The sequence below is a fragment of the Camelina sativa genome, chromosome 5 (assembly GCF_030686135.1).
Source record: "Camelina sativa cultivar CO46 ecotype springtype chromosome 5, ASM3068613v1".
NCBI lineage: Eukaryota > Viridiplantae > Streptophyta > Magnoliopsida > Brassicales > Brassicaceae > Camelina > Camelina sativa.
Window position 1 is genome coordinate 22,382,643 of NC_141884.1, and position 57,101 is coordinate 22,439,743.

Below are 57,101 nucleotides of genomic sequence, written 5' to 3' on the forward strand. Positions count from 1 at the left end.
ATGAGCATATCAAGATGGTGGAGTGACCCAAGCTATAATTTGGAGGAAAAGAGAAGAGTCAAGAAAAAGCTGAAGAGAGAGAAGTAAAAAATATAAAGGAGTGGACAAGTCATAGTGCAATGAGGCAAAAGCCTTAGTATTTGAAGAGCTTGAAGAATATGAGGAACCAAGTGGATGCTGGAAGAAGCTTTCCCATAAGCATCGGCTGATAGTGTGAATAAAACAAGCGTTGAAAGGAGTAACATTATGTTCACATGAGAGCCAAGGAGAAGTGAAGGGAGTTTAATCATTCAGAAGTATTTCGATGAAGGTGTTAATGTGATGGTAATCACAAGTCAAGGACGCAGGTGTCAGGAAGTGTCGTCAACACAAGAAAAGAAGGAGAAGGCCTGAGAATTCGGGGACAAATTCTTATAAGGGGAGGAGAATGTAATGACCCTCACTAAGGGCATAAATCCCAAAATAAAAATTCGAGGAAATGGCCGGAAAAGACTTGGAAAGGGAGAAGAAGAAAAATAAAGAAGAAGGACCGAAGGAAGTCCGAGGAAAGATTCGCGATTCGGAGGATGGCCAAGCCAAGACCGAAGTGACCGGAGGTGCGATCGAGACCTTAAGACCGATTGAAAGTTAACAGTTTATGCGGAAACGGCATCCGCGGAAGAGACGGTTAAATACCAAGAGAGAAGACCAAGACGTCCGAGAGATGTCTGGAGGATGTCCGAGAGAAGATCGAGATGTCCGAGAAAAGATCAAGATGTCCGAGAGAAGGTCGAGATGTCCGAGAGATGATCGAGGAGATTGCGAGAAGTCCGGAAATGATCGAGAAAACTGTCCGAGAGACCGAGAGAATTGTTCGAGTATTGCCGAGAAGACCGATAGTGTCCGAGAGACCGAGAGAATTGTCCGAGTATTGCCGAGAAGACTGATAGTGTCTGAGAGACCGAGAGAATTGTCCGAGTATTGCCGAAAAGACCGATAGTATCCGGGAGACCGAGAGAACTGTTCGAGAAATACCGAGAGGACCGATAGTGTCCGAGCAATGACCGAGGGGAGTGTCCGAGTGATACCAAGAAATGCCGAAAACATCGGACGAGAAGACGGGTTTTGACGAAGGACGCGAGAAATCGTTGTTCTTTTGTAGAGTGCCCAATCAGATTACATGCCTAGCATGCAGAAAGAATGTTGTGTTACAAGATGGAATGTCGCATGGGGAGTGCAACGCACGCGCCACATGCAAACAAAGAAAAAGCCACTTGTCAAACCGCACTAAGGAAAGAAGAAGGAGAGGTCGAGCCTATAAATAGAGGACTTGCGACTTCATTGCTCATTTTGCTCTCATTCCTCTCAAATACTCAAACACTAAAGTTTTTGTTTCTCTCAAAACCGAGAGAGAAACAAGAGAGAGATCATCGAGAGACGCTGCTTGCGCCGAGAGAGAAACGAGAGAGAGATCATCGAGAGATGCTGCATGCATCGAGAGAGAGAGAGAGAGACGAGAAGGAGACGGTGATTATGTCGAGAACGAGCCGAGAAAGAGACGGTGATTGTGTTGAGAGCGAGCCGAGAAGAGACGGTAGTTGCGGAAGAAAGCGGACAAAGAGCAGGACGCTGTCTGGCGCGAAGAAGAAGAAGAAGATTGTCTGATCGGTGGTGCAGTGGAGTCCGGTCATCATCGGTTGCGTAAGGGTGAGTTCTGCGGTAATGCATGTAGGGGCTTCATCGATCTGTTGATCTTTGCAAGTTTCCTTTTGTTTGTTGCATGTAGACTAGATTCATGTTAGAATCGGTTTAACTTGATGCATACGTAATATGGTAGGATTTATGCTAGGTTCATGTTTAAATGCACATCGAATTTGAGCTAGGAATCACCATGCAAGATGAATTTGGATGCATTCTAAGTAAATTGGATCGCTTAAAATTTGGTTAAGAGGATTGCATGCATGTTGAGACTTAGCGGTTTTTGTTAGCAATATTTTTTGCTTAAAATCGGTTTCATGCATGACTAAATTGGTGAAGTTAATTGCAAATTTTATTGCATAAAATCGGATGAGGTTAGCTTGCATGCTTAATTGAACTTAAAGGATTTAAACGGTTAAATCAAACTGGCTTGCATGCGTAAATGAACTTGTTGCATTAATTTGCTTAAGTTGGATAAATTGGTTGCATGCATGTAGAATAATCATAAGTTGCTTGAATTATCATTCTTGTTGCTTGTTGATTGTTGCATGTTCTCTTGCTTGAAAATTTCTTGCTTGTTTTGCTTGATCTTCTTGCTTGAGTTGTTGTGTGTATTTCAGCAAAGTCTCTTGAATTTGTTTCTCGGGTCTTAGCTAGAATAGTAAAGTCGATCTTATGTTCCAAATGCGGTTTGTCTCGCGAGTGTTCCCGATGACCACTCGCGCGGGACAATGTCACAACTAGCTAGCTACTAGTATGACCGCTACATGACGATGTAGCATTTATGTGGGCTCATGCTGGTTACCTTTGTGGTCTCTTCATGGGAAACGTTGTGGAACGGAACAGATTATCGAGGGTCTTTAGGTGAAAGAGTCTAGGGTATTTCAAGTATTCCTTGTTGTATTCTAGATGTCTTTGTTTGATTGATAGAAGGAAAGAGTCTAGAGTATTCAAGTGTCCCTTGTTTTATTCTAGTCGTCTTTGCGAGTCGTGTATGAGTTAAGAGTCTAAAGTGTCCAAGTAGTCCTTGTTCCCTTTAGTCGTCTTTCTCCGTGAGTAGCGAGTCTAGATCATCCGAGTCAAGTCGTATTGATCTAACCTCTCTCGCTTGTTTGTAGTTCAATTGCTTCCGCTATTGTTTCTGTTGCGTTGCTTTGATTACTTGCTTGCTAGTTTGCCTTGCTTGTTTTCTTTGCTTGCCGGGGTAGTCGGGTTGGGGAAGTAGAATCCTGTTTAGGAGAAAGGGGTGCCCAGGCTCACTGAGTAATCTTAGATTACTCATGATATTATTTTGTCTTGCAGGAAGCCTAAGTGAGTCTAGAGCTGGAGCAAACATTAGGGTACCGGATAGGGTTTTCTATGTTCTTTGTAAAACCCTATATTTTCATAAACGATTATTGTAAAATTTTCCGACTATCTATGTATATTGCTTTGATGACTTATTTACAATGTAATAATTTATTAATTTTCGGGGAAAACATGGCAAGTTGCAAATGGTTCTCGGCCTTGTCCGGGCCAACACAACGCACCAGGCCGCAAGGGTTGCAAAACCTAAGTAGTCTCGGTTGCGGGTGGAATTGTGCTAGAGAGGACCAGTCGGGAAGTCTGCAGCTTCTGTCCCTCGACTGGATCACCTCGGTACAGTTCCCATAGTGGCGTCTCGTGGCTGTTCGATGGCCTGCGTGGTCATAGAACGGTTCGGGGGCGTTACAGTCACTGTAAGCCTTTAGAGCCTTGTCATCATCATAGTTGCTGTCACTATAGGCACTTATAACCGATCCACCATTGCTGCTGTATGTTAGACCCATTGTTATAGTGCCTTTGATGTATCTCAAGATTCTCTTGAGTAAGTGAAAATCAGATGTAGTTGGCTTGTGCATTTTCTGGCAGACATAGTTCACTGCGAACTGTATATTTGGTCTCGTCAGTGTCAAGTACTGTAACTTGCCAGCTAAGCTCCGAAAGTAGGTTGGCTCTGGGAACTCTGTTTGTTGATCTGGCACTTTGTCGAGTTCCAAAGGTAGAGGCGTTGGCATCGGGGCAAAATTCTCCATTTGAGCTGCGATTAGAAGGTCTTCTGCGTATTTTTGCTGAGACATGAACAAACCGTTAGGGATGTGCTGAAGTTGTATCCCAAGAAAATAATGAGCTCTCCCCAAGTCCTTCATACGAAAATATTTGCTTAGTTCGGCAAGAAGGTGAGTAAGAGTTTGAGAGTCACTACCAGTGATGATCATATCATCGACGTAGAGCAACAGGAAGATCATGTCATTGTTGCGTGAATAAACAAAGAGGGAAGGATCCCATAGACTGCAAATAAAGCCAAACTCCAAGAGAAAGGTACTGAATTTGTCAAACCATGCTCTAGGCAATTTTTTCAGGCCATACAGAGACTTGTGGAGAAGACACACATGATCAGGTCTTTCTTTGTCAACAAATCCTGCTGGCTGCCTCATATACATTGTTTCTTCTAAGTCTCCATGGAGAAAAGCATTGTTAACATCCATTTGTTTTAATTCCCACTTCCTACTGACTGCAACATGAAAAACCATCCTGACTGTAGGAGTTCTTACCACAGGACTGTAGGTCTCCAAGTAATCAATCCCCTCTTCTTGGTCGAAACCTTTTGCTACCAATCTGGCTTTCAGCTTGTTTAATGTACCATCAGCATTCAACTTGGTACGGAACACCCACTTATTTCCTAAAACTTTCATTTCAGGTTCTGGAGGCACGAGTGACCAGGTATTTACCTCTTTGCAAGTCTCCATTTCATCTCCCATTGCACCAGTCCAGCCTACGTCCTTTAGAGCTGCTGAGACAGTTTTCGGTTCTAGATGCGAGACTTTATGTAACATAAGAGCATACTTTGGATTGGGCTTTCTAATTCCAGCTTTCCCTCTAGTGATCATTGGATGTGTATTATGAGTCTGAGCAACCTGTTCTACAGTTTCAGTTGATGATGTTGTTGAAGAGCCTGCCTGTAATTGAGAAACATTGTCGCCAATAAATTAGAGTTAGAGTCTGTTGTACGCTCAGGACATTTCTCATTTACAAGCGTGGTCAAAACATCAGGAACTGGAATTATTCGACAATATTGAGTTGTGCAGACCAGGTGGAGGGGTTGGATCTGTTGTGCTTGTCTTCGAATGCACAAAACCTTTGTGCCAGGCAGATAGTAATGGTGTCACCGTTTCTGGATGTAAATCTTTATATACTGTTGAGAAAGGATAGGTAGCTTCATAAAAAATCACGTGTCTGCTGATGTAAACACGTCCAGTGGGAGGGTACAGACACCTATATCCTTTGTACTTCTCGTTGTAGCCAAGAAAAACACAACGCAAAGACTTAGGATCCATCTTTGTGGATGCATAGTCTCGTAATGTTGGAAAACACGCACAACCAAAAGACCTCAGAGTAGTGTAGATAGGCTTCTTGTTGTGTAACTTATCATATGGTGAGACAGAGTCTGCTAGTGTTGTTGTCGGTAGGAGATTTATCAAAAAATTGGCTGTCAAGACTTGAGGTTTTGGATCCTCCAGATGATATCGATCATTATGCAGTCTTCCCATTACCAGTAGCTTCTTTGTGGCCTTATCATTTATACACACACCATCACAATCAAAAGCAACAGAGCATGGATAATCCTTTGTAAGTTTTGAAACAGATAGTAACTATTTAGCAATGTCAGGGCAAACAAGTACATCTTTTAAAGGTAGTTTACCTGAGGTAGATGATATACTGGTTGAACCTGTGTGAGTGATTGGAAGAAAGGAACCATCACCTACCATTACTGAATCATTACCATGGTAAGCTTGAGCTTGTTGCAGGTTTTGAACTGTGTTGGTGACATGAGCTGATGATCCGGAATCTGGAATAGAAGAGATTGCTCCGATACCATGAAAGCAATCTCAAACAAGAGAGATTATGCTCTTAAAGAGCTTATTGAAAGAGAAATCTAAAACTTAAAATACAATAGCTCATTGGAGCTTTATTCAAATGTAAAGAACAATGAGTGGAAGAGAGATTAGGTTGTCACCAAGAGCAAACATTATTAGATTTGATATCTCATAAGATTGAAGAGGGAGAGTTGTTTTGAGACAACTCTCAAAGTTACACACCAAGTTCTCATTACATCAATATATATATGACTTTCATCTTTGCTAAAAACCCTAGTTACATGTCATAAGATTGGGCTTGGGCTTGTCTTTCTTGTGGGCTCTAATACTCCCCCGCAAAGTTAGCAGCGGGTGTCAAAGCAACGATGCGAAGTTTGTAACCGCAAATGCAATGGCTTTGACATGAGAATGCGTCGTCGAAGCAAGATCGTTGTGATGTAGATAGCAGCATCTCTTCACCATAAAACCAGTCATTAGTGTGAGAACTTCTCAGGTTCTTTTGACCTATTTGTCTCAAAGAGTCGGGGTTTTCTTTACCTCTTTTAACTCTCCTAAGCTGTCTATGAACAAGAAGAATTCGCTTCCCACAACTAATTAAATCCTACTTGCTATCTGCTTCTCATCCATTTACCAACCACAATTTGCATAAAACCAATATGTCTTTCTCTTTCACATTCTAACAAACACTTTGTGTGCTCTCAACAAAACCAGAAAAAAATTGCAGCCAAAAACCCATCCTTATGAGATCCAAGACAATCTGACTGCATTTTAGCTTCATGAGTTCGATCCTACAATCTAAACCAGCGAGCAAAAACCACCATATAAACGACAACCAGCAAAATTCCAAGCCTTAACTCTAAACCGTTTCTTCCTCTTTCTCAAACTCCATGTTCTGTCTCTAAGGGAAAGAGAAACATTACCGATGTGCCGTTGAAGACCATGTTCTGTCTCTAGGAGAAAAAAAAAATATAGATATTTGCTTTGAGCTTCAACAGTTGGAGAAATCATTATCTTCTCTTAGTTGACTTCCTCTAGTGACCTTGATGAATCCCTAGCAATGGACGAGATGATGGTCTAGAATGGGACGTCGAATCTGACTTTGGAACTAGCAGACCTGTTGTCGGTTTATAGACGAGAGACTTGATGAAAGCCTTCTTGAGCAGAAGCTAGAAGTTTGTGAAGATAAATCCCCAATCAATCGCCTATGCTCTGATACCATGAAAGTTGAACTCTATGAAAGGGTTGAAGCTTTAATCTTTCATTTTGCTTAACTTACAATCATGTTCTTACATCCTTATTTATACTTAAAAACATAAACCCTATATGTACTTCTTGAGTAGTCTAGAGTGTTCTGCCAGCTGTCGTGATCGTCTTCAACCGAAAGGATCGAGGGCTGCAAATTGGTTGGACAACTTGATTGCCTCCGTTCAGTCTTGTCTCGAGTACTGTCGTTTGTCCTGTTGCGAAATGACCGTTGAAGACGAAGCTTCAGTCTTATTGGGCTTGTTGTTTGTTTGAATCGTGTTGGGCTTTGTTGAGTTGATCTGGCCCATCATCTTATTTCCCCAAGTGACGTCGTTTTGAGAAGTAACCAAATTTGGTGTTGTTCTGTTAACACTAGGAAGAGTGATAACCTAAGCATAATTCTAAAGATAAAAGTTCTATGGCAGGAGCTTACAAGTGACTTCGGCAAGACAAAAAAATATATATATATATATATATATATATATATATATCAGTCAACCTAGATAAAAGCCAGAGAAAATATCCAACCCTATTTAAAAATCAATAACACGACAATTGGTCGAAAGTAAAAATACAAAAGGCCTTGTTGAAGCACACAAAATGAGACGAGATATAGAGGTAAAAAACTTTACCAGGAAGCCGCTATGACCAGCAAAATACAGCCAAATCTACATTTGAGTACTTAAAGACATGAAGATATCCATAGCTAAAATATCATTTAGAAAACAACAAATAATCTTGATGCCAAATTACAATAAATCAACAACGTGTCTGTTTATTATTCAAAGGAATACAAAACACGGCACTGAAACAGCTGTGATAGAAGCCGTCAGAAGAAAGACAAACAACAAGGCAATGAAATAGCCGTGACATATGCTGGATAAACCGACAGAACATACCGGAAGGAAAAAAGGAGAGAGTGAGTATTCATTCAAATAACAGTTAAAAGAAGAATATAAGATTTCTCACTAGAAGTAGAAACACCTTTATACCTTAAATAATTGTAAGATTTTCGAGGTGTATCAATTCACGAAGAGATAAAGATAGAGTTTCCAGAGTGCAATCCTCGCCGTTAAATATGACTGAGAGACCCCTTAGCCTTGTCATACCTTGAAGATCCGTCACACTGCTATGCTTTGTTGAGAAATTACCAAGTCTCTCCAAGTTGATTAGATTACCTAATTCCAACTTTGTCTCACCTTTTATATTACGCGGTAAAGCGAGGTATCTCAATTCTCGCAACTCCTTCAAGAAATTGGACATGCGGGGTGGAAATACAGGCGCAAATACATCTATATCCAAATAGAGGAGCAGCTTCAGATTCCCGATAGAAGAAGGTAGATGAGTTACCCATACTTGGTTTAAATTCAAGTATCTTAAGTGAATGAGCTCTCCAATGCTAGGGGGTAACTTTACATCCATCAAATTCGGCTCCAGAGAGATCTAACACCCTCATCAATTGTAGCCTTGTAAAACATAAATCTGATGAATGCCTAATACCCACGAGAGATCTAAGCTTCTGATTCATGATATAACCCTTCAAATCATTTCTAAGACAACCTGGACGTATGACGAGTCTGCGAGATATACAAGAAGATTGAGATGTTGAAATTGAGGTTCTTGTATCAAAAACTTGTACGAAATTTTCTTCTTCGGCTTTCTGTAGACAAACTTCTCTCATCATGTCATGCAACTTACATGTTTCAAATCTTGAAGTACTAACTTCTCTTTCAGATATAACCATGTTTCTCTTGATCAATTCTGTTATGTATCCATCTGCGACCTCTCGAATGGTCGCTTCAGCGTAATACTTCGGCTTGGGTATTCCTTCTGCAGCCCAGTAATAAGACAGATTCCCAATATTTTTTGAAAAATCTTCAGGAAAATGGGAAAGGTAGAGGAAGCACTGCTTCAGATAAATAGGCAACTCTTCAAAGCTTAGACTCAAAATATGATAAACGGAACTGATATTTCTGTCGTTGAAGCTTGTCCCTCTAACAATGTGAGATTTAATATTCTCATATACCCTTTTCCACTCTTGCAATGTGTATTGCACAGATAACAACCCTCCTAACACTTTTACAGCCAACGGTAGACCTCCACAATGTTTTATCATTTGCTTACCCATCTCTTCCATTTCTTCATCGACCTTATATTCTACACACGACATCGCCAAGATATGGTGAAATAACATGAATCCCCATAGATATTAGAGAGATATTATAATTTATAAAGGAAAAGCAGATTGTGATCATCGTGAGTTTTATTTATAAAACTGTCTTAATGCTTACCGGTAGAGTTTTCTCTAGGAAACACTATCCTTTGGAAAATTTTCCAACACTCTTCTAGAGTTAGACAATTTGGTTTAGAGGTGAAACATTTTGGATCTGCTCGCAATCCCACACCCTCGTTGCGAGAAGTAAGTAGTACCTTCCAACCTGTACAAAATATACCTAACTTTTATATAATTTCTAACAGAAAAGAACATAATGCTTCATAACCAATATGTGCATCTTGTTCTGACCTTTCTCTTTTGTTTTCAATCTGAAGGTGCAAATTACATATTCTAAAGAGAATCATTTAATGTATGTATCATAGAAAGTCACCTTTTGTCCGTGGAAACATTGGTTTAATTATGTCCCAATCTTCTTCTCTCCATATATCATCAAGGACAATCAAAGTATTTTATGTTTCCAAAACTTGAACGAGTCTTCAGTCATCTTTGACACCTTATACTCTGGCCCAAGTTTCCGCAAGATCGTCTGCCATACGTACTTCCTTGTAAGTTGTTGTGAAACACATACCCACGCGAGTCCTGCGAAATGACTTTTTACTGTCTCATGATTAAAAACTTGTCTTGCGAGGGTGGTTTTACCAATACCGCCCATCCCAGTTATGGAAACCACTTGACTCCTATCTTCATCCACCAAATAGCCAATCAATTGCTCAACACTCTTCTCCAGCCCGACAAGATGATCTTCATCATCGCTAGAAAACGTTTGTCGCAATTCCCTTTGTCTTTCCTGTAAAGACTTCGTATCTCTTTCATTGACAATGACTTGTTGTACGCCAAGACTTTGCATGTCCCGAATCACCTTAGAGATCCTCGTACTTATTTCTCTAATATTTGAAGCAATCCCCATGCTTTTGGAAAACCTTCCCACACTGTTCCTGATCATGCCCTTCGTTTTTCCAAGTTCTTCTTTCAAGAGAAAGGTTTCGATTATATCTTCTGCGTCATAGACAATTTCCTTGATCTCTTGCACAGTGTTTCTAACCATTGCACTTGTATGTTTCTTGGCATCTGCATCTTCCAGAAAGCACCTTAACATATTCAAATCACTTTTTAATCCATCAAATTGCTCTTTAACTCCTCGAAATCGCTCAGATTCTTGGACAAGGAGGTCCCAAAGCTTCTCGACTCCAAAAGATAAAAGTGTCTCTGCCATAAGTCTCCTGCTCAACAATGAAAGTAGTAGTCAATAATCACTTGAAGAGGGTCCATGAATGAGTCCACAACTCAGATATACTATTTTTGTTGGATCTAAATATAAACCACAAATCTTTCTATAGAGACATGAACAATACTGGGATAAAAAACAAAAAATACAAAAACATCGAAGTACCTTCCTCCACCGAAACTAAAGAGAGAAAAGTAATAATCGCCTCCTGGAATTTGCTACTCATTCAACTGATCTGTATTTTTTTTTAACGATAAGAGTTGACTCCAAGTCAACCAACACCTGCTTTGGCCAGAAAGTGATAACGTTAAGTCAGGATTCACAATATCAAAACAGAGTAAACGAAACAGAGTAAGAAACAGAGTTTATTAAGAACTTGTAATCGGAATATTGATACAACGTTCAATAAAAACGCAGCTCAATCTTCTCACCAGTAAGAGTCTCCGATGGAGATACTCCAACAACGGTGAGGACGAGATCTAGAAAGTTCTAGAGAAAAACGATTACAAACTCAGATAAAACGTGATATGAAAAACGTGAGCTAACAATGCTCAAATACTAAACACACAGCTGACAAACAGCGTCAACCAATTATTCCCTTCCCGTTATCTACCAGAATTTCTCCGTTACTTCGTCATCCTTAATCACACGTGCTTAATCGTTCCTTCTTATCTTGACTTATCTTTGACCGCATCATGATACTCCACGTGTGACCATCGCATCCTACATCAAAGCTTCCCCGTTCGAAGAACCTTGTCCACAAGGTTCAAAAGATGGAAACTTCCTCTGTAGATCATAAAGGAACTCCCATGTAGCCTCCTCCGGTGTTTCATTTGACCACTGAACCAGGACCTTTGTAGCAGCGCGCCCCTGACGTTTGACCATCTTACGATCCAGAATGAGCACTGGTTCCTTGATCAACACATCAGACACAATAGAAGGAAGTTGAGTCGAAGTGTGCACATTACCCACTACTGCCTTGAGCTGAGAAACGTGAAAGACAGGGTGTATGAGAGACCCCGCTGGGAGCAGTAGTTTGTAAGCGACCTTACCACAACGGTCAACAATCTTATAAGGGCCAAAGTACTTGGGAGCCAACTTCTGATTGGAACGGACTACCACAGACCCTTGACGATACGGTTGCAACTTGACAAAGACAGAATCACCAATTTCAAAGTTCCGATCAGTTTGATGCTTGTCTGCAAACTGCTTCATGCGGTGTTGAGCTCGAAGAAGATGAAACTTCAGAACCAGAATCATACTCTCACGTTCTTGCAGACTTCTAGCCACCACGGCAACTTTGCTCTCACCAGGAAGATAAGGCAAATGAATCGGAGGGGCCTGACCGTAAACAGCTTCGAACGGACTGAATTGAGTAGCAGTGTGGAAGTTTGTATTATACCAAAAATCTGCTAAAGGAAGCCAGTCACTCCACAAGTGAGGTTTATCACTGCACATGCAACGGAGATAGGTCTCCAAACACCTATTCACCACTTCAGTCTGCCCATCGCTTTGAGGATGATAAGCTGTTGAGAACTTCAAGTCAACCCCTTGTAAAGTGAACAACTCATTCCAGAAAGTACTGATGAAGACAGTGTCACGGTCACTGACAATGGAACGAGGACATCCATGTAGTTTAAACACATTGTTCATAAAGGCTTGTGCCACAGTCATTGCCGTGTAAGGGTGAGCCAAGGCAATAAAATGGGCTGCCTTCGATAACCGATCAACCACCACAAATATCACAGTGAAACCTGAAGAAGGAGGAAGTCCGTCAATGAAATCCATAGAGAGATCAGTCCACAACGCTTCAGGTACAGGTAAAGGCTGCAACAACCCCGGATAAGCGGATGTGTCATATTTGCATTGTTGACACACTGCACAACTTCGAATGTAAGTTTGTATGTCCAATGCCATGCCACGCCAATAAAACAACCCTTTAACCTTCTGATAAGTAGCATCTCTTCCAGAGTGTCCACCTACAGCCGAACAATGCATCCACTGGAGTATAGAGTTGCGAAGCTGGACATCACGAGGAACAACAATCTTATTTTTCCGACGCAAAACCGACTGCACCCACGAGTAATGCTTCTTAGCCTCCGGGTTCTCTTGTAACAGCTTAATTAGGTCTTTAAGTTCAGGGTCTGAGTCATAATGAGCCTGGATTTCTTTCATAAGATCACACTCGAGAACCAACATTGCCATGTGTAGGACTTCAGCACCTTCAACACGCGACAGAGCATCAGCTGCAATATTGTCTTTTCCTTGTCGGTATTGTATCTCATAGTCGAACTCCAACAATTTAGGCAGCCATTGTTGTTGAATTGGGGTGTTCAACCTCTGCTCCAGCAAATATTTAAGACTCCTTTGATCAGTACGAATGACAAAATGGTTTGGAAGCAGGTAATGTCTCCATTTTTGTACCGCAAAAACAACCGCCAACAACTCCTTTTCATAGATAGGAAGATGCAGTTGTTTTCCCTTCAAGTGACGGCTAATGAATGCCAAGGGATGACCTTCCTGCATCAATACTGCCCCAATCCCTGTAGTACACGCATCAGTCTCGACCAAAAAAGGTTTGTCAAACAGAGGAAGAGCCAACACAGGTGCCTGACAAAGAGCTTGTTTCAGACTGTTAAAGGCTTCCAATGCTTCAGTCGACCATAAGAAGGCATCTTTCTTCGTTAATACCGTTAGAGGCCTGGCAATAGTACCAAAATTTTTAACAAAACGTCGATAGTATCCAGCAAGACCAAGGAACCCACGTAGTTGTTTCAAATTGGAGGGAACAGGCCAATCTGCAACCGCTTTGATCTTGTTTGGGTCAGTAGCTACTCCTCCAGCTGCTATGTAGTGTCCCAAATATTCTATTTTGTCAGATGCAAACTCACACTTGCTCTCCTTAGCGTATAGGTGATTAGCTCGCATGACTTGAAATACTTGTGGCAGATGTTGAATATGATCTTCTAAAGAGAGACTGTAGATCAAGATGTCATCAAAGAAAATGAGGACAAATTTCCTTAAGAACTCTTTAAACACAGCGTTCATCAGTCCTTGAAATGTTGCAGGGGCATTGGTCAAACCAAAAGGCATGACTAAATACTCAAAATGTCCAGCATGAGTCTTAAAGGCAGTCTTGTGAATGTCTGCAGGATCCATCCTCACCTGATGATAACCGGCCCTTAAATCGATCTTAGAGAAAATTACAGACCTTCCCAACTCGTCCATAAGGTCTTCAATCAACGGAATGGGAAATCTATTTTTGATAGTTAAGCTATTCAAGCCCCTATAATCCACACATAGCCTCCAAGAGTTGTCCTTCTTCTTGACTAACACTACCGGAGAAGAAAAAGGGCTAGAGCTCACTCTTATTGTACCCGCAGATAGCAACTCATTCACAATTTTGTCAATCTCATCCTTCTGGTACAAAGCATAACGATATGGTCTTTGATTGATGGGATCAGAACCTTCTTTCAACACAATGGTATGGTTGTGATTCTTCCTGAAAGGAGGAAGCTCCGTAGGTTCAGCAAAAATATCTGCATACGAATCTTTTAACTTCAACACCTCAGAATTGTTCTTATTGATATTTTGACTCATTTCCACCGCATACACCATCATATCTTCCTGCGGTCCCATTTCATGAGCACAAATCATAGAAACTTGCATATTCTCCTCTTGTCGTTTATTAAACCGTGTAGCTTTCACCGTTCTGACAGCACTAGGTTTAATTCCATGCAGTAGTATCTTCTGATTTTTCCAGAAGAATCCCATCTCTAGCTTCTGCAAATTCCATGTAGTGTCCCCGAGAGGTGCTAACCATTGTACTCCTAACACCACGTCACACCCTCCCAAAGGGATTATCATGAAATCATCTTGAAATTGTGTCCCCTGAAACTGCCACTTAAACTGAGAAACCCTTCCTTGGACTCCCAACCTGCTACCATCAGCTACTGCGACTCTTGTAACCCCTGCTGGTTGAATGTTGACCCCCAACGTCTTAGCAGTCTGAGGGTCCATGAAATTATGAGTGGAGCCAGTGTCCAATAAAATGAAGAGGACCTTCTTGTTGTGGACTCCTCGCACTTTCAGAGTTCTATAGTCCGTTATACCTGCAACCGCACTGATAGATACTTGAGGAATATCCTTCTCTTCTTCCTTATAAATGGCTAGATCAGTATTGCTCCACTCCTCTTCCTCTTCCTCATCTTTCACTTCAATCATGTAAACCTGAGTTTTCTTATGCTTAAGATAATGATAAGGCGTATACTTCTCATCACATATATAACATAATCCCTTAGCACGTCTATCACTCATTTCTTCTTGAGATAAGAACTTGCGTGGTAACTTCTGCAACCCGGTGTTAGACTGTTCCCCTGTAGGTTCTTTCTGCCCTTGAAATGCATGTTTCTTAACACTGCCACCATGAGAGTGTTTTGAGTAATTACCCCCCCGACTGTGTACCATGTTGCACCGGATGAGCTTTCTCATATAGTCTACCAAGCACCAAACATTGCCTCACCGACTGAGGTTGAAACATGCGAATGTGCATCTGCGTATCAAGTCTCAAACCCGCCAAATATGCACTAACCAAGTAATCCTCAGATAAGGTAACTCTTGTACGGATCAGCTCAAATTTTTGATGGTAATCTACTATACCAGCTGTTTCCTCCAACCTCTTCAACTCTGCTATCGGATCCTCCAATACATCTTCGAACCGTTCCTTCAACAACAACCTATAAGAAACCCAATCACGCAACAAGTTTCTTCCAAAAGGAGTCTGCACTAAAGCATGATGCCAAGTCGAAGCATGTCCATCAAAATGCATAGCGGCCATCTTAACCTTGGAATCATTGGGTGTAAAGTCCAATGAAAAGAAATCCTCCACCTTAACAAGCCACTCCGAGATGCGTTCACCATCAAAGCGAGGGAAACCCACTCGACCTAAACGCGTAACTCCCGAGCAATGACCATTCATCGCCGATCCTCCTACATAACGTTGAGCCACCCCTTCTCCATACGAGTCTGGCGTCGCGGATACTGCCATGGGACTCTTCTCTCCTCTTGAGCCAGAGTTCGGAGTTGATTGACAACCAGGGATCATCTTAATCATCGAGAACATATCCGCAATGCTCCGATCTATCTTTTTGTTTTGCTCAGCTATCGCAAACTCCAGCGCTTGCGTCCTATCAAGCAAACTTGGTGTAACCACCGTTTCCTCTCGCTCATCAGTAACCACCTTAGATCCTTCATCTCCTCCATCAGTTTTGTTCACCTGAGATCGTGTCTCCACCATCGTTCCAAGCACCGACTAGCTCTGATACCAATGATAACGTTAAGTCAGGATTCACAATATCAAAACAGAGTAAACGAAACAGAGTAAGAAACAGAGTTTATTAAGAACTTGTAATCGGAATATTGATACAACGTTCAATAAAAACGCAGTCAATCTTCTCACCAGTAAGAGTCTCCGATGGAGATACTCCAACAACGGTGAGGACGAGATCTAGAAAGTTCTAGAGAAAAACGATTACAAACTCAGATAAAACGTGATATGAAAAACGTGAGCTAACAATGCTCAAATACTAAACACACAGCCGACAAACAGCGTCAACCAATTATTCCCTTCCCGTTATCTACCAGAATTTCTCCGTTACTTCGTCATCCTTAATCACACGTGCTTAATCGTTCCTTCTTATCTTGACTTATCTTTAACCGCATCATGATACTCCACGTGTGACCATCGCATCCTACATCAGAAAGTCTTCAACAATCTTTGGCCACGTGTTATTTTGTATTGGTTCCCAAAAAGAAAAAAGAAACGAATGGATAAATGTCAGTTAAACATTGGTCAAGCTTGGTGGGATTCATTCATCAAACTGGTTTAAGTCTTCTCTGTCTAATAAAATAAAATATAGAAAATGATAATCACTTCTTTGGTTTTTTTTCACAGAAACAATATAACATTGACTTATATAGAATGCTAGCTCAAAACACTGCAGCTACCATAGTGATTACTGGAAATATTGAGCTAAGAAGGAACCTTACGTCTCATTCTTACCAAGAGAAAGATATATGGTCCTTTTAAAGCATTTCGTCCACTGAAACATTGATGCTGAAAGCAGTTTAGGAAACTCAAGAGGGATCTTCTCAACAGATAGATTAACATCCTATTTTTCATTTTTCCTGGTCGACTCTGCATAAGTAAACTTCTCCTCCTTCCAAACTCTAATGACATTTCACTGCCATAACTCCGAAATGAGTTCTGTCAAGGAAGTTAGATCATCATCACTTTTACTTTTCAAAACCACGAACAGACAGATTTGATATGTTTGATTCATTAAATTGCTCACAACCTCCCTAAAATCGCTCAAAATCACGGAAAAGCAGGTCCCTAAGTTTCTCAAATCCAAACGATTAAAGTGTCTCTTGCTCAAGTAGTATTAAATGCCAAAAAGAGTCTTTACAGATTCAACATGGAGACTTATTTAAGTTCCTAAACCCTCATCAGATTCGTTAGAACAAAACAAATACTCAGCTCAAGATGACCAAGACAGACCAAAGGACCATATGAGAAATCTTAGAAGAATTCTCTCAATAAGAAATCAGAAAGTAATGAGAATCAAATGTAATACCGAAAACTACTCAGCTCTCCAAGGCACAAGGGAAGAAGAGTATTGATACTATTATTGTATAAGGATTTATAATAATACTCTTCTCCCACGATCATGATCCACTTGAAAACATCTTCGCTTCAGAAGATATTCGCCTTAAAAAACAAAAAGAGAACATTAAGTATCAATGTTTTCACAAAAAAGTTAAGTCATGCTATCCTATATTCTTTTTCCAGACCATGCGAACGCACTATTAATCTAGCCATTTTCATAATAGTAAATGTGGAATTCTCGTGGAATAACACAAGAATTTGATTGGGGAAAGAACATATTACCTGGTTGTCTATTGTTGGAGAGTCCTCGTCTGAAGTATTCTTGTCAAATACAGGAATTTTCAAAAGAGGAATGTGTTGGACTTTGTAGTAATCTTGTCCTCCTTCTTTCAGTTTAACCAAAAATTCCCACTTAGATGTATAGATGCTCAGTTCTTTCAAGGAAGTGATAAATCTCAGCCCATCTGGAAGCTCCTTTAAACTCTCACAGTGACGAATAGTCATAGTGCGAAGAAGAGCCATGGACCCTTCTTCCACTATCCATTCTACCAACTGACTTAGTTCTTTCAATATAAGCTTCTGCAACTGAAGAAACCCACCACTCGAACAAACCATTCTCCTCCCAACAACGCGTTATGCCATAACGTAACCACCTTTAAGTGAAGCATCTTCTCTAAAATAGGCATTGGATCCTCCACCAAACGACAATGATGTAGAGATATGGTTGTAAGGTAAGAAGAGAAGTGTTGCTCATCAGGTAAACTGGGCATATATATAGTCAAATTCAGCTGTTTGAGATGACGACAATCCAAAACAAATCCTTCTTCATCACTATTGGGAGCGTATACCTTATAACCATATATAATAAGACTCTCCAGGTGTCTAAATTCACTTACTGATGAAGACAATGCTTCCATAGTGCACTCCTCGCTGTTGAATATGATTGAGAGACCTCTTAGCTTTGTCATACGTTGAAGATCCGTAACACTACTATGCTTTGTTGAGAAATTATGCAACGTCTCCAGGTTGATTAGATTACCCAATTCCAACTTTGTCTTATTTTGTATTTCCCACGGTAAGTAGAGGTATCTCAATTCTTGAAACTCCTTCAAGAAATTGGACATGTAGATTGGACATCCGAATACATCCAGATTCAAATGAAGAAGCAACTTAAGATTCCGCATAGAAGAAGGTAGATGAGATACCCATGCACGGTATAAACTCAAGTATTTTAAGTGGATTAGCTTTCCAATGCTAGAGGGTAGCTTTCCTCCATCAAACCGGCATCTAGAGAGATCTAAAACCCTCATCAACTGTAGCCGTGTAAAGCATAAACTTGTTGACATCCTATCTAACCTTGGAAGCTGCTTGATAAACAAGAGAGATCTAAGTTTTGGATTCAGCATATGCACCTCCATATTAAACCTATGACCAGGCAAATCTATGACGAGTCTGCGGGATATACATGGAGACTGAGAGTTTCCAGTATTTGCATCAACAATATGTACAAAATTCTCGTCTTCTGATTTACGCAGACAAACTTCTCTCATCATGTCATGCAACTGACATGTTTCATATCTCGAAGTCATAATGTCTCGTTCAGAAATAATCATATTTCTCTTTACCAATTCTTCTATGTATCCCCATCTGCGACCTCACGATCAGACGCTCCATCGTAATACCTTGGCCTTGGTATTCCTTCTGCAGCCCAATAATAGTACAAATTCCCCACATCTATTGCATAATCTTCTGGAAAATGAGCAAGGTAGAGGAAGCAGTGCTTCAAATAAATAGGCAGCTCTTCAAAGCTCATATACAAAATCTGATATACTGAACTGATATTTTTGTCACTGAAGCTAGTCTCTCCAATAATGTGGGATCCGATATTCTCATATACCCTTTTCCACACACGAAATGTGTATTGTGCGGCTAACAAACCGCCTAACACCTTAACAGCCAAAGGTAGACCTCCACAATGTTTGACCATCTTCTTACCCATCTCTTCCATTTCTTCATCATCAGCATTATGCTCTACACAACATCATCAAGATATGGTGAAAAATTACATTAGTGTCATCGAGATATTATTAAGAAAAGAGGATTGTAGTCATCCTAAGTAACAAGTCCTGAAAGCTTACCGCTAGTGTTAACTCTAGGAAATGCTATTCTTTGAAATAGTGTCCAACTTTCTTCAGGAGTTAGACAGTCTGGTCTAAAGTTGAAACATGTTGGAGTTGCATGTAATCCGACACCCTCATTACGAGAAGTAAGTAGTACCTTCCAACCTACAAAAAATTGACTTCTTTTACATAGCCCCTAACCCAAAACGTAGCCCCTAACCCAAAACGGAGCTTAATGCTTTATGACCAATATATCTCCTTTTTCCCGTGGAAAAATTGGTTTGATTATGTCCCAATCTCCTTCTGTCCATATATCATCAAGAACAATCAAAGACTGTTGTGTTTCCAACACTTGAAAAAGATTCTCTTGAAGCTCGTCTTCTGTCATCTCTAACACCAGATGTGGCTTTAGTTTCCGCAAGATCGTCTGCCAGACATACTGCCTTGTAAACTGTTGCGACACACATACCCACGCCAATCCAGTAAAATGACTTTTTACAGTCTCATGATTAAAAACTTGTCTTGCGAGGGTAGTTTTACCAATACCACCCATCCCAGTTATAGAAACCACTTGACTTCTATCTTCTTCTACCAAATAGCCAACCAATTGCTCAACATTCTTATCCAACCCCACAAGATGGTCTTCATAATCGCTAGAAAACGTATGCCGCATAACCCTTTCTCTTTCATGTATAGACTGCGTAACATTTTCACTGACAATGACCTGTTGAACGCCAAGAATCTGCATATCGCGAATCACTTTAGCAATCCTCTTACTGAGAGCTTCCATATCAAAAGCAAGTCCCCTACGATCAGCAATAACACAAGCAAGTTGTCTAATACGTTTCTTGATTCCACTTGTTTTACCAAGTTCTTCTTTTAGAAGAAAGGTTTCGATTATATCTTCTGCATCATAAACAATCTCTTTGATCTCTTTCACAGTGTTTCTCACCATTGTGCTTGTATGTTTTTTGGCATCTGCATCTTCCAAAAAGCCTCTTAACGTCTCTAGTTCACTTTTTAATCCATTAAACTGCTTTTCAACTCCCTGAAATCGCTCAGATTCTCGGAAAATGAGGTCTAAAAGCTTCTCGAATCCGAATGACAAAAGTGTCTCGGCCATAAATCCCCTGTAGCATTTATCAAAAGGTTTCTTAAAATAAAGATATGTTTGTCAGCTCCTAAGTCACTACCAAGCCCTTATCAGATTCGTTAAAATTAAACACACCAAGAAGACTAAGTAGTGAGGAATTATTGAGGAATTTTCCCAAGAAGAAAGCATGAAGTCAAGAAAACTGAAAATTTCAGATTCGTTTTGAACAAAAGCAAATACTGAAGAGTCAGGATCACAAAGACAGACAAAGAGGACTAACTACTAAGTACTCACCTCTCTGAAGCACCAAGGAACTCAGCCGTCTTCTCTCTTTGGATGGAGTGTGAGATGGGTTGATTTTTGTTTCGAAAAATGTTTCAGTGGAGAAAAAATTGCCGGCGCAAGAAGAGAAGAAATTGAGCTGGGCCCAAAAGTTTAAAGGCCCAAAACGTTTCAGGGCCCAAATTTTAAACTTATTATCCTTTATTAAAACCAAATTGTATAATCCCAAAATGTGTTATGTTTATTCAAATATGTTATGTTATGTAAACAACTTATGTTCATAATGTTTTATACAAATATGTTATTTATTCAAGGTGGACATGGAAGAATTCTCGACATTCTCCTTGACCTTGATTTTGAGGAAGGACAATGTGCTTGCGTATCGTCTGGCACTACAAGTTCGTACCCAACCGCATGTTAGTACTTTTGTAAATGACTCTCTTCCCAATTGGCTTTCATGAGCTAAATTTTTTCATTGTTGTCAAAAATATATATATATATATATATATATATATGTTATTTATTCATCTATAATGTTTAGTCACAGCCTTGGTGTTATGTAACTTCTGTTCACGAAAAAATGGTTGGCACTATATTATCTCGAGGCCGGGATGATTTTCTCCTCATGAGATGTTATCTCTCTGAGCCTTCTTTCCCTTTTGCCACCATAGTCATGTTCAATTTTGCTTTCTATGCCCTTTCCGGATTCTCTACATTTCATGATGATTTGATGTTGATCATCATGCATGATCTACACTTATGTAGTCTTTAATAGTCTTTAAATTCCTTCAATATCTTGCTTTTTATGCCCTTCCCGGCTGTACAAGAAAATACTATTTTGTGTGGGATCTAATCAACAGAGCTTTGTACAGAGACAATATTGATATAATTTTTTTTTTCTTAAAGTTACTATATCAACAATAATCACCTCTTGGAATTGCTTTTCGCACATACAGATCATCTGTATAGACGACGTGCTTTTTCATAGAAAAAAAAAGAAGTTTAAAGAAGCAGAGGCAAATATTGTTACTCTATAAGTCTATAAGCACCGGTAATACAATGCAGCTACCATAGTGCTCATTGTATCAAGATTACTACTACATAGTTTAAGATAATGCTACATCTTTCTACTACTTATCTTCTTAGCTTCTCTAGTCCTTATCACATTAGGATTTAGCTCTATCTCTATCTCTACTTGTATAAATACAACTCTACATCTACATGAATACACAAGTTTTCTACAAACTATTTCATGGTATCAGAGCTCTCTAAAATCTAAATTTTTCAAAGCTTCTCCTACGTTCTACAACTATGGCTACCAATCCTGAAAGTACTATTGTTCCTCCTAACGACACTTCTACACCTCCAGCTCTTCCTGCATCTACTTCTGCATCAACGGAGCCCTCTCCTTACTACCTTCATCCATCCGACAACCCTGGTGCCCTTATCACCTCTGTTCTCCTTCGAGGAGATAACTACTCTGAATGGGCAACAGAGCTTTCTAATTCGTTGCAGGCTAAACATAAACTTGGATTCATTAATGGATCTTTTGTTAAGCCTGCTGCGGATCCAGATCTTTCTCGTTGGCTAGCAACCAACTCGATGATTGTTGGGTGGATCCGTACGTCCATAGACCCTAAAATCCGATTTACGGTGACCTTTGTTCTTGAAGCACACAAGCTTTGGGATAATCTACAACATTGCTTCTCTGTCAAAAGTGGTGTCCGCATCCATCAACTCCACGATAAAATCAACAATTGTCGTCAGAACGGCCAAACTGTTCAAGAGTTTTTTGGTCGTCCTTCCAAACTCTGGGAAGATCTTGACACCTTGAAGATAACACGTTCCTGCTCAAGTGATACCTCACCTGAAATTGAGAAAGAACGTGAAGACATAAGGGTTCATAAATTTCTTTTTGGCCTTGATGAATCACGTTTCCGCAACGTACACTCTAAGATTATTGATGAAGATCCTCTACCTGACCTCAACATCGTCTACTCCCGTGTCATTCGTGAAGAACAACATCTCAACTCTGCTCGCACCACCGAAGTTAAAGCCGAAGTTGTTGGCTTCTCTGTTACTGCAGATGGCTCCAAACTTGATGACTCTCGTGGTTCTATTGTTGTTGTTGCTGCTGCTCGTTCCCGTGATCCAAACCGATACTGCTCTCGCAAAGGACATGACAATTCAGAGTGTTTTCTTCTTCATAGTTACCCTGAGTGGTGGCAAGAGCAACAACGTCAAAACGCTTCCTCTGGTTCTGGACAACGTGGTCGTGGTGGCGGTCGTTTCTGCAACTCTGGTCGTGGTCGTGGCAGATCAAATCCTCCTCGTGCTATCTCCAACAATGCCACAACTCCATCAAACGTAGGATGGAACACCGATCAGATCACTCAACTTCTTAACTACTCCAAACACCTCGTACTACGATCTCTTTTGAAAAGCTGTCCGGTAAAGCAAACCTCTATGATATTATTATTGATACAGGAGCCTCTCATCACATGACTGGCTATCTATCTCTTCTAACTGACGTCTTCGACATTCTACCCTCTGCTGTTACTTTTCCGGATGGAAAATCTTCTCGGGCCGTAAAATGCGGCAAACTTGTCTTAAGCCGAGATTACTATCTACTTTACGTCCTCTATGTCCCTAATTTCAATTGCACATTGATTTCTGTCTCACGTTTGCTTAAACAAACCTGTTGTATTGCCATATTTACTGACACCTTATGCGTCTTGCAGGACCGTTTTACAAAGACCCTGATTGGAACGGGTGAGGAACGTGACGGGGTTTATTATTTTATGGGTGTCACCGCTGCACGGGTACATTGGACCGCTGCTCATTAAATCTCTTCTTCAAAACTCTGGCATCGCCGTCTCGGATACCCTTCTTCTCGTGTTTTATCTTCATTACCGGTTTTCACTGACTTGTCTTTTGCTTCACATACTCATCCTTGTGAAATTTGTTTCCGTGCTTACGTGAGGTTTTTAATAATAGTACGACCAAAGCGTCTTCTTCTCTTTCACTAATACAATGTGATGTTTGGGGACCATATCGGATCCCCTCTTCTTGTGGTGCACGATACTTTCTAACTGTTCTTGACGACTACTCATGTGCTGTGTGGACCTATTTGATGTTAGAAAAATCGGAAGTTGCTCAATTACTTAAGAATTTTGTGGCTTACGATGAATGCCAGTTTGGTAATCGTGTCAGGACAGTAAACACGGATAATGGTAGTGAATTCATGGTCTTATCTTTGTTTTTCAGACAATGATAACACTCTAATTTACATGTTTTTAGCATCCTTTTTTGTCCATATTTTGCATTGTTCATACCTCTAACTTAGCATTTTTAGACCATTTACTGTAAGAATCAAGTTTTAGAGCATTTAGGGTATTGCATTTCTGCATTTGCATATATTGGATGAAAACAGGTGCTAAAGAGCCTAAAATGGGGAAAAACAAGGACAACTCGAGCATGTACCCGAAGGAGCCATCGAGCTACAAGAACAAGTCCAAACCCCAACACCATCAAAGAGGATCCAAGAGCGTGAAGAGCAACCCGAAGGTCCACCCGAGGAGTTACCCGACTCAAGCCTCGTGTACCCCATCGAGTAGACCATCGGGCAGGTCTGGGAAGCTAGGTCAAATGGGTTTCCATATATAAACCCCCTCTTTCCCTAGCTCGCAAACGAGCACGCCGCAGACCCTCAAACCAGAGAGGAAGAGCTTCTGTGAGAGAACTGAGCGACTCAACATATTTTTCTTGTTTTGGCACTTTTATTTTGTAGTTTTTCATAGATCTTTGATCATTACTCTTTTCTACTCTACTCTATCTTTTTATTAATGTCATTTTCGTTTATTTCTATGGCTTTATCATTCGTTTCTATGTCCGAGTAGTGTAGTAAAGTTTCTAGGGATGGGATAGATGATTAGGTGTTCTTGACCGGTTAGGATATTTTAGTTGATTGTTATGGTAAATAAATTTCCTTCTAGGTTGATGTTCTTAATGCGGTCAACATACCGACAGGTTGAGACTAGATCTAGGGCGTTTATAATGCTACAGGCCGAAAGGAGTAGATAAAATGCTTGATTAGGTCAATTCTAGAGGTATACTTAACTTTGAGTGACAAAATCAGATAAGTCTAAGTATATTGACAAAAATGAATTGTTCTTAATGCATGCTTGTTCATATTGCTAGTGCGACAGTGTGGTAGTATGTTCAAGGTTGATTGTTACTAGCGCGACAGTGTGGTGGCAAGGTTTTAGAGATTCATTGTCTAGGAAATAATTGCTTGAGGCATGTAAAGCATCCGTATCGGTCTAGAACACTTAGGATTCGATTACCCCCATCCTTAGGAACTTTCTTATTTCATTCTTTGCATTTTCCTTACTTACTCGACTACTTACCCGATCAGGTACACGATAACCTGTATCGAGTAATACCTCGAGCTGTTCATAGTTCACTTGCATACTCGATCACCCCACTCGATCTTGTACTCGATTGCTTGCATCGAGTGCTTAGGTCGTGTGGTTTACTTGTTTATATTCTCTTGATTTGTTTATATTAGGATTATTAGAACCAAACCCTCTTATTGCTTGGCTTGACTTGCTTGATTCTGATTGCATCCTATCTGCTAGCATACCAACCATTTGGATTGATAACCCTTTGTACTACAACTGCATAGGGAATTGATACCCTTGGTGAAAACTAGTCTATCAATTTGGCGCTATTGCCATTTGGTTGTTTCTTTTTGCTACGTTTAGGATTTCAGGACTTGCTAGATCAAGTTCTATTGTTTATATTTGTTTCGGATACTGACTTGTTTGCTTTCATCTTTGTTTGTTTTGAATCTCAGGTACCAAAACCCGAGCAAACACCCGACCGATCCTTTCATCGACAACATCGACACTCGATCACCTGATCGAGTTGATTCTCGAGTACACACTCGGATACTTGCCTGTACATGCAAAAACGATCCAGAGGTAGCTAGAACCTGAGTCCTTTCATCGACAACATCGACAGACCTCGGCTACTCAGACGACAACAAGTTCAACCGGAACTAGAAACCATTGAGGAGACGATGAATAATCAGAATGGTCCGCCAGCTCCTCAAGCAAGGACCAACATAGGAGCAGGAGATGCTCCGACTACTCACACTCAGAGGAATGGCATTGTGCCACCAGCTGTGCAGAACAACAATTTTGAGATCAAGAGTAGTCTCATCCAGATGATATAAAGCAAAAAGTTTCATGGACTGCCAATGGAGGACCCATTGGATCATATGGATGAATTTGATAGGCTCTGTAGCCTAACTAAGATAAATGGAGTCAGTGAAGATGGGTTCAAGCTCAGGCTTTTCCCATTCTCTTTGGGAGATAAAGCACACATCTGGGAGAAATCGCTCCCTAAAGAGTCCATCACCACTTGGGTAGCGTGCAAGAAGGCATTCCTGGCCAAATTCTTCTCAAACTCCAGAACAGCAAGGCTGCACAATGAAATTTCCAGCTTTGTAAAGAAGAACAACGAAACGTTCAATGAAGCTTGGGAACGTTTCAAGGGGTACACAACTCGATGTCCACATCACGGCTTCAGTAACGCTTCATTGCTGAGCACACTATACCGAGGAGTGGTCCCCAAGATACGGATGTTGCTGGACACTGCAAGCAATGGTAACTTCCTCAACAAGGATGTTGATGAAGGTTGGGACCTAGTTGAGAACTTGGCTCAATCTGATGGAAACTACAATGAGGAATATGATCGCTCTGTGCGATCTATAGGAGAGGAAGATGCCAAGTACAAGAGGGACATGAAAGCCCTCAACCACAAGCTCGATCAGCTCCTCAACCAGCAGAAGCATATCCATGCTATATCAGAGGAAGAGCAGTTTCAACAGCAAGATGGGGAGAATATGCAGCTAGAGGATGTTAACTACATCAACAACCAAGGAGGGTACAACAGAGGGTACAACAACTTCAAGCCGAACCCAAATCTATCATATCAAAACCCGAATGTTGCAAATCCTCAAGACCAAACCTACCCATCTACAGTTCAAGGGAACCAGACCCAACATAAGCCTTTTGTCCAGTACAACCAAGGCTATGCGCCTAAGCAACCATACCAAGGCACCTACAACCAACCACCAGGGTTCCAACAACACCAAAGTCAACCGACCCAGTCACAAGAAGCCGAGTTACGTGGTCTTATTCAGCAAATGATTCAGCAACAAGCTACAGCTTCTATGGACATCGCGAAACGATTCGCCGAAATGAGCAACAAGATCGACTCAGGATACAATGACCTCAATGCCAAGTACGAGTCACTTAACACAAAAGTTCGATACTTGGAAGGCCACCACAAAAACCAACCTGCACCAAAGATCAATCAACTGCCGGGAAAAGCTGTTCAAAACCCCAAGGATTATGCGACTGCTCAAGCCATTTTCCTGGATGATGACTATGAGGACTACCTCACTGGGGACAGTGATGATCAAGATGGGGAGGATGTGGATGACTCAATGAAGAAAGAGGCCAAATACTATATATCCAAGTATGAACTCGAGCCTTCACCCGAAGAGACTGATCAAGTTGATGATCGAGCACTGGTTCGAGAATCACAAACTGAAGAACAACCCGAAGTGGAACCCGATGACCTACTCGATAGTGTTGATCGGATGATGCATCGAGTAGATGTTGAGAAAGGAGATCAGCCTCAACCACCTGCATTGGTAGGAGGGGAGTTAGAGGAAAGGTTCAGTGCCGCACTTGACATCCAGTTGGAGGCGCTTGCAGAGCGAATGGCTAAGCGCAAGGCTCCACCACCTAAGCTTTTGCTCCCACATGAGCTTCAGCAGGAAGCTGCAAAGGAAGCAGCTAGATTGGAGGATGAGGTTAAGGAGGCTGTCAAGGAGATCGGATTTGAAATTCTGAGAAGTGGAATTTGTTTAGATCCCGAGGTAAGAATTGAGGAAAAACTTGAAGATCCTGGCTCTTTCACATTGCCATGTTCAATAGGATTTCGGATTTTCAAGAGCTGTTTGTGTGATCTTGGAGCTTCGGTCAGCATTATGCCGCTTTTGGTTGCTAACAAGCTGGGATTCACCGACTTCAAACCAAGTAAGCAGTATCTGGTTCTAGCTGATAGAACGGTAAGACATCCGATAGGCATTTTGGAAAATCTGCCCCTAAGGATTGGGAGACTGGAAGTGCCTACCAACTTCATGATCCTGGATATGGACAAGGAATCGAATGATCCACTGATTTTAGGAAGACCATTCTTGGCAACAGTTGGTGCGATTATCAAAGTAAAATGAGGCAAGATCAGGATAGAACATGGTGAGGACTTCAAGATGGAGTTTGATGTGAAGAAAGGGGCTAAGAGACCAACCATAGAGGGTCAAGCTTTCTCCACCAGGACAAAACAAAGAAAAATGCTACATCTTAAAGAGGTCAACACTACATTTGCCATGGAACCTGGACCAAAATCAGGCAGATCTTCTGGACCAAACTATTGCAGTGGAGATGATTCCAGAACCTCTTCCACACGGATCCCATACTTAAGGAGCATGAAGAGTCAAGCTTAGTGACTTTAAACAAGCTCACTTGGGAGGAAGTCCCAAAGGTATCTTTTAATTTTAGTCTATTTGCTTTGTTTACTTTTATTTAATTCTTCTATTTTTTTTTTTCGCAAATTTTATATATAAAAAAAATGGAAAATTGGGAAGAGGAAATTGGTAAACCTGAGGGTCAACCCGACACCGTACTCGACGCGCCTAATCGTGTCCCTGCTCGGGTAGCGAGTGGAATCCGAATTCCACAAGCCAAGCCCACTCTCGGCGAAGCCCACCAACCAAACCCTAGCCTATTTAAGGGTCTCGACTTTCTCTCCCCAAGCATCACCGATACGTTTCTCTCAACCCTAAAGCTTTTGTGTTTCATAGTTTCTATTATCTCTCAACCTCAAGTCTTACTCGATTTTCTTTGGAGACTAACCCTATTAATCCCAAGAACTAGCTTTTCTTTTTCTTCTCAAGTAATCGATATGGAGCCAACCGCTAGAACCTACCAAAGGAAAGGAAGAAGATCTACCTCCGCCGCTGCTACAACCAGAGGAGACGCCGCCGAAGTTCAACAACCCCAAGAAAGAGGAAACGTTCCACGTTCCCGACCGTTAGGTGGACGTTTAGCCTCCCCAACCTGATGCACAACTCGATCCGCCACCCGACCTGATGCTCAAGTAACCGATCGAGTAAGCCCCCGAGTTCGCTCACCGAGTCCAATGGCGAGTGCTGTCCGCCGTTCTCCTCGACGTAGGGACCTGTCCACGTCCGAAAAGACACTTACCAACCCTATGGAGGTCGATTCTGATGCTGGAGGAGAGAAACAAGGTGAGATCCAAACCTCTCGATCAAGGAGTAGAGCCGCAATTGCAAGGGGGAAGAGACCGGCTTCGGAGAAGGCTGAGAAGGTGGCTGAGAGAGCAGTGGTTGAAGAAGATCAACACGCTGAGGAGGAGGAAAGAGAAAGAGAAGAGGAGCATAGAGAGAGAACCCGCCAAGCTTCGCGGAGGCTTAAGCAAAAGGAAGTCGACACTCCGGCTAGACTATTCAAGGTCTTTCGGAAGATGAGCTTTGTTGGTACCCGATACCCTCGCCGTGAGACAATGAAGCAATTTGGAATCGCTAGAGACGTCGAGTTTTTGTTCGATATGTGCCACCTGGGCAATATGATGCGATCCCATCTAGAAGCTTATGAAGAGGAGACGGTCCACTTCCTTTAACCCTGAAGCTGCACTATTTCGAGGATCACCCGACCCTACTACCCGATGGGGGGATCGGGTTCATCACCTTCTCCGTTCGGAACACGGAGTACCATATGACTTTCAAAGAGATGGAGACGCTGTATGGCTTCAAGGCTGGTAGTGGGGAAGGTATGGAGGTCAGCAAGGAAGAGATGAGGTCCCTATGGCTGACAATAGGAGACAGGCACCCCTACAAGTCCACCAGCTCCAAATCTGCTCAAATAAGGAGCCCTGTTTTGAGGTATTTTCACAAGTCCCTCGCATGCACTCTTTTTGCTAGAAAAGAGACTGGGAATGTGAACGACCATGAGCTTCAGTTATTGGATGTCGCATTGTATAGAGTTTTGGATAGTGCTAGGGATGGAACACCGCTAGTAGGAGACATAGCTGATACTAGTATGTTGTTCGTGCTACTCGATCAATTCCTGTACTTGAAATCGTGGGCTGTGAAAAGAAGAGAAGGAGGCGGAGAGATCTCTATTGGGGGCTAGTTACACCAATCTTAGTGGCATGCGATATGCCCTTAAAGGGAATTGTCCACGAACCAAGGTGGCTGGATGCGGACTACCTCGTGCTGGCAAGATTCTTGGCCTATGAGAGGCCTAATGACATGGCATTGTTCAATTTTGTCCATCCAACCGCCGGAGCTGCTCAAATGATTTTACCCAATGTCGTATACACCAAGGTTCGGTTAGGGCACAACATTGACTTCGCACCACCGTTGGAAGAGCTGTACAATCTGGTGGAGGAATCCGAGGCTGAGAAGAGAGAAGAGACCGGGCAGAGACAAGGCGATAGCTCGGAGGAGTTTGATTTTGAGGAGTACACATGCTCTCAAAAGCAACCAGTCGGAGTGAGGGAAGCTCACAAGAGAATTGGCTGGCTGAAGAAGATGAACAAGTTCCTGGTGAAAAAGGTGAAGGATCTTGCCGGTTCAGTGAAGGTAATGGGAGGTCAGATTAAGGAGTTGCAAGACAAGGCAAGCTGTGCCTCAGCTCCTACCTCGGCACAAGCACCTACATGGATGGGAAAAAGCGGACCGCTAGGAGGAACTCGAGGACTGCCACCTCCGGAACCTTAAAGAGCATCATCGTACGAGCCCCGAGCTGAGAAAGACCTCACCCGACCAGAAGCATCGAGGAAAAGCCACTCTGACGCTTACCCGACACCCAATCCGATAGGGTACACGATGCACTATCCGATGCACCCATCGAGCACCCAATCGGGTGATTATGCTGGAATTTTCCCTCCTCCGCACCAGATGCCATACACGATGCCGTACACGATGCACCCTGCGAGTGGATACACTGGTGATCATTCTGGGCCTCTTCCGCCATTTCCATCCTACTACCCGATGCCCTACCCGATGAGCTACGCGATCCCACCCTCGACCAACACCTCGGATGCTGGTCCGAGCAAGTTGTCTGTACGCATATCTGAGCTCTCTGACGAGCAAACACCTGCAACTGCTGACGCCGGCGACGACCCTGGCTATACGTTGGCAAGCATGGAGGCTGCTGCAACCTCCTTCTTCACCAACCCATGAGGTACCAATTTCATCCAACACTTGTATATAACATTGCATTTAGTTTAATTCATTTTGGGTGATTCTTGGATTCTTTTCCAACTTTTATTTACACAGGGACTGTGTAATTTAAGTTTGGGGGAGGGTCATAGAATGTATTTAACATTGTGTTTTATTTTCTTATTTTTATTATTTCAAATTTTTGCATGCTAGTTTTATTCATTTGAGTCTGCATCTATGTGCATTAAAAAACCCAAAAAAAAAAATTTAAAAAAATTTCGAAAAAAAAAGAGTGTTCATGTAGTTGCATTTACATATTAGGATTGAGTCTAGTTTGTTTCATATAGGATTGTTGCATATGCATCTTAGGGGACAATGATTAAAACCACCTTGTTTAAAATCAAACCTTAGGATTGAAGCTATAGCCCTTAATCACAGTTCATTGTTGCTAGATCAGTCTTTGGAAAAAAATGAAAAATCTTTGCTTAGACCCTTTGTGTCGATTGAATGCTTCCTCCACTTACTTGAACATTAGAACATCTCTATATTATTGGATTTAATTTGAACTTTAATTGTCTTGCTTATGGAACTTGAATACTTGCTCATGGTAACTCCAAAACTCGGGTTAGCACTCTACTTTTTACCAATCGTTTCGTTTAACCCGATTCATTTGTCCTACCCATGAACCCAAACCTTTCTTTCAAACCTTGTTGTGAATTGTTGAGTGAGGCCTTTTTCATTGTGCTATAAGTTGTGAAACCTTGAGAGTATTGAGAACAATAAAGAACTGCCTCTTGATTTAGCTAAGTTAGATTTGAACTAGCTAATAGATTCTATTTTGAAAGATAGGTGGTTAGAATGTTTATTTGGGGATGGGTTGTGGAATATAAAAAAAAAAGAGAGAAAAGTCCCTAAGGTTAGAATTAATTAGCTCTAAGTTTCTAAGTAAAAAAAAAAAAAAGAGAAATAAAAAGTTCTTGCTATAGTCTCCTAGAAAGAAAAGGAAAAAGAAAAAAAAAAAAAAAAAAAAAAAAAAAAAAAAAAAGAGAATATATGTATATTAGGAGTTTAGCAAAGAAAAAAAAAAAAGATTAAGAGCTAGAATTTTAAAGTCAAAAAGTCTAAACCTTAGGGAGTAAAAAAGGAGAGAGTTAAAATCAAGGATGTGGGTAGTTAAATTCTAGGAGGTTTAAATTAAAAAAAAAAAAAAAAAAAATCATTATGAATGTATGAGAAAAGGGTAGATCATCAAGAGTTAAGCTTTGTATGCCCAAAATTGTTCTCAGTCTTAGATAGTTTTCACGACTGTCTAGCATTCCACTTTTTGAGAGAAACCACCTAAAGAATTTGCTTGAAACCACCTTATCAAAAAGCCTTACCCTTGAAACCGATTGAGTTTGATTCACCTTCCATTTGCAAGAATTCGCCAAACACTTAATTGAATGTGAAAGAGATGTTCCTTATCTTTAGTTGGAGGTTGAGCTAGATCGATGCATGGCAATAGGCATAGAAAAATATTTGTAAGTATGTTGATTGATCTTAGCACCATTAAACTATCTTTAAGGACTATAGCTTGCATCCTTCGGTTAGAATCTTAAGGTTATGAGTCCCCGCTTTCAAACCGTACCTTCTTACTTACTTGCTAGAGGACTAGCAAGATTTAAGTTTCGGGGTCTGATAACACTCTAATTTACATGTTTTTAGCATCCTTTTTTGTCCATATTTTGCATTGTTCATACCTCTAACTTAGCAATTTTAGACCATTTACTGTAGGAATCAAGTTTTAGAGCATTTAGGGTATTGCATTTCTGCATTTGCATATATTGGATGAAAACAGGTGCTAAAGAGCCTAAAATGGGGAAAAACAAGGACAACTCGAGCATGTACCCAAAGGAGCCATCGAGCTACAAGAACAAGTCCGAACCCCAACACGATCGAAGAGGATCCAAGAGCGCGAAGAGCAACCCGAAGATCCACCCGAGGAGTTACCCGACTCAAGCCTCGTGTACCCCATCGAGTAGACCATCGGGCAGGTCTAGGAAGCTAGGTCAAATGGGTTTCCATATATAAACCCCCTCTTTCCCTAGCTCGCAAACGAGCACGCCGCAGACCCTCAAACCAGAGAGCGAGAGCTTCTGTGAGAGAACTGAGCGACTCAACATATTTTTCTTGTTTTTGCACTTTTATTTTGTAGTTTTTCATAGATCTTTGATCCTTACTCTTTTCTACTCTACTCTATCTTTTTATTAAGATCATTTTCGTTTATTTCTATGGCTTTATCATTCATTTCTATGTCTGAGTAGTGTAGCAAAGTTTCTAGGGATGGGATAGATGATTAGGTGTTCTTGACCGGTTAGGATGTTTTAGTTGATTGTTATGGTAAAGAAATTTCCTTCTAGGTTGATGTTCTTAATGCGGTCAACAGACTGACAGGTTGAGACTAGATCTAGGGCGTTTATAATGCTACAGGCCGAAAGGAGTAGATAAAATGTTTGATTAGGTCAATGCTAGAGGTATACTTAACTTTGAGTGACAAAATCAGATAAGTCTAAGTATATTGACAAAAATGAATTGTTCTTAATGCCTGCTTGTTCATATTGCTAGTGCGACAGTGTGGTAGTATGTTCAAGGTTGATTGTTACTAGTGCGACAGTGTGGTGGCAAGGTTTTAGAGATTCATTGTCTAGGAAATAATTGCTTGAGGCATGTAAAGCATCTGTATCGGTCTAGAACACTTAGGATTTGATTACCCCCATCCTTAGGAACTTTCGTTTTTCATTCTTTGCATTTTCCTTACTTACTCGACTACTTACCCGATCAGGTACACGATAACCTGTATCGAGTAATACCTCGAGCTGTTCATAGTTCACTTGCATACTCGATCACCCCACTCGATCCTGTACTCGATTGCTTGCATCGAGTGCTTAGGTCATGTGGTTTACTTGTTTATATTCTCTTGCTTTGTTTATATTAGGATTATTAGAACCAAATCCCCTTATTGCTTGGCTTGACTTGCTTGATTCTGATTGCATCCTATCTGCTAGCATACCAACCATTTGGATTGATAACCCTTTGTACTACAACTGCATAGGGAATTGATACCCTTAGTGAAAACTAGTCTATCAGACAACAAGGAATTGTGCATCCTACTTCGGATACACCACAACAAAACGGTCGTGTCAAAAGGAAACGTAGACACATCCTTAATGTTGCTAGAGCATGTCTCTTCCAGGCTCGTCTTCCTCTCACTTTTTGGGGAGAAAGTATTCTAACCGCAGCTCATCTCATAAACTACACTCCTACTCAATTTCTTCAGGGAAAATCACCTTATGAAGTCTTATTCAACACTGCTCCTGATAATACTCAGCTACGCATCTTTGGTTGCCTCTGTTTTGCACACCGCCGCTCCCGCGATAAAGATAAGTTTGGAGATCGAAGCCGGGGGTGCATTTTTGTCGGCTACCCTTACGGCAAGAAGGCATGGCATCTCTACGATCTTTACAGCAATGAGTTTTTCTCTAGTAGGGATGTTATCTTCTCTGAAGATGTTTTCCCTGGTGTCGATGATACTGACTATGTTACGCCACCAATGGACTCTTGTGATTCTATGGTCGATGATTGGTTGCTTCCTAGTCCATCGCTGACTCTCTCTCCAACGGATTCATCTTTGCCGCATTCTCCTCCACCTGGTTCTCCGCCTCCATCTTCACCTCCTGTGTCGGCTCCTACACCTCATGTTGTCTCTCTCACTACTCCAACTACTTCCTCTCCGGGTCTGCCTGAACTCCTTGGTAAAGGACATCATTGCAAACTGCCCTCTGTATTGTCACGCGACTATGTGACTCATTCTACTCGTCTAAATAATAACCCTGTTACACTACTCTCCTCTACTGATCTTGGTTCTTCGCTAACGGCCTCAGGTACGACCCCTTACCCTATTACTGATTTTGACACTGATTCTAGTTTTTCTCCATCGCACCGGTTGTTCATGGCAGCTGTCTTACTTTCTGATGAGCCAAAGTTTTATAAAGATGCTGCAAAATTAAAAGTTTGGTGTGATGCTATGTCCAAAGAGATCAATGCTCTCGACATAAGTAACACATGGGATATTACGACTCTTCCTCCTGGCAAGAAAGCACTTGGAAACAAATGGATTTACAAGAACAAGTATCGTTTCGATGGTTCGTTGGAACGTCATAAGGCTCGTTTGGTGGTTCTTGGTAATAATCAGCAAGAGGGTGTCGATTTCAAAGAAACATTTGCTCCTGTTATCATGCTTAAGACGGTTCGTTTTCTTCTTCGTCTTGCTGCTGCAAAGAATTGGGAGGTCCATCAGATGGATGTTCACAATGCTTTCCTTCATGGTGATCTCACAGAAGAGGTTTACATGAAACTCCCTCAAGGATATCCTTGTTCTGATCCAACAAAGGTATGTCGTCTCAAGAAATCTTTATATGGCCTTCGCCAAGCTCCATGTTGCTGGTTCTCTAAGCTTACCACGGCTCTCTGCGAGTTTGGTTTCTCGCAAAAGTATGCGGATTACTCTCTGTTTTCCAAAGTCCGGGACAACGTGTGCATTCATATTCTAGTGTACGTTGATTATTTTGTCATTGTGTGCAACAACACTAAGGCTCTACAGCAGTTTAAGGATTATCTACATCGGTGTTTTCATATGAAGGATCTCGGCAATCTTAAATATTTTCTTGGTATTAAGGTTGCAAGGAGTGAGGCTGGTTTCTTTCTCTCACAACGCAAATATGCTCTGGATATTATTGCTGAAGCTGGTCTCTTAGGTTGCAAGCCCGCTCCAACACCGATTGAACCACATCATGGTCTTGTTGTTGCTAAAGGTCCATCTGCTGATGTTCCTCGGCACCGTCGTCTTGTCGGTCGCCTTATCTATCTGGCTAACACTCGTCCTGAACTTAGTTATATTATTCATCTGCTAGCTTCTTTTATGCATAAACCGCTGGAGGCACATTGGGACGCTGCTCTTCACGTCATCTTATATCTCAAAGGTTGTCCTGGTCAGGGAATTCTTCTAAGTTCTAGTCCAAATCTTCGTGTTTCTGCCTTCTGTGACTCTGACTACTCTGCTTGTCCACTCACTCGTCGCTCACTGAGTGCCTACATTGTTTTTGTTGGTGACTCTCCTATTCATTGGAAGGCAAAGAAACAGAAAACAGTCTCTCGTTCATCTGCTGAAGCAGAATACCGCGCTATGTCTGACACTCTTTGTGAGCTCGCCGACTCTCTTTGCGTCTCTTATCCCGGTCCTATGCGTTTGTTTTGTTATAGCAAGTTGGCTATTTATATCGCCACTAATCTAGTCTTTCACGAACGGACAAAACATATAGAGTCCAACTGCCATCAAGTTTGTGATGTCGTCCAAGACAAGCTCATCGCACTTGAACAAGTTTCTTCAAAGACTCAGCTCGCCGAAATTCTGACTAAACCGCTACATGGACCACAGTTCGCGGATTTGCTTTCCAAGCTGGGTATTCGCAATCTCACACTTCCAGCTTGCGGGAGGGTATCAAGATAACTACTACATAGTTTAAGATAATGCTACATCTTTCTACTACTTATCTTCTTAGCTTCTCTAGTCATGATCACATTAGGATTTTAGCTCTATCTCTATCTCTACTTGTATAAATACAACTCTACATCTACATGAATACACAAGCTTTCTACAAACAATTTCACATTGTACCGGCGAGACTTAACACATATGCAACGCATCACTGATAATACTGAGCAAAAAAGGAACCTTAACATCAATACGTGCACCAAAGTAAAAATGAAACACAAAAAGATTACCAACCGTGAAACACCTTTTTTGTTTCCTTCCGAGTGACCTCACCTTTTTCAACTTCTCATGGGCGAATCAAGTAGATTCCAAGCTTCTTTGATCAAGACTTGTGCAACCAAACAGCTTAAGCTCCGCCATAGATCGTAAGTTGCTTATCCCGTTTGGTAGTTTCTGAAGCCTTGTGCAGTTCTCAAGATCAAGTGTAACAAGTTGAGAAAGATTCTCGATTGACAATGGAAGTTCTCTTATGGAAGTCCCAGATAGATATAGCTCTTTCAAGTTTGGTGCAAAATCCTCAATGTCCTCGAGCTCTGAGCAGCCAGACATACTAAGGAGCTTGAGAGATGTTAACCTAAACATGGCAGGCAGCTTTCCCAACTGTGAACAGTCTTTCATATTCAAGGAAACAAGCTTCCCACAACGAGGAATAGATGTGCTAACGTCAACCAGACTCGTACATCCTTCGAGATCAATATGTTCAACATTAAGGGCTTCTGATAACACCGTAATGTCAGCTAAGTTTCTGGAGTGACTCAGTTTAATTTTCTTTAGCTTCTCGAGCTTCTGTTTCACAACATCAATAATTTAAATAAGCCATCAGAAGCAAGTTTATAAATTAATGTAAACAGCTTAAAACACCATAACGTCAAACACTTACTTTTTTCCCTTCCCATAGCTTCTCCATGTTGCTATAAGGCATGTTTACCTCTACAAGGTTCGCAGGATTAAAATTTTGAGGCAAGCATTTCAGAGGGTAATTCTCCCAGTGAAGTAGCCGTAGCTCATCGGGCAAAGTGTCGAGGCCTTGAGATAAACTTAGCTTGCACTGGTTCCCATAGAGCTTCAGCAATCTGAGTCTATACATCTTACCAAACACAGTAGGACTAAGGTCACAGGTCAAGTCAGATGCATCCAAGAAAAGGCCTTCGATCGCGTCAGTTCCCTGACGAAGACAATCCCGTAAGTAGGAAAACATTAAAAACTCAAAGAACTAAGTAAATCTCAACTTACAGAATTGCATGTCAATACATTAGCGATGTCTTTAGAGTCCCACAATCTGCTACGTTGGCATGGTTTCACGTCTTCTTCATGAACTATAAATCGACCAATGTCTTGAAAATGAACAGGCATATTTATTTTATTGTCTACAACGCTAATGAGAGACTCGTCAATGAGATCAGAGATCCCCAAATATGTGAAAAACCCGCAAGCATCAAGTAGTTACACCACATCATCTTTGTTCTCCCCTGTGAAGAAACATGCAAGATCCAAAAATATGTTCTTTTCGTTTTCGTCTAGTCCACCAAAGCTTCTCTTAAATGCGTCTTGAATCTGAGTTGGAGGATTTCTCCGCAAGCTTTGTAGATGTTCCATCATATTGCTTCTATCCTGCTTCGATACAGAGGAACCTAGAACATTGAGAGACAATGGGATACCACTACTGCAGCTCATAAGTTCCGAGATGACCACATTTTCTCCATTCAAATATTGCTTGCAGAGACGAGAAGATTCAAACTCGCATAGTTTTTGGATCTCGTACGGTTTTTTAACCTTGCACTGTACAAGAACTTGTTTTCTCCTAGAGGTTAAGATGATTCTGTGTCCATGAGAAAACCAGAAAAACCCTCCAAGTACAGTTTCTGCATCTCTAGAATTACTCACGTCATCAAGAACAACAAGAATTGTTTTTCCCTGGAACCAGTCCCTCATGAAACTCGGTTTTATATCATAAGCCCCTATACTTAGTTTTTCTTCCCCAAACACAGTAGCTAAGAAATCATCACGCATTTGCCTCAGCCCTTTCACTTGACACGTTAGATCAAAGTCTGGTAGAAAGTAACACAAATCATATTGTGGAGCTAGACTTCCAAAAATTTCTCGAGCAATAGATGTCTTACCTATTCCTGCCATACCCCAAATCCCCACAATGCCAGCATCTGAAGGTTGGGACTGATTTAACAGTGCTAAGATTCTGACCAGATTCTTGTTATTTTTCAGATATAACCTTAAGCATGCATTTTTTACAACTTCCTCCGCAAGCGTCCTGCAAAAAGCACTCAGAATTAGAAAACGGTAATAAGCACATTGTACAAATTAAGAGAAGTCATGAGTTTACCCTTTTGTCCATTCATGTCCATCTATGGACGCTATTTCAGCGAGAGCCATATTCCATTTCTGAACTCTGTCTTCCTGGACAGAACTTTGAAGGTGCAGAAACGCTGCTTCAGACTTGCCTTTCAACCCACAAATGTCTTGACGTGTTACTTTGAAATATACAGGAATAATCAAAAGGTTTTTCGCTTTCCGGTGCTCCATGATTACCACAAGATGATCCATGGACTGTGTAGAACAAACGTAACTATTTGAAAGTACCATAATACCAACACTAGATCTGTCTAGCATATCTGCGTTCAAATTCTCTCCACCAGATAGATTATATGTCAAAGGTGTGACCCCCCGCTCTTGCAACTCTTTTAAGATGGCTTCCATGTAATGTGATTCCTCCACATCATGGCTGTCATTGCATGAAAAGACTAATATGCATTCTGATTCTTGAGTCATCATCTCTTTCGTAGAATCAGATTCGTCAACATCATGGCTGCGGATAGGAAGAACTTCACTTGAACCAGCTCTGTGATCACCAAGAGACGAAGACATAGTTTCCATAATACATCCGCTAGAGAATTTAACAAAAGGGATGTGTTGGACTTTGTAATAATCTTCTCCTCCTTTGGACAATCTCTCCTTCCATTCATTGTCCATAAAAACATCCTTCAAACTGTAGCTAAATCTGAACCCATCAGGAAATACCTTTAGTTTCTTACAGTCACTAATAGTCATAGTATGAAGAAGGGGCATGGAGCCTCTTTCTACGATCCACTCTTCCCATTCCAATAGTCCCAATATTGAAAGCATATGTAATCGAGGAAACCCCCCGCCCAAGCAAACCATTCTCTTACCACAAAAAGATTTAAATGATAATTTGACCTCATATAAGTGAAGTAGCTTCTCTAGAATAGGCATTGGATCCTCCTCCAAACAACAATTCTTCAGATTTATGCTTGTAAGGAGAGAAGGAAAACTTTGCACATCATGTAACCTTGGCATATATAGAGTCAAATTCAGTTTTTTGAGATTGACGCAATCCAATACGATTTCTTCTCCATCATTCGTGTAACCATCAATGGTAAGATTTTCCAAGTGTCTCAGCCCACTTAGAGATGAACATAGAGTTTCTTTAGTACACCCTTCGTCGTTGAATAAGACTGAGAGAGTCTCAAGCCTTGTCAAACAGTGAAGATCCCCAACGCTGCTATGCTTTGTTGAGAAATTCTCTAACGTCTCTAAGTTGATTAGATTACCTAATTCCAACTTTTTCTCATCACGTATTTTATACGGTAACCAAAGGTACCTCAGTTCTTGCATCTCATTCAAGATATTAGGCACATCAAGTGGAGCTCCTGCTTCCACATTTAGATTCAAATAGAGGAGCAACTTCAGATTCTGCATAGAAGAAGGTAGATGAGATACTTGTGCATTGTATAAACTCAAGTACCGTAAATGGATGAGCTTTCCAATGTTAGAGGGTAACTTCCCTCCCTCGAACCTTGCACCAGAGAGATCTAAAACCCTCATCAACTGTACCTTTGTAAAGTATAAACCTGATGCCATCCACTTTGACCCTCGGAACGAGAGAGATCTAATTTTTGGATTCTTTATAAGAAATGTATCATCACAGGAATGTATGACGAGTCTGCGAGGTTCACTTAGATACCGAGAGTTTGCACTATTTGAGGTAACGGTACTTGCATTAACATTTTATAGGAAATTCTCTTCTCCAGCTTTAAATAGACAAACTTCTCTCATCATATCATGCAAATGACACGTTTCAAATCTTGATGTCCTTACGTCTCGTTTAGAAATAACCATGTTTCTGTTCACAAATTCTGCTATGTATCCCATCAGCGAGCTCTCGAATGGTCTCTCCATCATAATACCTCGACTTCGGTATTCCTTCTGTGGCCCAATAATAGGACAATTCTCTCACATCTATTGCATCATTTCCTGGAAATCCGGCTAGGTAGAGGAAGCAAAGCTTCAGATAAATAGGCAGCTCTTCAAAGCTCATAGACAATATTTGGTAAACTGAACTGATATTGTTATCATTAAAGCTAGCTCCTCCACCGATGTGAGATGTAAGATTCTCAGATATCCTTTTCCACTCACTTAATGTGTGTTGAGCAGCTAACAACCCTCCTAGAACCTTAACAGCCAAAGGTAGACCTCCACAATGTTCGATCATCTTCTTACCCATCTCTTCCATTTCTTCATCAGCTTTATGTTCTACACAAGATCATCAAGTTTTGGTGAAATTTCTGAAGGATTATACGGTTGAGAAAGATATTATTAAGTAAAAGCGGATTATAGTCATGCTAAGTAAAAAAAAATTCTAATCACCAATTATGATCACCATAGAAAACAAAGATCAGTTAGTTAAATTGTCTTGAAAGCTTACTGGTAATATTTTCTGTGTGAAACACTATCCTTCGGAATATTGTCCAACTTTCTTCGGGAGTTAGTAAATTTGGTTTAAAGGTGAAACATGTTGGATCTGCTCTTAATGCAACACCCTCGTTACGAGAAGTAAGTAGTACCTTCCAACCTATATATGAAAGATATAACAAAAAAAAAAAAAAATGAACATAATGTTTTTACCCCAACCCGTGAATATAAAAGACAATGATGTAAAATGTATGTAACAAAAGATGTCACCTTTGTCCCGTGGAAAAATTGGTTTAATCATGTCCCAATCTCCTTCTCTCCATATATCATCAATGACAATCAAAGACTTCTGTGTTTCCAAAGCTCGAAAAAGTTTTTCTTGAAGTTCGTCTTCGGTCATCTCTAACACCTTATATTCTGGCCCAAGCTTCTGCAAGATCGTCTGCCGCACATACTTCCTTGTAAAATGTTGTGAAATGCATACCCACGCGAGTCCTGCAAAATGACTTTTTACAGCCTCATGATCATAAACTTTTCTTGCAAGGGTGGTTTTACCAATACCGCCCATTCCAGTTATAGAAACCACTTGGCTGCCATCTTCCTTCACCAAATAGCCAACCAGTTGCTCAACATTCTTTTCCAACCCCACAAAATGGTCTGCATAATTGCTGGACAACCTTTGTCGCATTTCCCTTTGTCCTTCCTGTAGAATCTGAGTATGCCGTTGATTAACAATGACCTGTTGTACGCCAAGACTCTTCAAATCGTGGGTCAACTTAGAGATCCTCTTTCTTATGGCTATAAAATAGGAAGCAAGTTCCCGACGGTCCACTATACCCAAGGCCAATCTTTTCACACGGCCCTTGATGCCACTTGTTTTTCCAACTTCTTCTTTTATAAGAAAGGTTTCAACTATATCTTCTGTGTCATAAACTATTTCTTTGATCTCTTGCACAGTTTTTCTCACCATTTCACTTGTATGTTTCTTGGCATCTGCATCCTTCAAATATACCGATAACATATCTAGATGTTCCCTAACTTCATTAATTTGCACTTTTACTACCTCGAATCGCTGAGATTCTTGGGCAAGGAGGTACCAAAGCTTCTCAACTCCAAACGACAAAAGTGTCTCAGCCATAAGCCCCCTGCAAAACTAAAAAAAAAAAAAGTGTCTTTTAAAGACTCAAAGTGGAGATTTGTTAGGGCATCTTTTTAGGGGGAACTATTTTGGGTGTTTTTAGAGTAAATATATTATGAAAATAATGTAAGATCAGTAGTTAAGATCTTTTGTTAAAAAGTTAGTTATTGGGGGAACATGTTTAAGATCATAAGATTTAATAATATAATAATGTTAAACATATTACAATTATAAAAACTTATAAAATAACATTTAAATTGCAAACTTATAAAACTTTTACTAAAATTTAGAATACAATACCAAAATTTTATGAAACAAAAAAACATTAAAAAAAGAAAAAAAACAAACATATTACTTAATTAAAGCACACAAACATTTTATTTAATTAATATATAGTTTAATGTCTAAATTTATTCTATATATTCTCAATCAAATCCTCTTTTAATTTGTGAAAAATTGTTTACAAAAAATAATATCCATTCACAGCTTGCCACATCAGCTTAGAACTGAGCCAAGAACAGTTTTACATTAAGAACTGATTTTGGTGTTCTTATGCCACTATTCATTATTTTTCTAATTTTTTTGGACTAAGAACACCCTTGGTGTTATGCCTATAAAGATGGCCTTATCAGCTTCAAAAGTCACTACCAAGCGCCCCATCAGATTCGTTAGAACTCAGAACCAGACAAATACTCAAGAATTTTACCAAAGGGAAAGCATACTGTTAACAATAAAATAAAATAAAAAATCAAATATCAAACAAGAAGTCTCAGCTCTTAAACTCCATTAAAGGCCCGACCAGATTCGTTTGAACAAAACCAAATACTGACCAAAAGGACAAAACAATATTGAAGAATTTTCCCCAAAAGAGAGTGAATATGTCATACATGACCAAAAAAAAAGAAAAAAAAAACTAAGTACTCACCCGTCTTGGCTCTTCGGAAGAAGTGGGATGATTGATTTTTGTTTCGAAACTCAACTTTATGTTGTGTATGACACTAAAGTCTGTAAAGTGCTGGGGCGGCTAAGAGGAAGAGAAGCGACTGAGAAGAGGCCTACAATTAATTTTAATTTTTAAGGAACCAAAAAGTAAAGTTTTTTTTTTTTTTTCTACAAAAGATCAGCTCAAACGAGCCAATGAAAAAGAAAATTGTTTACAAACAGAACATGATGCGGAGAGGTACGCGCTTGGCGTGCCAAAAAATCTGCAGTTACATTAGCTTTTCTTGAAATAAAAGATAAAGAGAAAGAAGAAAATTCTTCCCTATCCATCGTGATGTCGTCCAAGTACGTCGAGAATGCTGGCCAGTCAGAAGGAGAAGACACCATCTTCACCAAATCTGCACAGTCTGTATAGAAAGCCACGTCCCGGAAATCATGGCCAATCATGCACCGCATCGCCCACAGGAAAGCTTCAGCTTCGGCATGTAATGGAGATAGACTTCGACGAAAACTCCTAGCACCCATCAGTGGCGACGCAGCCTGTAGTGAGGTACAACACCATCCAGCGCCTGCAAATTGGTCTCCTGCTTTCCAGGAACCATCTATAAAGCAGCGGTAACCCGAGAAGACGGTTGGAAGTGAGGTCGTGGCTGCCGGAACCGATAACCCTACAGGGATAGAAGGAGCGATGTCGATATCCTCCTCGAGTTGAGCCTTCTGCCACCCTGTAGCTTCTCCTTCTGCAACCCTAACAATATCCTCTAGTTTCTCCATAATATTTTCAAAAACGCGTGCATTCCGGACTTCCAAATATACCACATAAGCCAAGGAAATGCCACAATATTTGCCCCTGGATTTTGCTGCCCTAAGAAATGGTCCACATTTGCATACACCGATTCCGTTGGAAAGGATAGTGGGCCCACCGGAACATGGGCAAAAGCCCATACCTGACGAGCTGGAGGGCAGACAAAAATTGCATGATTTATTGTCTCCTCATCTGCTCCACAATGAACACATCCAATGTCACAGGCAATACCTCGACGTCCCAGGTTAGCCAAAACCGAAATGCAACCAGATAGGACCTGCCACATAAAATGTTGAATTTTAGGAGGGCAACGGACCCTCCAAACGCTAGCTAGAAGGGGTGTAATCTCCGGCCCAGAACCACAGGCCTTGAAAGTCCGTTTTGCATCCATTCGTGCACTGTGATAGCCCGATTTGACGGTATACCGCCCTGTTTTTGTAAAATGCCAACCGAAAAGGTCAGTCCTCTGATTACCTCCTAAAGGTATAGCCTGGATCAAAGCCACATCGTTTGGATCAAAATGCTCAGAGAGCATGTCCATCCGCCAAGAGTTAGTCTGACAATCAATTGAATGAGTCATTTGAAGGGAGAGGTCCTTTACCGGGCCCCTACTTAAAGCTGGTCTCGGGGATTGAGCTGGCACCCAAGGATCAGACCATATTGAAATGGTGTCCCTAAAGCCAACCCGTTTAATAAGTCCTTTGTTAACCAGAGAGCGAGCGGAACAGATACTCCTCCACCCATACGATGGGGAGTAAGACCTAATTGGATCCAACGGATGCGTATTCCTATAGTAACTACTTTTAAAAACCCTGGCAAACAGGGAATCCGGAGCATCAATTAGACGCCAAAGCTGTTTAGCCAGCAAGGCCGAATTAAAATCATCCACATTCCTGAACCCTAGACCACATAGCTGTTCACTAACGCATAATTTTTCCCAAGCAAGCCAATGCATGCCCCCTGACTGACCATTAGAACTCCACCAAAAATTTGCCACCGCAGTAGTGAGTTTGGATGTGATTGTTTTAGGGATCCGAAAACAAGACATCACAAAGGTCGGCACAGCAGTGGCTACAGATTTAATCATTACTTCTTTCCCCCCTTTCGAAAGCAAATTTGCCGTCCAACCATTCGTTCGACTTTGAATTCGTTCACGAACAAAAGAGAAGACTTTGGTTTTGACCCCACCCAAGCTTTCAGGTAAGCCTAGATATGACCCTATACCACCCAAAGTGGTGATCCCAAAGACATCATGTAATTCCGACCTCGTTGTGTCCTCAATTTTGTGGCCAAACTGTACCGATAACTTTGCCAAACCAAAAAGTAAAGTTCTTTTGCACTTTTTAAAGAGGACAAAAACAAAATGAGAATTAACGTGTTACATGCGATGTGTCAGGATATATTTGACACATATACCCTAGAACGACCACGCCTCGATTTTGATCAATTTAAAAGGCTACAATGCAGTAACAGAGAACCATATTACACAAAACTTTTAAATTCATCTATTTTCTTCTTACATATATATATGTTGCAATTTCATTTCTAGGGTGATCTCATCTCAGGATCTAGAAGCCACAGATTGAGCTCTAGCTTCAAACTCTCGTATAAACTTGGCGACTGTAAGATTAGAGAATTAAAAGGAACTTAAGAGTATAATGAAAGAGATTAAGAGGATGAGAGTAAGCAAGTATGGACGAGAGAGAGAGAGAGAGAGAGAGTGTGGAGAGTGTAGGAGAAGAAGAAATTCTCACTTCTTGATTAAATCAATCCTAGGTACAAACTAGATATAGACATGAGTTGTAGAATATTCTTTACAAGATGCTAAGTGTAATTAAGACTTGATAGTGACAGCCTTCCCTTAACTTTACATGTGACTATTAAGTTGAAAATTGCTTCCCACTTGCATCAACCCTCCAACGGTCTGATAAGAAGGATCTAGAGACCTTGGAAAGTCTTCTTAAGAGGAATGTGAGACATTGAGTGGGCTCCTCTCTCCTTACAACACAATTGTACGGACGGCCCAACTGGACTACCAAAGTGGCCTGGCTCGGTATGGATGGCTAGGTACGGACGGCCCGACTGGACTACCAAAGTGGCCTGGCTGGCCATGTGATCAATCTCAATTTACAATGGTGATCATAATCCCAAATCACACTCCCCCTCAAGCTTAGTCATTGGACTCCATGACACAAGCTTGAACAATTGATCACCTACCTCATTAAAACCCTTAGTATAGAAAACCACTTGGGAAAAACTATACTTAAGGGAAAAAGAGTGTAGGATTTCAGGGTTTAGTGAGGTCCATGAGCCCAAGCTTAGGGTGAATATATTCACATACTTGTGGACTGGCTGCCTTTGTGAATATATCAGCAAGTTGTTCTTTGCTCTCGGTATGGCATGGAAGAGTGACACCAAACTGAATTTGCTCTCGCACCTTGTGGCAATCAACTTCAATGTGCTTCGTTCTTTCATGGAATACGGAGTTGGTGGCGATGTGAATGGCTGCTTCATTATCACAATGCATAGTGATAGGTGTTGATGACTTGATTCCAAGATCCTTCAATAAGGCCTTAAGCCACATGAGTTCAGTGGTTAGCTTCCTCATGGCTCTATACTCGGACTCCGCACTCGATACTGAGACAACCTTTTGTTTCTTGCTTTTCCAGGTGACTAGGTTCCCTCCTAAGAATGTGCAGTACCAGGTGGTTGAACGACGATCCCCATGGTCTCCAGCATAGTCGGCATCACAATATCCTACCAGTTCGGTGCTCTTGTTTCTACCCATCCATATGCCTTGTCCCGGTGATCCTTTGATGTACTTGAGGATTCGGTTCACCATGTTCCAGTGATGTCTAGTTGGGTTTTGCATGTGTTGACTCACCTGATTCACAGCAAAACAAAGATCAGGCCGAGTAATGGTTAAATATATAAGCTTACCCACTAGGCGTCTATATCGCGTGACATCTTCGAATGGAGGCTCCCCCTTTCCAGCTGTCTTGTAGTTTTCCTCAAGTGGTGTGGTCACAGCCTTTGCTCCAAGCTTTCCTGCTTCACTCAATAGATCAAGTGCATATTTTCTTTGTGATAGAAACAGTCCTTCATCGGATCTATACACTTCTATACCAAGGAAATACTTAAGTTCTCCAAGGTCTTTAATATCAAAAACTGACTTAAGAAATTCTTTAGTATCTTGAATTCCTACCTTGTCACTTCCAGATATGATGATATCATCAACATATACTAGAATGACTACTATACCTTTGTCACTCGGTAAGGTGAAGAGTGTGTGATCTGATTCTGATTTGCGGAAGCCTCTCCCAAGCAAGGTCGTACTCAATTTGTGGTACCATGCTCTTTGTGATTGCTTAAGACCATAGATAGCCGGGTGGTGGCCGCATGTAAACCTCATCCTCAAGCTCACCCTGTAAGAACGCATTCTTCACGTCCATTTGCCATAGATCCCAGTCTAGGTTGGTGGCCAGGGAGAGAACAACCCGAACGGTGTGGAGTTTGGCCACTGGAGCGAACGTATCCTTATAGTCCTCCCCATACGTTTGCGTAAACCCATGAGCCACTAGTCTGGCCTTGTAACGCTCAATCTCTCCATCACTTTTGTACTTGATCGTGAAAATCCACCGAGATGTGACTGCCTTCTTTCCCTTCGGTAAGTCAGCCTCGTCCCAAGTGTGATTTTTCTCCATGGCCGTCGTCTCATCTTGAACAGCATCTCGCCAAACCTTATGGTCCTTGGCCTCGTCATATGTTTGGGGAACCCAATGTTTGTCAATTTGACCAAGAAAGGCTTGGTGTTCCACCGGAAAATGGGCGAGTGTACATACGGCCTGAATCGGGTGTGCAACCGCCATGTTGTTGTAGTAGACTCGAGTGTTAGGACACTTGAGGCGTTGGCTGCGTCGGAGTGGAATGATCTCCTCATGATCATTTCCTGAAGCTTCAGTTTCTGTGGGGACATTTTCTTCACCAGCGGGCAACTCATTGTCAACATGGGTCAATGTGTCTTCCTCCGCATGTGTTGTGGCCGTTGGACTGGAGGCCGGGTTAGGATCAGTAGTGTGGCTTGGTTCAACTTCATCATGAAGAGTAGGTTCTCTTGGTGAGTTTGGCTCAGTCGGCGGTGGGTTGGCCCGATCATTTTCCACCCCTAGCCGTTCAAGGATGATCCGGAGGTTTCTGGCCTTATCGAAGGCCGAGGTAGACAAGTCTTGTAGTTCTTCCCAGTTCCACGCATCATAGAAACCTTGGTTTTCTACAAACTTTACGTCACGGGAGACTATAACTCGTCTTGCTGCTGGATCATAGCACTTGTAGCCCTTTTGTGTTGTGGAATAGCCGATAAACATTGCTTTTGTACTCTTGGCATCAAGCTTATCCCGTAATTCTCGTGGTCTCAGAACAAAACACACACAACCGAAAACTCTAAGATGATCAAAGGTAGGTTTTTCTTTGTTTAGTACCTCAAATGGGGAAACATCTTGCAAGATCTTTGTAGGCATCCGGTTGATAAGATAACATGCGGCTAGAACAGCATCACTCCAAAAATGTTTTGGTACATGGGTATGAAACATCATAGACCGAGCTACCTCCATGAGATGTCTATTCTTCCTTTCAGCTACATCATTTTGTTGTGGGGTATGAGGACAGCTGGTTTGATGAATTATCCCATGTTTGTTGAGATGTTGTTTGAAGGCATGACTTGTATATTCTCCACCATTATCTGATCTCAAAATCTTAATCTTGGCATTATAATGGTTAGTTACATAATTTTAAAAATTAATAAAAGCCTCAAGAACCCTATCTTTAGAGGGAAGTAAGGTTAGCCAAGTATACTTTGATTTTTCATCAATAAAAGTCACAAAATACTTTTGATTTTCTCTAGATAAACATGGAGAGGTCCAAACATCAGAATGAACAAGATCAAAACAATTATCATAAATAGTCAATGACTTTGAAAACACAGATTTGCAATGCTTACCAAGAATACAAGCCTCACATTCTTCATTTTTAAAGGAAATTTTTGGAAACATAAGTTCAAGAGCTCTAGAGTGAGGATGTCCTAGTCTAGCATGCCAAATAACATTGTTCACATTACTAGAAATTGAATTAAAACACGAAGAGTTTGAAGAGGCTAAATTTAAATCCTTAAGCAAATAGAGATCATCTTGAGTAGAGCCTTGACCAAGCACTTTACTTGTCTCAATATCCTGAAAATAAACCTCATTAGGACCAAATATAGCATAACAATTTAAATCAGTTGTAGCCCTTTTAACTGATAAGAGATTAGAAGTAAAACTAGGCATGTAGAATGCTTTAGACTCCTTATCAAATAATTTTAAATTCCCTATTCCTTTAACCGGTATTTGTTCACCATTAGCAATGATCACATTTCCTATGGCCGGTTTGATGTCACTAATCAATTTAGAATCACTAATCATGTGATGAGATGCACCAGAGTCAACTATAAGGGGTTTGTTTGGTTTTAAAGTGAGAAAGGAGTTATCGGAGGCTTCCTTGAGAGCTTTGATGAGTGCATCGAGGTCAGACTTCCTCACGAAGTCAGTGTTGGCAGCCAGGGCAGTTCCATTCATATCCGAGACTTGTTGGTTAGGCTCTGCGCTCGTCGACTCCACAGCCGCTTGATGTGCTCTCGGTGCTCCACGGTTGTTCATCGGCCGGTTGGCTCGGAGATGTGGGTGAAGAATCCAACACTGATTCTTGAAATGGCCTGGCTTCTTGCAATGGTTGCACACTGGAGGATTCTTGTCTTCACCTTGATAGTAGCCCTTGTTTGCGGTCACTACTTCTGCCTTATTAGCAGTTACAAGCTCCCCCTTGCTACCAAACAGCCCCATAGAGCCATGCTCCTTTTGAATCTGGCCACACACATCCTCTAGGCTAGGAAGCTTGTCCGACCTCAAGATATGTTTGATGAGGTCGTTGTAGGATGGATTCAGTGTCAGAAGGAGGCTGAACACCTTGTCTTGTTCACGCCTCTCGTTCAAGATGGCCGGATCAAGTGTCGCCGGCCTAAGCATCTCAAGCTCAGCCCAAAGAGACCGAAATTTCCCAAAGTGTTTGGTGAACTCCATGTCTTCTTGGCTTAGGTTATTGATGGCTCTCTTGATCTCAAAGACTCGGTTTAAATTGGTAGTATTACCGAACACATTTTGTAATGTGTCCCATAGATCCTTAGTTGTCTTGCAGTAAGAGTAAGCTTCGAGTATTGGAGCATCAAGGGAGTTCTGGATAATGGCGAGAACACTTTGGTCTTCTTGGAACCACTTCTCTTCACCACTTGCGGCTATAACTTTGCCGTCTTCGGTTGACTCTCCTTTTGGAGCTTCACTTGATGTGATATGGGTCCATAGCCCTCGGCCGCATAGTGCCGTCTTTGTGGTTCTTGCCCACAACAAATTGTTCTCTCCTTTGAGAGTAACTAGAACAATCAAGGTCTTGGTGCCTTCCATGGAGTTTTGTCCGTTGGTCAATACTATTATCCAACGGTTAAAGAGAGATAAAGATCAGATCGAAACAGAGAATGAAAAAGGGTTGAAGTGGAAGTACTAGGTGGGTGAGAGAGTTAGGATTAGGAACGAAAATGCTCTGATACCATGTAATATTAGAGAATTAAAAGGAACTTAAGAGTATAATGAAAGAGATTAAGAGGATGAGAGTAAGCAAGCATGGACGAGAGAGAGAGAGAGAGAGAGTGTGGAGAGTGTAGGAGAAGAATAAATTCTCACTTCTTGATTAAATCAATCCTAGGTACAAACTAGATATAGACATGAGCTGTAGAATATTCTTTACAAGATGCTAAGTGTAATTAAGACTTGATAGTGACAGCCTTCCCTTAACTTTACATGTGACTATTAAGTTGAAAATTGCTTCCCACTTGCATCAACCCTCCAACGGTCTGATAAGAAGGATCTAGAGACCTTGGAAAGTCTTCTTAAGAGGAATGTGAGACATTGAGTGGGCTCCTCTCTCCTTACAACACAATTGTACGGACGGCCCGACTGGACTACCAAAGTGGCCTGGCTCGGTATGGATTGCTAGGTACGGACGGCCCGACTGGACAACCAAAGTGGCCTGGCTGGCCATGTGATCAATCTCAATTTACAATGGTGATCATAATCCCAAATCACAGCGACTTTATCGATCTCTGGCACCACATTCTTCACCATCTCATCGGACAAATATATGTCGGCCCATTTACAAAGAAAAGGAGTTTTTGATTCGTCTAAAAGCTTTTCTCCATTAAGCTTCTCTTTAGCTTTCAAGAGAACCAAAAAACTTCCGAGGCAAATGTCTATGAACCCAATCTCTTCACCACCAAAAAAGGATTTACCTTTGCTTATGGCAACAAACACATCCTCAAGTCGCAACAACCCTTCTTCCACTTCTTCCATGCCTTTTGCTTTTGTAGCTTCCGATTTTGTGATTTCCGCCGCTCTCAAAGCCGGAAACCACTGCATTTATAGAATGGAAGTTAAGAGAACATAGTTGTGATAGCTAGGGAATTTGTCCTAAATTCTTCAATAAATTATTAATGGATTCATCTTAAAGCTTAATGGTTTCCCTAATGGTTGATTATCTATCTCCACGCTATAATTATAGTTATAAAATTTTTACTCGTTAAAGACATTTCAGACCAATTTTAAACATGAAACATCCATCAATAAATATATTTTGGAAGATAGATTAACAGTTTCAATTGTCTATTTATGAAACAAAATATAAGATATAATCTCGATATGGAATAATAAAAAAGAAATTAGATTTCAATTTAATTGCCATTGCAATCAGTTTTTGTAGCTTAAAAAAAAAGGTCTAATTAGTACGTATTTTTCAATGTTAAAAAGCGGTCTACACGGTCATGTAGCGCCTAAAAATGACCTAGGCATTCATGCGAATTTTGCAAACTTCACATTATATTTCACCTATTTTAAACTGAATTCTGCACACTTTGGTCTAGTTATTATTGCAAACCGAATTTGTAGCTAAAAAAGTGTGATCTCTATATATCTTATTATATAAACTAGGTTCGCAAAGTTAGTAACTCACCAGATCATAACACGTGTCTTTTTTAACGATCAATTATCAAATTTAAAAATTCACCAGATCGTGACACGTGTCAATTTTAACGATTAAATATCAAACCAGATCGTGACACGTGTTAGTTTTCACGATCAGATATCAAAGTTAAAAACTCACCAGATCGTGACACGTATTAATTTTAACGATTAAATATCAAACCAGATCGTGACATGTGTTAGTTTTAACGATCAGAGATCAAAGTTATAAATTCACCAGATCGTGACACTTGTTAATTTTAACGGTTAAATTTTTTTGTGTTAATCCTAAAAAGAAAATAATTGTAAATACACCCTTCTATGATGACATATTTTACACCAAACAAAATTATCTAATTATTTTTATTTTATTTTACAATGCATAGGGACCTGAAGTTACTACTACCCAGCTTAGAAATTGGTAAGAAATTTAATTATATCCTTTTATTATATAAAATATGGTTTCAAAACTTACTAATTCATAATATCGCGACATGTGTCATAATCTTATTATGTTGTAAATTATTAAAATAATAGGATTATTAAAATAATAATAAAATTTTATTATTATGTTGTAAATTATTAAAATAATAGGATTATTAAAATAATAATAAAATTTTATTATTATGTTGTAAAAATTATTAATTCATAAGATCGCGACATGTGTCAAAATATTATTATGTTGTAGATTATAAAAATAAAAATAAAATCTTAATAATATGTTGTAAATTATACAATTTTGTAATTCTAAAGGAAAAGGAATCGTCCAAACAAAAAAAAATCCATAATTCAAAAACATAAAGAAATCATACAGATAATTTTACAATAAAGATACATGTAGTTATCCTAAAGGAAATCTTAAAAAATTATACAATAAAAAAACTTATACAAAAACAATCCTACATTATATTGAATTCTTACGTTATATTGAATTCTTTGGTCTAATCTTAAAAGAAATATATATATATATATATATATATATATCTTTGTCATATATATAGAGAGAGGAAGAAGTCATTCCAATGTGTCAAACTCAGTTAGAATTTTCAAACATGAGCACCACATATATAAACCAAAACTGGGAAAATAACAAAAAGTCAAGATCATACAAATTGTTTGGGATAGAAAAAGTCTCACGCAATGCATGGGTAAAATGAACATAATAAAATATGTTTAGTTATTTTAAAATACATTCAATAATAGTTAACATTAATATTGTAACTAAGATATATTAAATTTTTTTTGTCAACAATTTTAATAGATTAGTTCAAAAGAGAAATATACTTCTATTTCTTCTTTTACAATTTGGAATAGGTAAGATTAATATGTTGACCCCAAAAATAGAAGATTAATAATATATGCATCTTCTTTTTCTAATATATAGACTAATACTGTATTTTAAAATTTATTGTAGTAGTTTTAGATTGGTTTATTTAATTTATGTTTTCATCTTTGAATTATTTGAGATTCATATATTACCGTTCTTATAATTTTCTATTATTTCTTTAATTATGTCAAATTAATTTTCTTCTAATTTCTCAACCTTAATTGGTTGGTCATATAACTTTTTTTTGTGCAAATATAATTGGTTACTATTTGTTCAATCCCAAAAGAAGATAAAGAGGAGAAGGTCATCAACCTAATGGTTGGATAAAATAGGCTAATCAAAGACAAGCTTACAACAAATCGTTGTTGATAGATCCATAAGAGCTCAGAGACAGAGGCTACATCATGGTGTGTCAAATAAACTTCCACGAATACATTGGGAAATTTAACATTAGTTACTATCAAAAGATTTTGTGACGTTTAAAAAGAATCTTTAGTTTCATTGGTTGCAGGAGCAAGCCACTTTGAGATAGCTAAAAGAAATGAACATGTTCCCTCCACACAGGAGAGGTTCTCTCTATGGTGGAGGAGGTTGGATGCAAGGTTATCTCCCCATGGGAGGAAGGTGAGAGAGGTTGGACGCAAGGTTATCTTCCAATGGGAGGAAAGCGGCGTCAAGATTCTCACCATGGTGGAGGAGGTTGGATGCAAGGTTCTCTCCATAAGAGAGGAGGGCAGAACCAAGGTTCTCTCCATAAGAGAGGAGGGCAGAACCGAGGTTCTCTCCATGGTTGGTCATGCACTATTGTGATATAATTTATTTTTCATTCAAAATATTTTTAAGCTAACAATTTTAGTGATTAAAGAAATTATGCAAAAGTAAAAGTAAAGAGATATATAGTAGTTGACTTCATATGGACATTTCTAGATGGTGGTAAATAATATATTTGTAACATACAATATACATAAGTATAAAAAATACACTTTTAATGGTAACATACATAAAAGATTTGTATATATATAAATCAGCCTATTATAACAAAAAGAAAATATATAAATAGTGTACAATAAATTTTAATATATTTTTATTATATTTAATTTTAGTTACAAAACTTTAAACCCGCACATAGGGAGGTCCTTATGTAGTATCATTATAAATGTTAAGCACTTAGTCTAATATTTGTTTACTATCTAATATTTTTATTTTAAAATTTCATTGCACAAAAGTAAAAAATACTGATCACAGATTAAAAATTCTTGACAAAAGAAAGCCTCGTAAGAACAACAAATGACAGACCTTGTCATCAACGAAGGCAGACCAGAAGCGAGCGAGAGCTCGATCATGAGGATGAGAAGGAAGAATGGACGGTCCAGATGATTTCCACGTCTCATCGATGTATTCAAATCAACGATGTTAAAAGACTCGCAAACCGGTTTACCGTTGTGGATGAGAACCGGGACTTTCTTGTGAACCGGGTTCGAGTTGAGAAGAAGCTCACTCTTGGATCCGAACAAATCTTCCTCAACGTAACCATAATCAACCGATTTGAGATGAAGAGCTATCTTTGCTCGTAACACGACCGGACTGTACCATGTTCCCAACAGTTTCACTTCCTCTCTCCCTCCCATCTTTTCTTTTGTTTAAATTATTTTTAGTTTAGGTCTGTAATTTAACCGGTGAAGAAGACCAAGTAACAAGAAGATATTTGTGCTAAGGCCAGTTTTGTGTTTCTCCACGGCTCTTTTTTCTTCTTCTTTTGTCTGTTGACTTAAGTTTGAAGTTAACTTAAGAAATGAGCTACACTAATCCTATTAGAATTATGATTCTAGAGAGATAAGGATCAGAATAAGTTAGAAGTTATCTAACTTATGTGGTTTCCTAGTAGGATCAGGATTTGTGTTTTACTATACAACTTGAAAGAAGAATCTGCAGTTCGTGTCTATTTGGAAAACAGACAAGACAAATGTCTCCTCAGACAACCACTTTTCGAGCAACCATGGCGTTGGAGCTTGTTCATGGTGATTTGTGTGGTCCAATAACACCAAGTACTGCGGCTGGGAACAGATATGTTTTTGTCCTTATTGATGATCATTCTAGATATATGTGGACAATTCTCTTGAAAGAGAAAAGTGAGGCTTTCAACAAATTCAAGAAGTTTAAGGCAGTAGTGGAGCAAGAAACAGGGAAGCACATACAAACTTTCAGAACAGATAGAGGAGGAGAGTTTGTGTCACATGAGTTTGACTCTTTCTGCAGTGACAATGGTATTAGGAGACAGCTCACAGCTCCATACACCCCTCAGCAAAACGGTGTTGTTGAAAGACGCAATAGGACTTTGATGGAGATGACTAGGAGCATCCTAAAGCACATGTCTGTTCCAAATTACTTATGGGGAGAAGCAGTACGGCATGCTACGTATCTGATCAACAGGTTAGCTACAAGGTCGTTGAATGAGAAGACTCCGTATGAGGCGTTTCGTGGAAGAAAACCTAATCTCAGCCATCTTCGAGTGTTTGGTTGCATAGGATTTGCTAAGATGGAGCAACCTCACCTGAAAAAACTCGAAGACAGATCACGAATGTTGGTACACTTGGGTACAGAACCAGGATCAAAAGCATATTGCTTGTTTGATCCTAAAACTCTGAAGGTTGTGGTTAGTCGTGATGTTATTTTTGATAAAACAAGAAGCTGGGACTGGGATAAGAGACAGTTAGAACAGGGTGAAGTCGGAGGTTTCAGGATCAATGTCGGTGGTTTTGGTAATCATGGAATTCAAGGAGCAGAGTTCAAAACAGAGCAAAGTGAAGTCAGGTCAGAATCTGGTAATCATGATGATGATGGAAACAGTGATAATGTTGATGACAGTGGCGAAGAGGTTTCAGAACAACCAGTGATACTAAGAAGAACTACAAGGCATAGGAAGAAACCGGCACACCTTGATGACTATGTTTTACCGGATCATCTGGATAAGTATGCTCTGTTTGCTGAGGAAGAAGGAGAGCGATTATTGATGTGACTAAACAATGAGCCAAGAGATTTTTATGAAGCTCAAGAATCAGAAAAATGGATGAAGGCATGTGAGGAAGAGATACACTCTATTGTTAAGAATTACACTTAGAACCTTGTTGATCTTCCAATTGGAGCAAAGCCAATAGGTCTGAAGTGGGTTTTTAAGCTCAAAAGGAACTCTGATGGCAGCATAAACAAATACAAAGCGAGGCTTGTAGCTAAGGGATATGTGCAGCGGTACGGTATTGACTTTGAAGAGGTATTTGCTCTGGTTGCTCGTATAGAAACAATTCGTCTTCTGATCAGTCTTACAGCAACGAATGGATGGGAGATACACCACCTTGACGTGAAGACAGTGTTTCTTCATGGAGAACTGAAGGAAACAGTTTTCATAACTCAGCCAGAGGGTTTTGAAGTAAGAGGCTCAGAGGACAAGGTTTACAAGTTAAATAAAGCCTTGTATGGCTTAAAACAAGCACCAAGGGCTTGGAATGATAAGCTAAATCAAATTCTCAAGGATCTGCAGTTTAAGAGGTGTACTAAAGAACCATCGGTCTACCGAAAAAAGGTGAATCAAGGTTTTATCGTTGTTGCAGTATATGTCAATGATCTGTTTGTGTCAGGAACATAGATAAAAGTCATTGAGGACTTTAAAAAGGAGATGGCAAGTAAATTTGAGATGAGTGATCTCGGAAGATTAACCTACT

The 57,101-nt window shown here is 40.4% G+C and overlaps 1 protein-coding gene, 1 non-coding gene and 6 pseudogenes across 5 annotated transcripts; 1 reads left to right on the plus strand and 7 right to left on the minus strand.

Moving 5' to 3' along the window:
• Nucleotides 1-7,517: 7,517 nt before the first annotated feature.
• Nucleotides 7,518-10,571, minus strand: LOC104787189 (putative disease resistance protein At1g59620; annotated as a pseudogene). Its single transcript, XR_015557384.1, has 4 exons — nt 10,445-10,571; nt 9,425-10,274; nt 9,110-9,256; nt 7,518-8,975 (listed from the first exon to the last, which is right to left on the minus strand). The product of XR_015557384.1 is annotated as a putative disease resistance protein At1g59620 (transcript).
• LOC104787190 (putative disease resistance protein At1g59620) lies at nt 10,455-20,526 on the minus strand (annotated as a pseudogene). The gene is made up of 7 exons (XR_015557386.1): nt 20,454-20,526; nt 19,327-20,196; nt 19,085-19,233; nt 17,229-18,977; nt 16,341-16,544; nt 16,036-16,053; nt 10,455-10,571 (listed from the first exon to the last, which is right to left on the minus strand). The product of XR_015557386.1 is annotated as a putative disease resistance protein At1g59620 (transcript).
• Nucleotides 20,527-21,752: 1,226 nt separating this feature from the next.
• Nucleotides 21,753-23,217, plus strand: LOC104789378 (uncharacterized; annotated as a pseudogene).
• Nucleotides 23,218-25,926: 2,709 nt separating this feature from the next.
• LOC147944190 (small nucleolar RNA R71) lies at nt 25,927-26,033 on the minus strand. Its single transcript, XR_015558736.1, has one exon. It is a non-coding gene; the product is annotated as a small nucleolar RNA R71 (small nucleolar RNA).
• A 10,464-nt stretch (nt 26,034-36,497) lies between these two features.
• LOC104720236 (disease resistance protein RPP2A-like) lies at nt 36,498-39,957 on the minus strand (annotated as a pseudogene).
• LOC104787191 (putative disease resistance protein At1g59620) lies at nt 39,855-42,228 on the minus strand (annotated as a pseudogene). The gene is made up of 3 exons (XR_015557385.1): nt 41,351-42,228; nt 41,094-41,240; nt 39,855-40,921 (listed from the first exon to the last, which is right to left on the minus strand). The product of XR_015557385.1 is annotated as a putative disease resistance protein At1g59620 (transcript).
• A 624-nt stretch (nt 42,229-42,852) lies between these two features.
• Nucleotides 42,853-44,105, minus strand: LOC147944191 (uncharacterized). Its single transcript, XM_087512493.1, has 2 exons — nt 43,434-44,105; nt 42,853-42,939 (listed from the first exon to the last, which is right to left on the minus strand). Exons 1-2 carry the CDS (start codon nt 44,103-44,105, stop codon nt 42,853-42,855), a joined length of 759 nt encoding a protein of 252 aa, XP_087368619.1.
• Nucleotides 44,106-51,038: 6,933 nt separating this feature from the next.
• On the minus strand, nt 51,039-55,024 carry LOC104789376 (glutathione S-transferase U15 pseudogene; annotated as a pseudogene).
• Nucleotides 55,025-57,101: the final 2,077 nt, after the last annotated feature.

Excerpts from the sequence above, each read along its gene's own strand:
- LOC147944191 (XM_087512493.1), bottom strand. The coding sequence starts at position 44,105 with ATGGGCTTTTGCCCATGTTCCGGTGGGCCCACTATCCTTTCCAACGGA. Across the intron at positions 42,940-43,433 it reads TTATTTCAAGAAAAGCTAAT|TATGCTTTCCCTTTGGTAAA; the intron begins GTAACTGCAGAT and ends TATTGTTAACAG.